Genomic DNA, 72,089 nt, shown 5'->3' with positions numbered 1-72,089 from the left:
AAATAACAAAGATAAAATAAACTTACACACACACACACACACACACACACTATTCAACAGTAAATTCTGTTTGGGGATGGAAATATTTCCTGGATGATGTTTATGTGAACTTTCCTTCTACTTCACAGAGTAGGAAGAGGAGTTCCCTCAGCACTGCCTGCCTCCTCAGTGGCTTCCAGGCAATTAAGCTTCGCCCCAATTTCTCCAGGCGGGTGCAGCTCAGAATAAGGTCCCCAGAGTGCATTGGCTTCTGCCGTGTTGGTAGCACTGGGAGACTGTGACACATGGTGAGCATGTTAAAATGCTTGTTTTAAGTTTCCTAAAACTCATAAGGAAATTCACAGGACAAATAATCACAAAGACATCGTTAACAAGGACAAAAATGATTGGGTGGCTTTTTCTACCGGAAATTAGGAGATAATATAAAGCTGTAGAATTAAGGATCATTTGATCTTGGGTATTTGCAGTGTTAGACTAACAGATCAGTAGCAAGAATGTAGAGCTCAGAGGAGAACCACACACATTGGGACACCTATTTATGACAGTGAAGCAACTTCTGCTGTGAAGAAATATGTTCTTATGTGCATCAGAATACGTGACAAAAGCTTTCATAGCAGCATCGCTGTTGTAAATACGGGGAAGCTAATAGTCATTAGCATCACAATGGACAGATACAATGCACCATGGTGCACTCAGCAGCAACGCAAATGGATGGTACAAATCAACAAGAAACAACATGGGTGAATTTTATAAACATTTATATTCTGAAAGGAGTGTGGAAATTAAAGAAAGAAACCTCAGCTAAATTGGACTCAGGAAGGCCTGTAGGGGGAGCTCTCGTGCCCCATCACACATCATCAATTACACCAAACAGGAGTACGTGGATGCTTGCGACTTGATAGAAAGTATAACTACTTTACTACTGAAGGAAGATTTCTCTCCCCACCCGGCAACAGCCCAGCCAATGAGGCACACTGCAGCTCAGCCAATGAGAAGCCATTGCCACCCCCAACTGCTACCCTCCCCCCATGGATTTTCATTCAGAACAGCCCCTCTCTACTCCTCCTTTTTCTCCATAAAAGCAGCTCCCCTTCTTTGTTTGCTGAATTTGCCTATGGTTTGCCATAGCATGCACATCCCAAGTTGCAATTCTTTTGGCTATTCCCAAATAAACTCATTGCCAGGTAAAATAACAGGCACGTTTGCTTTTTAAGTTGACAGAAGTTAGAGCAATGTCTTACAAACAGAGCACATCACCAATAATAAAAGAACCAAAATATTTTTTAGATTTTTACACAGTAGGAGAATCTATCCAAAAAAACTAGGACATGCTGACTAAAAATTCGGATGTTGGGTTCGTCTTGGGAGGGACATACTGTGACAGGCACGGAGCATTCAGCACTCTGTGGACACTGCCAGACTTACTTGCATTGACCTCAATGTGGTAGTTACTACACAGGCATTGACTTTAGAAAGATTTGTTAACCTCTATCTAAAGGTAAAGCAATTTCCTATACTAATGATATAGTTCTCATCATCTTGTTGTGCAAATGAATCTGAAGGTGTACATTCTCAAGAAATGGAATCAATCTCAGGGACTATTGAGTTACAATACAAAGCAGTTGTATAAAATGCTTGGCTCTTTCATGGAAATTAAAAGATTAAATTTAAACCCTTGAAGACAATATGAGCAGCCTCAATTGAATAGCAAAAATAGATCGTTGGAAACAAATGAGTTAGAAATAATCTATGAGGGTATAAATGGAAAATTGAGTGAGAAATAGTTAAACTCTTTTGAAATTCTGCTTTTATTTAAAATTTAATGAAAGTGGATCATTGAAATTGAAAATATATTCTGTCTGAGCATCTTAAACTGAAATATTTTAACTGTAATTACATTTTAAATGGAAGAATATTAACATGAAATATTTAATTAACTACATATTAAATGCTTTGTAATTAGTAGAGCTGATGATTCACACATGTGACTGAACCCCTTCCTTGGCCTCCCTGCATGTTGGACAAAGTTTGAGTTACTGTCTAATGTATTGCATTATTCCAGAAACACTGGATTTGGGGGTGAGGGTCACTGAGGTTACATGTGCGTTCCTAAAACGGATCTTTCCATATGATTTTCCCATTGAATGATACAGTTTGACAAGTATGCACTTAGGTAATATATTAAACCTATTAATATGTATCCATGTGATGGCTAATTTTATGTGCCAACTTTGCTGGGCCATGGTTATTCAGTTGAATATTATTCTGGATGTTTCTGTGTTTCTGGATAAGCATGTGAGCTTGGTTTTTGGATGAGAATAACATTTAAATTGGTGAACTTTGAATAAAGCTGATTACCCTCCATACTGTGGGTGGGCCTCACCCAGTCAGTTGAAGACCTTAATAGAACAAGGACTGAGCTCCTCCAAACAAGAAGGAATTCAGCCAGCAGATGGCCTTCAAACTTGGACTGCAACATCAGCCCTTCTGAGGGTCTCCAGCCAGCCAGCCCACTCTGCAGATTTTGGATTTGTCAGTCTCCATAATCTCATGAGCCAATTCCTCAAAATAAATCTCTCTGGCTATATACACATATCCTATTGGTTCTGTTTCCCTGAAGAACCCTGATTACTCCACTCCATTTTAGTAAATATGGTGGGGTATAGTATAAATTATAGTATAATATATGGTGAGGTATAGGTGATACCACTTACATCCACAAATATGGAAGTTTCTCCACCTTATGCTCAAAAAGGACCTTGAACTTCTCCATTGAAGAATATAACATAATTTTATTAAGTAATATTTGTATAATTGCATAAATAATCTAATATTTTGGGTTCATTATTTGCTTTACGAGGGTAGAGATTTTCTCTTAGTCACTGGGCATCATAAATTCTGACAAGTATAAGTAGCATGTAATAAGCATCTACATATAAATAAGATAACATTAATAATAGATTTACCTGCACAGATCAGAGATCGATAGCTGTTATACCAGATTAAGAAATTTTGTTTTTTTGACCAAACAGGAAACACAGAATTTAGAGACACGCTTGTCGTTGCTGATGAGCACAAAGGGGCTGAATGTTGGGAAACATGAAACCATGAGCACAGAGCTGTCCACCAGCCACTGGTTTGGAATCATAATTAGTGAAACACAGAGAGCCAAAATGGAAGACAGTGAGTAAAAGAAGACATAGCTGCTGACCAGGATTAGGATGGTGTGCATGGCTCTGGCCTCATGGGAGGGTCTGTGGGAAAGTCCATTGCTGTGAATGTGCTGGACTCTCTGCTTGTGCCTGTGCAGGACAAAGGCCATGGAGCCACTAGCCCACACCATGAGACCTAAATATAAAGTCAATGAAAAAAGGATGTAATGAGGCTGTAGATTTCTCAACCATAATACCAGAACAATAGCCGTAATCTTTTATTTTTTTCAAACTGGTATTTTTGTTGTTCGATGGGCCAGTCACTCTCATGGGGATAAAGATATTTACCAAGAGATTTAGTTTCCAGGAAAGGAAACAGCAGAAGCCAATGCATTCTGAGGATCTAATTCTGAGCTCCATCCACCTGGAGAAATTGGGGTGAAGCTTAATTGCCTGGAAGCCACTCAGGAGGGCAGGTAGTGCTGAGGGAAACTCCTCTTCCAACTCTGTGTCAGTAGAAGACAAGTTTACATCCAACATCATCCAGGAAATACCTCCATCCCGACGCTGCCATTGTTTGAGGTATCCCTTTGGAGGAAAGCACCAAGGAGCTGACCAAGACCAGTTGGTTGAGAATCTGGTCAATGGGTCTGCAATTGTGTCCTGAGAGCAAACTGATGTTATAAAGAAAAAGGAGAATGGAGTTTCCCAGGATTCCAATTTACATCTGAGTGAGGAAGATTATCCCCATTTCCAAGTTGGGCAAACCCATCACATCAATATCCAGGGGTTTGGATTTTAATTGCATTCCCTGGAATCTGGAGGAACATAAAATTATACGTATTATCATCTTCATGCTTCGCTTAGTGCTTAACAGAGCCCACATTTACCATTTAAACTGGACATAAGAACATGTCATTAAGCATGCAAAATTTTGTATGTTACCTTTTTCTAAAGAAACATTGTCAGCATTTCTAAAGGTAAAAAATCTGGAAACCATACAAATGTTTATTAATAAGAAATTTGTTGAATAAACAAAGGCTCATCCACACAAGGTACTACCCACTAGTTATAAAAGGAGAAGAAGTAAATTGGTACATCCGTTATGGAAAACAACATGGAGGTTCCTCAAAAAACTGAAAATATGGGCCAACCCCATGGCACAGTGGTTAAGTTTGGTGTGTTCTGCTTGGGTGGCCTGGGTTCATGGGTTTGGATCCCAGGTGTGGACCTACACTACTCATCAGCCATGCTGTGGAGGCAACCCACATATAAAGTGGAGGAAGACTGGCATAGATATTAGCTCAGGACTAATCCTCCTCAGCAAAAAAAAAAAAAAAAAAGAAAAAAAAAGAAAAAAAGTGAAAATAGAACTACCATATGAACCAGCAACCCCTATTCTGGGTATATATCCAAAGGAAATGATATCAATATCTCAAAGAGATATCTGCGCTCTCATGTTCATTACAACATTGTTCACAATAGCCAAGATATGGAAGCAACCTAAGTGTCCACTGACAGATAGATGGATAAAGAAAATTCAGGATATAGATACAGATATAGATATAGATATAGATATAGATATAGATATAGATATATACACAATGGAGTATTATTCAGCCTTAAAGAATGAGGAGATTCTGCTATTTGCAACAACATGGATGACTCTTCAAGACATTATACTAAGTGAAATAAACTGACACAGAAGGAAAACAACTGCATGATCTCACCTATATGTGGAACATAAAAAGTCAAATACACAGAAGTAGATAGTAGAATGGTGGCTATAGCAGGGGCAGGGAGGTGGGAAGTGAGGGGATGTTGGTTAAAGGGTACAAAGTTGCAGTTATGTAGGGTGGCAAGGTCTAGAGATCTAATGTACAGTATGGTGACTATAGTTAGTAATACTGTATTGAATCCTGGAAATTTGCTAAGGGAATAGATTTTCAGTGCTCTCATCACACACACAAAAATAATGCTAATTATGTCAGGAGCAGATATTTTAATTAGCTTGACTGTAGTAATCATTTCACTGTGTATGTATATCAAATCATGTTGTACACCTTAAATATGTACAATTAAAAAATAAATGATGATTATCAAATCTTAAAACATAACAAAGGAAAAGAAGAAGGTATTTACACACTCCAGCATAATCTCTATATTTTGTGCTTTCTTTTCTAAGGGGGGGGAACCTATGTGTTTGTGTGCATGTATATGTGTATTTGTATGTGCTTACATAAAAAGAAAACAGTAAAAAGATAAATAAAAATAAATTAAGATATTACTTATATGGAAGAGCGAGTATAGAAATGCTTCAGATGGAGGAGGAGAAAGAACTAAGACTAAAAAGAAATGAAGAAACTCTCTGAGAAATATCCAACTCAATTAGGAAATGCAACATAAGGATTATAGGTACCGCAGCAGGAGAAGAGGAGGAGAAAAGAGCAGAAAGTTTGTTCAAAGAAATAATAGCTGACAACTTTGCAAACCTGGGGAGCTGGAAATCCATGTGACAGAAGCCAAAAGATCTCCAAACTTTATCAACGTAAAAAGACCAACCCCAAGGCATATAGTAGTAAATCTAGCAAAAGAAAATGACAAAGAAAAAATATTAAGGGCAGCAAGGCAGAAAAAATAACCTACAAAGGAACCCTTATCAGGCTGTCAGCAGAAACCTTACAGGCTAGGAGAGAGTGGAATGATATATTCAAAAGTCTGAAAGACAAAAACTGTCAGCCAAGAATATTCTATCCAACAAAATATCTTCAAATATGATGGAGAAATAAAAACTTTTCCAGATAAACAAAAGTTAAGGGAGTTCATCACCACAAGACTCCCCCCACAAGCAATCCTCAGGAAGGCCCTCATACCTAAAAAAAAAAAGGAAAGGAGTTACAAAACCCTGAGCAAGGAGATAAGTAGAAAGACAAAAATCAGAAAATTGCAGCCCTCCCTCAGAACAGGTTAGTAAATGCTTAAATATAACATTAAAGATAAAGGGAAGGAAAACACCAAGAACAAATATAATCTTGTCCTTTTAACCACAGACTCAGACTACAAGAGGAAAAAGATATGACAATAACAACTTAGAAAGGGAAGAAGGAAGGGATGGAATAAGATTAGTCTAAGGAAATAAGAGGCTATAAGAAAATGGACTATCTCATCTACGAGATGTTTTATACAAACCACATGGTAACCACTAAATGAATAATTAGAACAGAGACACAAATAACAAATAAGGAGAAAACTAAGAAAACCATCATAGAAAACTACCTAACTGAATTGGTAGTCTGAAATACATGGGATGAGAAACAAAGGAAATGCAGGAGAACCGGAAAACAAGGGATAAAACCACAACATTAGGCCCCCACATTTCAATAATCACTCTAAATGCAAATGGATTGAATTCTCCAATCAAAAGACACAGAATGGCAGGATGGATTAAAAAACAAGACCCAACAATATGCTGCCTCCAGGAAACACATCTCAGCCCCAGAGACAAACACAGACTCAGAGTGAAGGGATGAAAGATGGTACTTCAAGCTAAAATAGCAAATAAAAGAAAGCAAGTGTCACCATACTTATATTAGACAAAGTAGAGTGCAAGACAAAACAGGTAAAGAGAGACAAAGAGGGGCAGTATATAATGATAAAAGTCACACTCCACCAAGAAGACATAACACTTATAAATATATATGCACCCAACACAGGAGCACCAAAGTACATAAAGCAACTATTAGCAAAACTAAATGGAGATATCAAGAACAATACAATAATATTAGAGGACCTCAACAACCCACTTACACCAATGGATATATCATCCAGACAGAAAGTCAACAAGGAAATGGTAGAATTAAACAAAAAACTAGACCAGATGGACTTAATAGATAGATAGATAGATAGAACGTTCCATCCGAAAAAAGCAGGTTACTCATTCTTCTCAACTGCACATGGAATTTTCTCAAGGATAGACCATATGTTGGGGAACAAAACAAGCCTCAGTAAACTTAAGAGGATTGAAATAATATCAAGCATCTTTTCCAACCGTAATGCTATGAAACTAGAGTAAATTACAAGAAAAAAGTTGGAAAAGGGGCTAAGATGTGGAGATTAAACAACATGCTACTGAATGACCAATGGATCATTGAAGAAATCAAAGGAGAAATCAAATATCTGGAGACAAGTGAAAATGAAAATACACCATACCAACTCATTTGTAATGCAGCAAAAGCAGTCCTAAGAGGGAAATTCATTGCAATACAGGCTCACCTTAACAAACAAGAAAAATCTCAAGAAAGCAATCTCAAATTACACCTAAAAGAATTAGAAAAAGAAGAACAAACAAAGCCCAAAGTCATTAGAAGGAGGGAAATAAAAAAAATTAAAGCAGAAATAAATGAATTTGAAACAAAAAAGACACTAGAAAGGCTCAATGAAGCAAAGAGCTGCTTCTTTGAGAAAATTTTAAAAATTGAAAAATCCTTAGCCAGGCTCACTAATAAAAAAGAGAGAAGACTCAAATAAATAAAATCAGAAATGAAAGAGGAGAAATTACAATGGATACCACAGAAATACAAAACATTATAAGAGAATACTATGAAAAACTATATGCCAACAAATTGGATAACCTAGAAGAAATGGATAAATTCTTAGACTCTTACAACCTCCCAAAACTGAATCAAGAAAAAATAGAGAATCTGAATAGACCAATCACAAGTAAAGAGATTGAAACAGTAATCAAAAACCTCCCCAAAATAAAAGTCCGGGACCAGATGTCTTCTTTGGAGAATTCTACCAAACTTTCAGAAAGGATTTATACGTATCCTTCTCAAACTATTCCAAAAATTTAGGGAAAATGGAACACATCTTAACACATTCTACAAGGCCAACATCACCCTGATCCCAAAGCCAGACAAGGACAACACAAAGAAGGAAAATTACAGGCCAATATCACTGATGAACATAGGTGCAAAAACCCTCAACGCAATATTGGCAAATCAAATACAGCAATACATTAAAGGATCATACACCAAGATCAAGTGAGATTTATACCAGGGACACAGGGATGGTTCAATATCTGCAAGTCAATCAATGTGATACACCACATTCACAAAATGAGGAACAAAAACCACATGATCATCTAAATGGATGCAGAGAAAGCATTTGACAAGATCCAACAGCCGTTTATGATGAAAAAATCTCAATAAAATGGGTATAGAATGAAAGTACCTCAACATACTAAGGTCATATATGACAAACCCACAGCCAACATCATACTCAATGGGGAAAAACTGAAGGCCATCCCTCCGAGAACATGAACAAGACAAGGATGCCCACCCTCACCACTCTTATTCAACATAGTACTGGAGGTTTTGGCCAGAGCAATTAGGAAAGAAAAAGAAATAAAAGGAATCCAAATAGGCAATGGAGAGGTGAAACTCTCTCTGTTTGCAGAAGACATGATTTTATATATAGAAACCCCTAAAAAATCCATCGGAAAGCTACTAGAAATAATCAACATGTACAGCCAAGTTGCAGGGTACAAAATCAACTTACAAAAATCAGTTGCAATCTATACTCTAATAACGAACTAGCAGAAAGAGAACTCAAGAACACAGTCCCATTCACAACTGCAACAAAAAGAATAAAATATCTCAGAATAAATTTAACCAAGGAAGCGACAGACCTATACAATGAAAACTACAAGACTTTCCTGAAAGAAATTGATGATGACATAAAGAGATAGAAAGAGATTCCATGCACATGGATTGGAAGAATAAACACAGTTAAAATGTCCATAATACCTAAAGCAATCTACAGATTCAATGCAATCCCAATCAGAATCCCAATGACATTCTTCACAGAAATAGAACAAAGAGTCCTAAAATTCATATGGGGCAACAAAAGACCCTGAACTGCTCAAGCAATCCTGAGAAAAAAGAACAAAGCTGGAGACATCACAATCCTTGACTTCAAAATATACTACAAAGCTATTGTAATCAAAATAGCATGCTACTGGTACAAAAACAGGCACACAGATCAATGGAACAGAATTGAAAGCCCAGAAATAACACCACACATCTATGGGCAGCTAATCTTCGACAAAGGAGCTGAGAACATATGATGGAGAAAGGAAAGTCTCTTCAACAAATGGTGTTGGGAAAACTGGACAGCCACATGTAAAAGAATGAAAGTAGACCATTCTCTTAGGCCATTCACAAAAATAAACTCAAATTGGATCACAGACTTAAAGGTAAGACGTGAAACCATAAGACTTCTAGAAGAAAATATAGGCAGTACACTCTTTGATCGGTCTTAAAAGGATCTTTTCAGACACCATGTCTTCTCAGATAAGGGAAACAATAGAAAGAACAAGCAAGTGGGACTTCATCAGACTAAAGAGTTTCTACAAGGCAAGGGGAAACAGGATTGAAACGAAAAGACAACCCATCAACTGGGAAAAAATATTTGCAAACCATATATCCAACAAAGGGTTAATCTCCATAATCTATAAAGAACTCACATAACTCAACAACAAAAATCAAACAACCCGATAAAAAAATGAGCAGAGGATATGAACAGACATTTCTCCAAAGAAGATATACAGATAGCCAATAGGCATATGAAAAGATACTCATCATCACTGATCATCAGAGAAATACAAATCAAAACCACACTAAGATACCACCTTACACCTGTTAGAATGGCTATAATCACCAAGACAAAAAATAACAAATGTTGGAGAGGTTGCGGAGAAAAAGGAACCCTCATACACTGTTGGTGGGACTGCAAACTGGTGCAGCCACTATGGAAAACAGTATGGAGATTTCTAAAAAAATTAAAAGTAGAAATACCATATGACCCAGCTATCCCACCACTGGGTTTCTATTTAAAGAACTTGAAAACACAAATGCATAAAGATACATGCATCCCTATGTTCATTGTAGAGTTATTCACAATAGCCAAGACTTGGAAGCAACCTAGGTGCCCGTCAAGGGACGAATGGATAAAGAAGATGGTATATATACACAATGGAATACTGCTCAGCCATAAGAAATGATGAAATCCGGCCATTTGTGACAACATGGATGGAGCTTGAGGGAATTATGCTAAGTGAAATAAGTCAGAAGGAGGAAGTCAAATACCGTTGATCTCACTCATAAGTAGAAGATAAAAATAACGACAAACAAACACATAACAACAGAGATTGGATTGGTGGCACAGCTCAACTTCTCCCTCTGCCCAATCCTGCTTACCTCCTCTACCTTCCACAGATACTAATGCCAAGAGCCATTCCAAATAAACATCATGTGTGGTCATCGCCATCTCAATGTCTGCTTCCCTGAGAATCCACCTTAGGACAGAGAGTCGAGTAATTTGATATTGTCAAATATTTCGTTGAATTGTTAAGCCAAGCAATCTATGTAAGAGAAGAAAGTAACAGAATGTAGAAACAAGCTATCAGAAATGGGGACAGAAAATTTTATGTACTGGAGCTTCAGAAGAAGACCAATAAGTTGTGTTTTGGAGCACTGACAAAATAGAACTATAATAGAGTGCCTTTTCATCTGAGAGTAGAGTTCTTGGATTCATCATTTGAGAAACGGGTCCGTTTAGACCAGGGAGATGTCTGCGATCTCCTGGACTCTTTCAGATAGTGGAATGAGGGCTGCAATTGGTGGAAGGTAGAAAATCTAACTGTACATTTCCATGTGCAAGGTTTTTTTGCTGGAAATCAGAGAATTTTAAGGAGCTAATGATAGAATACAAGGGTGTAGATGGCTTATCTATGAAAACATTTTAGACCTGGAAATCCACTTTCTAAAACTATGAGCTTGTCGTTGATGCTGTTCACAGTTTCCAAGTGGGGGTGGACAGGCACTTTAAAAGTGTGGAGAAAGGCTTTTTCTCTAACTGCTAAGACGGCAGTAAATTATGTGTAAGCACTGTAACTAGAAGTAATATTTTGTCCCAAACCAGCACGTAACATGCTGCATCAGTGCAAATGTCCCCAAGGAGAAGACGCCACAACAGGATTAGACTCGTAAGGGATTTGTTGGGGCAAAAGACCTTTAAAGGCTAAAGGGGAAGAAGAGGTGCAGGGGGCTTTCAGAACTCAATGCATTGGGCCGCCTGAGAAGGGAGAGAGAGAGGAGGAAGGATTGGGTAGGAAATGCCTCCCCCTTCAGCACAGGTAAGAGATCCTTGACCAGGCCAATGGGGAGTCCTAGGGCCATATTTACCCTTTAGAGGATTATCCCATTGAGCAGGAAGGGCAGGGCTCTTGTCCCGCTGCTGCACATAGTCATTAGGTGGGAGATGCCTAGAGGAAGTGAGGCCTGGAACACACATTTTGGTGAATCTAAGAGCACAGCACCTGGAGGCCATCCATCAGCTATGCTCCAGCCCCAGTGGGATCTCATGAAGGGAGATCTGAGCAGGGCGCTTCCACGGCTACCACAGGCCACCCCTTGTGCTGTACAGATCCACTCGTCCATGCGCATTCATGGATCAGTTCCTCCATCATCCCTGAGGACCTCCCTTCCTGAGTTAGTGGGAGGAATCACAGCCACCATTGTTGTTTTGTCTTGGGGCCACAAGTGGTACTCACCCCCATAATATCCATTCCAAATTTCCTTCACCCTCAGCTATCGCCTTAGCAGGTCTGGGTGTCTGACCTAGAGCTGACTCAAATCTCCATTCTAGAGGGGTATGAACCTTAGTAATCATGCTCTTCACAGGCTGAGATTGCTTCATGTGTCCACTCAGTGTCAATTAGGAAAGGCGTACCAAGAGCTACCTAGGTAATCACTAGAGTTACACATGTTCTCCCTGCCCCTATAGTATGAAAGAACTCCTACCTTCTTCCGCTCATTAGGATCAATTACCCCCACTGAGGCGATGATTCCTCTTCTCACCTGCTAGTCCTTGGACACAAGGAGTCCAAATTCCCTGGGTGACCCACGCTGTATCCCAGTCAATAGTGAACTCTTTTGGAATTAGGACCACTAACTATGCAGATGCTCAAGGTATGGGTACTGCAAGCAAAATGCCCCCAAGTGGGGCACTGGGATTGATGGTATGTGGGGTCACTTCTGTTTCTACTCTTTGGTTCCCAGATCTATGTATTATTCCTAATAGGGGCACGGCACCACACAAAGATATCACTGATTTAGTACATATATTTTATCCCAAAGGATGACACCGCACCCTTGAAGAGTGTACCCTCTGAGCTGCTGCTTCAGATCTGATTTCAGTAGGCTACTCCAGTAATTGAGGGACAACTGTTTCGTAATGGTATGGTATGTGATTCGGCCAATAAATCCTATGGTTCTGGGTCCACTCCCACAACTTTTTCACTGTGAGCGGCTCCTGGTCAGATGTTATGCTGTGTGGTATTCCATGCCTGTGGATCAGGCATTCCACATGCCCCAGATAGTGGTGCTGGCAGATGATCTGTGGCAGGAGAACAAACTCATACCCAAGATAAGTATGTATTCCTTTGAGAATGAACTGTTCACTTTTCCAGGATGGGAGGGGCCACATATAGACAACTTTCCACAAGGTGACCATTTTGCCTCCTCAAGGATTTGTGTTGTATTGAGTTGGGCATTCAAAGGCGGCAGTAGCTAACTTGACAAGTAAAAGTTGATGCTGTTGGGCTGATGGGCTAGCCTCCATCTCTCCTGTGTTGAGTACTTCATTCATGTGCCCATTGTGCTAGTTATTGGGTTGTGGATGATGGAGATTAGTGTCACCGACTGCGTAATTTTATCTATTTGTTTGTTCAGCGTCTGTTTCATAGGGGATGCTTTTTGATGGGTGTTAACCTGTATACAAAAATCTTCACACTTCATATCCACTTCCATATTTCAGCTGCTTGCCTCTATCCCAGACCTCCTTGTCGCCAATCATCCAGTCCTTTTCCTTCAAAGTCTCCGATGAGCCATCCAGGCCATTAGCCACTGCCCAGGAATCTATATATACCCTCACCTTGGGCCACTTCTTCTACATAAAGTGGATGACCAGGTGCTCTGCTCACAGCTCCTTTCAATGGGAATGTTTTTTCTCTCCACTGCCTTTCAGGGCTGCTCTGGAGTATGATTCTGATGTACCCACACACAGAAATGACCCATCCACCTTCTTCAGCTGGTCATAGAGGCCCCCTCTAAGGTTACAGGTGTGAACTGAATTAGGGATGCGGCAAAAATGGTGGTCTATGTGGACATGTGGGCTACCTGTGTATGTAACTTATTTTTGAACTCTGATCTTTCTCAGGCTCAAACCTGGATGTGCTGTTTCCTTTTCATGATGGACACCTGCTGGGCCTCTTTAGCTTCGTGACTTGATTGGTCTAACAGAGCCCCCGCTCATAAAAGGCAGTTCCAGATGCATGGTCACTTAGTGCCCCGTGGTCAAGAAATACATCTTTACTGGGGTTGGTAATATACCAGGAGCTGTCTCTGAAAAGCTTCTAATTCTTTGCTGTAGATGGCATGGCCTTGCTCCAAAGCCAGGGACTTGCATTGTGAATCTTCTGCTGGGTCTTGGCATAAAAACCAGACTGCCTTATTTCCCAGCACTGACACCTCCAACACAATAGGATCTGCTGTGTCTGCTGTTGAGCCCTTTCTTGCTATAGGTCCCATTCAAATCTGACAGCTTTCTGTGCTACCCAGCATATAGGCCAATGTAGTATTCCTTGGTATAGGGTGTGTTTCCTCCAGAAACTGAAGAGGTGTCTTAGGCTCTGTGCTTCCTCTTTTTTCCATGGAAAGGAGTTTAAGATGCAGCAATTTGTCTTTGTTTTAGAGTAGATCTCCTGGCATGCCCCTCAGTACCGTACCCTAAAATTTTACTGAAGTAACAAGTCGTTGACTCTTTGTAGAATTTATCTCCTACTCTCCGGAGCACATGTGTCATGCTGGTCTCCTCTCGCTCTTCCTTCTCAGTCAGCACGAGGTCAATGTAGTGAGATGTTCTGTATGCTCTCCGGGTCATTCAGGTCACTTCCAACTATATTGTGACAGGAGAATGAAAATTAACACAGCCTTGGGGCAAAACTACAAATTAATTTTTTTTTCAATTCCATGTGAATGCAAACAGTTTTTGCCTCTTTTCTTACAAGAATAGAAAAGGGCAAATTTGCCAAATCAATGGCCAGATACCATATACCTTTGCCCTTATTAATCTGCTCTGGGAGATCTGCACATGGTTTTGGAATACGTCAGTGGGAAGGAATAATATGGGATGGTATTAGTAGGAAATGAGGTAACAGGATATCCAAAAGAAAATTCAGAAAAGAAAATTAAAACAACAACAAAATTATAAAGAAATCAGTTAAAGATTATGTCAACAGCAAGGATTAATGATATGTCCTTTGTTATGAGACAAGAACCTTATAAATACCCAGAAGTTCCTAATTTAAAAAAAAAGGGGGTGAGGTGTGAGAGAGATTTTCACTTAGGAGGCAAGAAAATGATTCTTATTTTCTGAATATTGAGAATGAAATGAGTGGAGGCTCCCAATGAGCTATTCTGTAAGTTGACACAACCAGGACTGGAGTGTGTATGATTCACTGGCGATGAAGAGGCCCAGCTGGGAACCACCAGCATGATGGAAAAAGCGAATGGTTTCAGAATTGCTGAGTGCTTTGATGGTGTTAGCATATGGAGAGAAGATGAAATATAACAAGGGGCATCTTAGGGTGGAGAGGAGTTGGAAAAAGAATAGGTAATGAAACCAAAATGGAAAATGAGCTTTCAAAGAGTCATCCAAGCTGAGGCAGGCAGTAAATTCAGAAAGGTAACTGACAGTGTCTAAGGCAGCGGAAAGATGAGATTGAAAGCAGAGAGGACGGACGCTTAAGCAGGTAATTCTGAAGGCAGCATGGGGGAATCATAAATGTGATTAGGGAGGTGACAAGGAAAATGGGAAGCAACGCTGTAGAGGAAGGCTACAGAGCTGAAGCTCTTCCTAGTGAGAAGCCACCAGCTCTGCACCTGGCACCTCCTCCACTCAAGGACTTTGAGGATCCAAGAGCCATTTTATGCATCAAATATACACAGTCTTTTAAAAATCCAGGCTTACATTACATTTGGCAATATAGCTCTCTCATAAACTTTGTTGTTTTGTTTTGTTTTGACAATTCACTTGATTCCATTAAGCTCCCAGGCTGCTGACACACCCAACAATCTATGTGAGACTTGCTTCACTCTTTAGAGTTAATTAATGGTACACAGAACTTCTCAGGCTGCTGTGGGACTGTGCTCTTGGCCTCTTCTTCCTAAGCCATTTTTACAAACTAAAAAATATTTAAGGAGAGAACACTATGCTGCTATCAAAATGTGTCATAGCTGTACTTGCGCTTTCTCATGGCCCCAGGCTAACTCTTACTGTCCATGTCCCTGATTTTGTCTGATCCTTTAGGCTGTCTTCATTTGTTAAGTAAGCAAAATATATAACATATTATATTGTGATAAGTGCCATAAAAATGAGAATAGAATAGAAATAGTCATGGAGTTGCAATTTTAGATACGGTCCCAGAAAAATCCCAGACAGTTTGGCACTTGACTAAATAACTGAGGGGGTGGGGAAGCAGCCACATGAATACCTGAGGTTGTGTTTCCAGGCAGAGGAGGCAGCAGGGCCCAGCCCCAAATAGTACTGTTAGCATGTGAGAGAAACACCAAGAATGTCAATGTCCCCAGAGCGGAGTGAGGGGCAGAGGGCAATTTTAATGACTTAATGAGTCCTAGCTGTATTAGAGAGAACCAAATATTAAATTCTTATGTTGATTAATGGAGCAACATTTATCAAATGTAAGTTTCAACAACTGCAAGAGACTGTCTCTAAGTTTTTATTTTGTTTCATAAACCTATTGTTCTATTCCCGTGTCAGGATTCTGGAGTCCTGTCTCTAGCTTTAATATTCTTATTACTTTCTTTTTTGTTGGTTTGTTTGTTTTTAAACATATTGGAGAGCCAATCACTACTCCTTGAATTTCTTAATCAAGGTTGACTTATCTCTTCGTGGATTTTTCCTTCTATGTAAATTTTACAATATATTTTCCAAGTTCCTCATAATTCCTTCAGGAAAACTATGATTGCATTGAATTTGGATGTTCTGGGAAATTTGACACTGTATAATATTGTCATCTATCCAAAAGAATATGCTGAGTTTCTATTTCTTTAATTTTTGGGTTTTGTCGGTTTGATGTCTTCACACAGAGATACTGGTGTTCTTTGTTAGATATTAGACTATATTTCCTCTTTGACTCTTGTTGGTATGGATAATTAATCTGCCACCTGCATTTGGACATGAACTTCTCCATCCTCTCCTCTTCCAAACCCCCAAGTCCAGAGAATTAGGACCTGGGAGGGTTTGTTCCTCTGAGTTCTGTCTATCACTATCATTAGTCCACTAATACCCAACTACGTTGGGAGGCAGTGCGTGAGGCTGACATCAAGTTGTGGTGTTCAGGGCTCATCATATCTCTTTATATTCAACAGAAAAGATACCAACTGGAAATTTTCATTTATGATTTAATATATGAGCTTACAGGTCAAATACCAATCACATGAAGACAGAATTTCAAAAGAGAGAACACCATGTGAGCTACATACAGTACTTGAATAAAAGACGTATTGTAATAATCCAAAATTATGATTAATAAAGTGATTTTATTCAAGAAGATGACAATTGTAGTAATATGAAGCAGGTACAAACAGTCCTAAAAAACAAGTGATTTTTTTGTATAAAATGGAATTATATAAATAAGAAAAGATGAGTAATACTGTGGGCAACTTTGGCTCCCACATGCTAAGGATCCTTTGAGAAATCAAGTGGAGCCTCCTCAGACGCACCCACCACAGGGTGGGGAGGCTGGGCTATCCATCCACTGGTTCCCATTCCCGCTGGTTGAGAGATGTCCCTGCAGAAATTATTCCCCACAGTCTGGTCAGTGCCTGTGGGTGGCTGAGCAACTTCCTGTGTTCTGGAAAAAGATCTCACGTGCACACACGCATATGCGCTCACATACTTTCTTTTTATTAACGTATGTCTAGATGTTATATCTCCTTGTCTAAATATTTTGTCTACTCTCTGTATAATATTGCCTCTCTTTTATAGACTTGTATTGTCCAGATATTATGCTCCATTTCAATTCTTCGAAGAAGCTTTCAAAGAAGATTAGGAGGTTGGGACAGCTCACCTGCAACCCAAAACAAAGGCAGTGGCAGTGGCAGTGGCAGTAGCAGGGGCATTGGAATTTTGTTTACAGAGCCAAAACTTGCCACCGTGGGTGGAGAATTCCTGTTGGACAGCACGTCTGAGAACTTTCCTCCCTGCCTCTCCTCTGTCTTCAGTGAGGCTGGAGAACTGGGCCAGTGACCTTCATCAACCGCTTTGTTGAACTTTCTGGCAACAGGGGGCCGATTGAGGACAAGCTAGAAAGTACCTGGACCACTCCTCTAAAGGGGCAGGTGTCCTCAGCAGGGCTGCATGAGGTGGTGATGGCAAGGCCTTTAATGAATGAGCTCTATAAGATGTTTCCACTTTCTAACTCAAGGTGTCTTCTGAGTGGTTGGAATGGGGGTTCCCTTCGAGGCCCAGGACTGCAGGGAAAGGAAGTTTGGATTTCATTGTCCCCGGGGGTAGATGTTGATTGTACACTCCCACTGCTATTGGGGGCCCCTTCTCTGATCATCGTGCCCTTCAGTCACTATTTGATCTTCCTCCACCTTCGCCATCCCTTCCTGGTCTCTCCTGGGGTTATAATCTCAGTCTCCTTTGGGCCAGGATCTAGGGAGAGCCTGGATGGCATCGGCCTCATAGAGGAGACTGCCTGCCCAGGAGGCAATCAGAGAGTCAGTTTGCACCCTAGACAACGTCATAACTTTCCTGAGTGGCTGGACACGTTGGACTTGCCGGGAGACAGCACTGGCTTCATTTGAGAGTCCTGGCTGGACCCGGAGGGGGACTCCGGAGAGGAGACTGAGCCTGCGGGATCAGACACCGCCTCTCAGCGATGTAAAACCGAGATGGTAAAGACAGGCGACTGCAGCAGAACAGCTTGCGAACAGGGGCCTGGAGGGGCGCAGGGTCCGCGGGTGATCCCAGCGGGACCGGGAAACACTGGTGGGCGGCGGGCGGGGCGGCGGGCAGGCAGGAGAAGGGGCACGCAGCCTGCGAGGAAGGGGCCCGGGAAGGGCAGTTTGCGTGCTGTAGCATCCTTGGAGCGGACCGGGAGACTCGGGGCGGTCCCCTCGCTGCCAGGGCTCCGCGCCAAGCACGCGCTGTCCAGCGATGCGGTGAGACACGATTGGGACCGGCGACAGAGAAAGGGCGCGAAGAGATGACGACAAAGGGCAAAGGGCGAGGTCCAACGGCCCAAGCCCAGCTGGCCTACTCTGGCTTCGGGCCTTCCCTCGCCTGGTTCTAGGCGGTCGGCACCAAACAGGCCCCGCTGGGGGTGCACACCGCCCGGGACTGCGGGGCTCGCTCGGCCTCGGCCCGCGGGGAGCTTCGGCGACCAGGCCTGCCAGCCGCCATCCCTGCCCCGTTGGGTCCCCGGGGGCAGAACCTGCTCAAAGCCAGGGGCTGGAGCAACCCTGACCCACCGTGGCGGGCAGGCAGCTTGCAGGGAGCGCCAGGTAGGTGGGCGGGCCGGGGCCGTGCTGTTTCCCCCGGGGACCAGCTCTGCCCAGGCAGCCTGGGAGCCTGCAGGGGGCCATGTGCGGAGGTGCAAGAGAGACAGGCCAGCAGGGACGCACGAACCCCCAGCTTCTTCCTTTAAGGCATCCGCCATAGAGGACACCAATTTTCCCTCTCCACCGCCCATACAGGTAGCTCAGAGCTCCGGGCCCTGCCTCCTCCCGGAACTTCTCTTGCGCTTCTCCACATCCTGGAGCCAGGAAAGGGTAGGAGCCGACAGCATCACCACGCGGGCAGCGAAGCTTTCTGTGATGGGGACCCGCCTGGATGCTGCCTTCCACAGCATGTCTTCCTGCCAGGCAGGTTCTCTTCACTTCTCTTTTGTGAAATCGGTAAAACGGCATTTAAGCCTTAGAACTTTTTTCAGGTCATACAGGTGGGAGTGGCCAAGCCAGGATTTGAACCCAGTCCGTCTGATTCCAAAGCTCCTGAATTTAACCTCCTTGGACTGCGGTGCCTCACCACAATAAATGTGTTACCATGTTTATGGTCCTTAGGTACTTCACATCGTGGCACACCTCTAATGAGCACACGTGCTCTCCACTAGGAGGTCTGAATTGGTTCAGCTTATAGGTGGACCATTGGCCACACTGGGCTCCAGGCTCCTCAGAAGATGTAGGCAAGATGTTAGCCGAGAAATCAACATAAAGGTCAATCTGGACTATGAAGCTCTGGGGGCCCAGGAGAAACAAAAGCAAAAACACTGTGTAAAGATGAAATCCAGTACCTGGAAGGTCTGTGGGGTTTCTGCCACCTCATGGAGTCCACGGACAGCAAGCCAGACCAGTGGAAATGACCAGCAGAAAAAGGACAGTCCAACCCACCGTGTGGAGATGCTCCCACGTGGATACAGCAGTTAGAACGAACTGAGAGGAGGACAGTCACTCACGAAGGACATGTCAAAAAGAAATGTCCCAACAATGAGATACCACTACACACCTATTAGAATGGAGGAAATCCAAAACACTGACAACACCAGGTGCTGGAGAGGATATGGGGCATCAGGAACTCTCATTCGTCTATCGTTGGGGGAATGCAAACCGCTTTGGAAGGCAGTGTGGCAGTTTCTTACAAAACTAAACACACTCTTGCCATGTGGTCCAGCAAACATGCTCTTTGGTGTTTACCAAAATGAGTTGAGCACTTGTGTCCATGCAAAAACATGCACATGGATGTTTAGAGCAGTTTTATTCATAATTGCCAAAACCTGGGAGCAACCAAGCTATCTTTCAGTAGGTGAATGGGTAAATAAACTGTAGTACATCCAGACAATGGAGTATTATTCAGCGCTAAGTAGAACTGAGCTATCAAACTATGAAAAGACATAAAGGGACCACCAACTGTCAGCATATCCCCCTAGGTCATTTCTCTTCTCATTGATCCTTGCAGCCAACCACGCAGCTGTCTGTGCAAGGACAGGAGATACATACCAGGGGGTACGGGACCCACCTGGCTTTAAAGGCTTGTGCCCTAAGGGCACCAGTATCTCTTGTAATAATTCCATAGACCAGTTTCAGGATCCTGGCTGGAACCGACAATTTGCCAATGTTGACTTCTTCAGTCTACTGCGTGGGATGTATCTTTTTATTAGGTCTTTTTAAATTTTTCTCTCAGAAAATTTGTAGCAGAGTCAGCAAATTATAGTCAACTAGCCAAATTCAGCTCATAGCCTGTGTTTGTAAAGCAAGTGAGCTAAGAATCATGTTAAATTTTTTAAAGGGCCGTAAAGAAATTTAAAAGAAAACAAAAAAGAATATGCGACAGAGACTACATGTGAGCCAGGAAACTTATATTGTTTGCTATCTGGCCCTTTAAGAGAAAGTTTGCCACTACTGTTTGTAGTTTTCTGTGTACAGAGCTGGCTCAGCTTTTGTGAATTTATTCCTAAGTATTTTATGGAATTTGTAAATATTATTTTAAAACCATTTAAAATAATATTTAAATATTATGTCTTAAATATTTAAATATTTATGTCTTTTAAATAGTTTACTTTGATAGTACACAGAAAATACATTTATCTATCTATAATCTATTCACCTACACAACACACACACACATAATATACACACTATATCGATATATATAGACCTTGTGTACTGGGGCCTTGCTCAATTCACTTTCACTTCTGGTAGTTTCTTTGCAGATTCCTTTGGGTTTTCTACGTGCACATAATACTTTCTGTGAATCATACATCTCTGAATAAAGTCAGTTTTACTTCTGTTTTAATCTGTATATCTGTTATTTCTCTTCCTTATCTTCTACATTTGCAGAGACCAACAATTGTCAGCATAGCAACACCGGGCCTTTCTCTTCTAGTTGAGCCCTGCAGCTGTCTGTGAGTGATCTCCCAGGGACAAGGACAAGAGATGCATTTCAGGTGGGTGCAGCGTCCGCCCTGGCTGGAAAGCCAAGGACACCAGCATCTCTTGTAATAATTCCGTATACTAGCTTTCAGTGTCCTGGCTGAAAATGACAATGTATCAATATTAACTTTCCAGTCCACTCTGATGATACATGTAGTAGGATACAGAAAAAAAAATAGTTTTTTCCTTTTTTTCTTTACATTGACCTTGTGTACTGGCAACTTGGTAAGTTCACTTTTTACTCCTTATAGTTTCTTTGTTTATTGGGAAATATTTCCTACACACGCAATCATGTTTTCTATGCATAAAGGCACTTTATTTCTTCCTTTTTATTCTGTATGACTTTTATTTCTTTTTCTTACCTTTTACACTTATTACAACTTCTAGTAAAATATTGAATACAAGTGGAGACAGCGGATAACCTTTTCTAGTTCCTGATTGGAGGAGGAAAGTGTTCAGTATGACGCTAATTGAAGATATTTTATAGACGTGCTTCGTCACATAAAGGCTGTTTCCTCCAATTCCTTCTTTGCTGAGGTGTTTTTTTGAAAGGGGTGTTAAATTTTGTCATTTACTTTGCCCAAAGCTGTAGACATAATCATATGACTTTTTTGTTTATTCTCTTAACATAATGAATCACACTGATTTATTTTTGAGTGTTAAACCAACCTTGCATTTCTGGGACAAACCCCACTTGTTCATACTAGATCATCCTTTCATGTTTGGTTGAATTTAATTTCCTAAAATATGAAAGAATTTAGTATGTCTATATTCATGAGAGTTATTAATCCGTTGTATTATTTTCTTAAGTTTTGTTATTAGAGTAATGCTGGCCACATAGAACAAGTTAGAAAAAATTGCCTTCCTCGCTATTTTCTGAAGGAGTGCATGCAACACTGGTAAAATAGCTTCCATGTTTGTTTGATAGAATTCACCAGTAAAATCATTTGACCTGCAATCCTTTTCCTGGAAAGATTTTTTAGTCCCTTCTTATCCTTTCAGTATCTTTCAGATCTGTATTCATGCCCCAGTTTTATTCATGATATTTGTAATTATTTTTCATTTTTTATAGCTTTATTGAGATGTAGTTCACATACTCATACAACTTACTGATTTAAAGTGTACAGTTCAATAGTTTGTAGTATATTTACAGATATGTGCAACTCTAATGGAAAAACACACTCCTGTGTGTCTCCTTTATTCTCACGTTACTCCACCATACTACTTCACTTCTGATACCAGATGTGTGGGCTTTCCACACATCAAGTAATTCTCCAGTTCTCAGTGGACACTGACCACGTGTCCTACAAATTTAGCTCCATTCTGACACCATCTACCTGGAGATGGTGTCAGATCCTTCAGGTTAAGGGCTTAGTCTCACAGGACTGTCCCCAGTTCAGATGCCAACCTCAAGCTCAGGTTGTCACCTGTGCTTCCGACTGACTGGCTATGAATTGGAGGTTCCCACGACTTCCTCCCTGGGTTTGATTAATTTACTAGAGCAGCTCACAGAACTCAGGAAACCAGTTTACTTACTGGATTACTGGTTTACTACAAAGAATATTTAAGAATATTAATGAAAAGCCAGATGAAGAGATACAAAGGGTGAGCTCTAGAATGGTCCTGAATACAGGAGCTTCTGTTCTTATGGACTTTGGGGTACACCACCCTCCTGGCACATGGATGCGTTCTGGTTTACCAACTTGAAAGCTCTCTGAATTCCGTCCTTTTGTTTTTTTGTGGAGGTTTCATTACATAGGCATGGCTGATTAAATCACTGGCCATTAGTGACAGAACTCAATTTTCTCCAGCAACCTCTTGCCTCCCTGGAGGTGGGTGGAGGGACTGAAAGTTCCAGTCCTCTAATCACATAGTTGGTCACCCTGGCAACCACCCTCCATCCTTAGGTTCATCATTCACTGAAACATCCTTATGTGGCACACACGTCTACAGTGATGTGCTGCATAGCACTGGCCCACATCTATGACAGTGGTCTCATAAGATTAGTACCATATAGCCTAGATGTGTAGTAGGCTATACCATGTGGGTTTGTGTAAGTGCGCTCTGTGATGTTTTCACAATGACAAAATTGCCTAATGATGCGTTTCTCAGAATGTATCCCCATCATTAAGAGACACATGACTGTATTTCTTATTATAAATCGCAATATCACAGCAACCATCACCAAAGTCAATTTTAGAATTCTTTATCACCTCCAAAAGAAACCCCCTACTGTTCAGCTCCAACTCTCTATCCCTCAACCCCTTCAAGCCCTAGGCAACCACAGTCTACTTTCTGTCTCTATAGATTCCATGTTCTGGACATTTCCTATGAATGAAATCATATAATATGTAGTCTTTTGTGACTGACGTTTTTCACTCAGCATAATGTATTCAAAGTCCATTCGTGTTGTAGCATGTATCAGTACTTCATTCCTTTTAATGACCAAGTAACGTTCCATTGTGTGGATGCACCACATTTGTTTATCCATTTGTCAGTTGATGGACACTTGGATTGTTTCTACCTTTTGACTATTGTGAATAACGCTATAAACATTCAGGTACAAGTTTCTGTGTGGACATATGTTTTTATTTCTCTTGTGTACATGCCTTAGAGTGGAATTGCTGGGTCATAGGATAACTATGTTTAATACTTTGAGGAACTGACAGACTGTTTTACAAAGTGGCTGCACCATTTCACATTCCCACTAATGGTGTTTGAGGGTTATAATTTCTCCATATTCTCACCAACACTGTTCGTCTTACTTTTTGATTCTAGCCATCCTGGTTGGTGTGAAATTGTCTATTACCGTGTTTTTTTTTTTAGTATCTTCATTAATTTTCTTATTGAGGTAATATTGGTTTATAACATTATATAACTTTCAGTGCACCGCATTATATTTGAACTTCTGTGTAGACTACATCATGTTCATCACCAAAAGTCGTTGCCATCTGTCACTTTACAAATGTGCCGTTTTATCCCTTTTGTACTCCCTCCCCTCTTGCCCTCTGGTAACCACCAATTTATTCTCTGCTTCTATGTGTTTGTTTATTACTGTTTTCTTTTATCTTCTACGCATGAGTGAAATCACACAGTATTTGGCTTTGTCTGTATGACATATTTCTCTTAGCATAATACCCTCAAGGTCTATCCATGTTGTGGCAAATGGCAAGATTTCATCTTTTTATGACTGAGAAATATTCCATTATATATATATATATGCCATATTTCCTTTAGCTATACATCCACTTATAAGCAATTAGATTGTTACCAAGTCTTGGCTTTTGTGAATAATACTGCAGTGATCCTGGGGTGCATGTATCTTTCAAATTAGTGTTTTTGTGTTTTTTGGATGAATACTCAGAAGTGGAATAGCTGGATCATATGGCAATACTGTTTTTAATTTTTTGAGGAATCTCCATACTGTTTCCATGGTGGCTGCACCAATTTACATTCCTGCCAGCAGTGTACGAGAGATCCCTTTTCTCCACGTTCTCTCCAACGCTTGTTATTTCTTGTCTTTAATAACAGCCATTCTGATGGCCATGAGGTGATATCTCATTGTGGTTTTGATTTGCATTTCCCTAATAGTTAGTGGCGTTGAACATCTTTTCATATACCTGTTGGCCATCTGTATATCTTCTTTGGAAAAATATCTGTTCAGATCCTCTGCCCGTTTTAAAATTGGGTCTTTTGGGGTTTTTTTGCTGTTGAATTGTATGAGTTCCTTATATATTTTTGATATAACCCCTTATCACATACATGATTTGTGAATATCTTCTCCCAGTTGGTTGGTTGTCTTTTTGTTTTGTTGATGGTTTCCTTTGCTGTGCAGAGCTTTTTAGTTTGCTGTAATCCCATTTGTTTATTTTTTCTTTTGTTTCCCTTGCTTGAGGAGACATGATATTCAAAAAGATACTGCTAAGACTGATGTCAAAGAGTGTATTGCCTATGTTTTCTTCTACGATTTTTAGGGTTTCAGGTCTTACATTCAGGTATTTAATCCATTTTGAGTTTATTATTGTGTATGGTGTAAGATAATGGTCTACTTTCATTGTTTTGCATGTGGCTGTCCCATTTCCCCAGTACCATTTATTGAAGAGACTTTCCTTTCTCCGTTGTATGTTCTTGGCTCCTTTGTCAAAGATTAGCTACCTGTAGATGTGTGGTTTTGTTTCTGGGCTCTCAGTTCTGTTCTATTGATCTGTGTGTCTGTTTTTCTGCTAGTACCATGCCGTTTTAATTATTATAGTTTTGCGGTATATTTTGAAATCAGGGAGTGTGAAACCTCCAGCTTTGTTCTTTTTTCTCAGGATTGCTTTGGCTATTTGGGGTCTTTTCTTGTTCCATATCAATTTTAGGATTCGTAGCTGTCTTTCCATAAAAAAATGTCATTGGGATTCTGATTAGGATTGCGTTGAATCTGTAGATTGCTTTAGGTAATATGAACATTATGACTATGTTATTTCTTCCAATCCATGAGCAGGGAATATCTTTCCATTTCTTTGTGTCTTCTTTTATTTCTTTCAACAATGTTTTATAGTTTTCATTGTACTGGTCTTGCATCTCCTTGGTTAAATTTATGTCTAGGTATTTTCTTCTTTTTGTTGCAAGTGTAAATGGGGTTATATTCTTGATTTCTCTTTCTGCTAGTTCACTGTCAGTGTATAGAAAGGCAACTGATTTTTGTGTATTGATTTTGTACCCTGCAACTTTACCGTATTTGTTTATTATTTCTAATAGTTTTTGGATGAATTCTTCAGAATTTTCTCTATATAAAATCATGTCTCTGCAAATAGTGATAGTTTTACTTCTTCCTTTCCAATTTGGATCCCTTTTATTTCTCTTTCTTGCCTAATTGCTTGGGCTAGGACTTTCAATACTATGTTGAATAAAAGTAGTGAAAGTGGGCAGCGTTGTCATGTTCTTGTTCTTAAAGGCATAGCTTTCAGTTTTTCACCATTAAATATGATGTTAACTGTGGGTTTGTGATATATGGCCTTTATTATGTTGAGGTACTTTCCTTCTATACCCAATTTATACAGAGGTTTTTTTTAAAAAATCACAAATGGATGTTGAATCTTGTTAAATGCTTTCTCTGTATCTATTGAGATAATCATGTGATTTTTATTTTGTTAATGTGGTGTATCACATTGATTGATTTGCAGGTGTCAAACCATCCCCACATCCCTGGAATAAATCCCACTTGATCCTGGTGTATGATCCTTTTAATATATTGTTGTATTTGATTTGCTAATATTTTGTTGAGCATTTTTGCATCTATGTTCGTCAGCGATATTGGCCTGTAATTTTCGTTTTTTGTGTTGTCCTCATCAGGGTAATGTTGGCCTCATGAAATGAGTTAGGAAGCATACTCTACTCTTCAATTTTTTTGAAGAGTTTGAGAAGGATAGGTATTAAATCTTCTTTGAATGTTTGGTAGAATTCACCAGGAAAGCCATCTTGTCCTGGACGTTTGTTTTTGTGGGAGGTTTCCGATTGCTCTTTCAATCTCTTTACTAGTGATCTGTCTATTCAGATTCTGTATTTCTTCTTGATTCAGTTTTGGGAGGTTGTATGAGTCTAAGAATTTATCCATTTCTTCTAGATTATCCAATTTGTGGGCATATAGTTTCTCATAGTGTTCTCTTATAATTCTTTGTATTTCTGTGGTATCCATTGTTATTTCTCCTCTTTCATTTCTGATTTTATTTTTTTAATTTGAGTTCATAATAGTTTACATATTGTGAAATTTCAGTTGTACATTATTTCTTGTCTGTCACAATATAAGTGCTCCCCTTCACCCCCTGTGCCCACCCCGCTTCCCCTGGTAACCACTGAACTGTTTTCTTTGTCCATGTGCTTGTTTGTATTCCACATATGAGTGAGATCATCTGATGTTTGTCTTTCTCAGTCTGGCTTATTTTGCTAAGCATAATTCCTTCCAGATCTTTCCATGTTGTTGTAAATGGGATGAATTTGTCTTTTTCTCTGGCTTAGTAGTATTCCATCATCATATATACACCACATCTTCTTATCCAATCATCGGTCAGTGGGCACTTGGATAGTTTCCATGTCTTGGCTATTGTGAATAGTGCTACAATGAATGTAGGGGTACGTATGTTACTTTGGATTGTTGATTTCGAGTTGTTTGGGTAGATACCCAGCAGTGGGATGGCTGGGTCATAAGGTAGTTCTATTTTTAGTTTTTCGAGAAATCTCCATGCTGTTTTCCATAGTGACTGCACCAGTTTGCATTCCCACCAGCAGTGTATGAGGTGCTCCACATACCTCTCCAACATTTCCACACCCTCTCCAACATTTGTTATTTTTAGTCTTAGTGATTATAGCCATTTTAACAGTGCAAGGTGGTATCTTAGTGTAGTTTTGATTTGCATTTCCCTGATGATTAATGATGTTGAACATCTTTTCATGTGTTTATTTGCCATCTGTATTTCTTCTTTGGAAAAAAGTCTGTTCATCTCCTCTGCCCATTTTTTGATGGGTTGTTTGTTTTTTATTGTTCAGTTGTGTGAGTTCCTTATATATTATGGAGATTAGCCCCTTATTGGATACATGATTTGCAAAAATTTTCTCCCAATTGGTGGGTTGTCTTTTGGTTTGATGCTAGTTTCTTTTGCCTTGCAGAAGCTCTTTAGTCTGATGAAGTCCCACTTGTTTATTTTTTCTTTTGTTTCCCTTGTCTGATAAGACATGGTATTTGAAAAGATCCTTTTAAGTTCAATGTCAAAGAGTGTACTACCTATATTATCTTCCAGGTGTTTTATGGTTTCAGGACTTATCTTCAAGACTTTGATCCATTTTGAGTTTATTTTTGTGTATGTCATGAGATAATGGTCTACTTTCATTCTTTTGCATGTGGCTGTCCAGTTTTCCCAACACCATTTATGGAAGAGACTGTCTTTTCTCCATTGTATGTTCTTGGCACCTTTGCTGAAGATTAGCTGTCTGTAGATGTGTGGTTTTATTTCTGGGATTTAAGTTCTGCTCCATTGATATGTGTGCCTGTTTTTGTACCAGTACCATGTCGTTTTGATCACTATGGCTTTGTGGTACATTTTGAAGTCAGGGATTGTGATGCCTCCAGCTTTGTTCTTTTTTCTCAGGATTGCTGTAGCAATTTTGGGTCTTTGGTTGCCCCATATGAATTTTAGGATTCTTTGCTCTACTTCTGTGAAGAATGTCTTTGGGATTCTGATTGGGATTGCATTGAATCTGTAGATTGCTTTGGGTAGTATGGACATTTTAACTGTGTTTATTCTTCCAATCCATGTACATGGAATCTCTTTCCATCTCTTTATGTCATTATCTATTTCTTTCAATAATGTCTTATAGTTTTCATTGTATAAGTCCTTTGCCTCCTTAGTTAAATTTATTCCTAGTTACTTTATTCTTTTTCTTTCAATTGTAAATGGAATGGTATTCTTGAGTTTTCTTTCTGTAAGTTCGTTATTAGAGTATAGAAATGCAACTGATTTTTGTAAGTTGATTTTGTATCCCACAACTTTACTATAGTTGTTAATTATTTCTAATAGTTTTCTGATGGCTTCTTTAGGGTTTTATATATATATGAGATCATGTTGTCTGCAAAGAGTGAGAGTTTCACTTCTTCACTCCCTATTTGGATTACTTTTATTCCTTTCCCTTGCCTAATTGCTCTGGCCAAAACCTCCAGTACTATGTTGAATAAGAGTGGTGAGAGTGGGCCTCCTTGTCTTGTTGCTGTTCTCAGAGGGATGGCACTCAGTTTTTCCCTATTGAGTATGATGTTGACTGTGGGTTTGTCATATGGCCTTTATTGTGTTGAGGTAATTTCCCTCCATCCTGATTTTTTAAGAGTTTTTATCATAAATGGCTGTTAGATCTTGTCAAATGCTTTCTCTGCATCTATTGAGTTGGTCATGTGGTTTTTATTCCTTGTTTTGTTAATGTGGTGTATCACGTTGATTGATTTGTGGATGTTGAACCATCCCTGTGTCCCTGTGATAAATCACACTTTATCATGATGTATGATCTTTTTGATGTATCGCTGTATTCGGGTTGCCAATATTTTGTTGAGGATTTTTGTATCTATATTCATCGATGATATTGGCCTATAGTTTTCCTTTTTTGTTGTGTTCTTGTCAGGCTTTGGTATCAGAGTGATGTTGGCTTCGTAAAAAGTGTTAGGAAGCATTCCATATTCCCTAATTTTTTGGAATAGCTTGAGAAGGATAGGTATTAAGTCCTCTCTAAAAGTTTGGTAGAATTCCCCAGGAAAGCCATCTGGTCCTGGGCTTTTATTCTTTGGGATGCTTTTGATTACTGTCTCCATCTCTTTACTTGTGATCGGTCTATTCAGATTCTCTATTTCTTCTTGATTCTGCTTTGAGAGGTTGTAAGAGTCTAAGAATTTATCCATTTCCTCTAGATTGTCCATTTCATTGACATAGAGTTTTTCATAGTATTCTCTTATAATCCTTTGTATTTCTGTGGTACACATTGTTATTTCTCCTCTTTCATTTCTAATTTTATTTATCTGAGCTTTCTCTCTCTTTTCTTAGTAAGTCTGGCTAGGGGTTTGTCAATTTTATTTATCTTCTCAAAGAACCAACTCTTTGTTTCATTGATCCTTTCTACTGCCTTTATTGTTTCAATAGCATTTATTTCTGCTCTGATTTTTATTATTTCTCTCCTTCTTCTGACTTTGGGCTTTGTTTGTTCTTCTTTGTCTAATTCAGTTAGGTGTAGTTTGGGATTGCTTATTTGGGATTTTTCTTGTTTGTTAAGGTGTGCCTGTATTGCAATGAATTTCCCTCTTAGTACCGCTTTTGCTGTATCCCAAATGAGTTGGAATGGCATGTTATCATTTTCATTTGTCTCCAGATATTTTTTGATTTCTCCTTTAATTTCTTCAATGATCCATTGGTTGTTGAATAGCATGTTGTTTAGTCTCCACATTTGTCCTTTTCTCAGCTTTTTTCTTGTAATTAATTTCTAGCTTCATAGCATTGTCACCAGAAAAGATGCTTGTTATTGTTTAAATCTTCTTAATTTTATTGAGGCTTGTCTTGTCTCCCAACATATTGTCTATCCTTGAGAATGTTCTGTGTGCACTTGAGAAGAATGTGTATTCTGCTGTTTTTGGATGGAGTGTTCTATATATGTCTATTAAGTCCAACTGTTTTAGCTTTTCATTTAATTCCACTGTTTCCTTGTTGATTTTCTGTCTGGATGATCTGTCCAATGATGTGAGTGGAGTGTTGAGGTCCCCTACTATTATTGTGTTATTTTTGATATCTTCTTTTAAGTTTGTTAATAGTTGCTTTATGTACTTTGGTGCTCCTGTGTTGGGTGCACAGACATTTATAAGTGTTATGTCTTCTTGGTGGAGTGTCCCTTTGATCATTATATACTGCCCCTCTTTGTCTGTCTTATCTTGAAGTCTACTTTATGTGATATAAGTATTGTGACACCTGCTTTCTTTGGTTTGCCATTAGCTTGGAGTTATCATCTTCCATCCCTTCATTCTGAGCCTGTATTTGTCATTGGAGCTGAGATGTGTTTCCTGGAGGCAGCATATTGTTGGGTCTTGTTCTTTAATCCATCTCGCCACTCTGTGTCTTTTTATTGGAGAATTCAATGCATTTGTGTTTAGGGTGATTATTGATATATGAAGGCTTAATGCTGCCATTTTATCACTCGTTTCTGGTTCTTCTGCATTTCCTTTGTTTATTGTCCTGTGTATTTTGGTCTACCAATCGATGTAGTTTTTTATGTTGTGTTTATTTATTTTCTCCTTATTTATTATTTGTGTCTCTGTTCTGCTTTTTTGTTTAATGCTTACCCTGAGATTTGTATTCAAGATCTTGTGGATAAGATAGTCCCTTTTCAGATGGCCTCTAATTTCCTTAGACTAAACCAGTTCAGTCCCTTTTCTCCTCCTCTCCTAAGTTGTTTTTCTCACATCTTATTCCATCTTGTGTTATGAGTTTGTGGTTAAAATGACAAGATTGTCTTTGTTTTTGGTGTTTTCTTTCCCTTTGTTTTTAATGCTATACTTGATTATTTGCTATCCTGCTCTGATTCTGTCTACCTATTTAACTCCTTACTCTGTGCTTTGTAACTCCTTTGTCCCTTTGTTTTTTTCAGGTATGAGGGCCTTCTTGAGGATTTCTTGTAGTTGGGGGGTCTCGTGGCTATGAACTCCCTTAGCTTATGTTTGTCTGGGAAAGTTTTTATTTCTCCATCATATCTGAAGGATATTTTCACTGGATAGAGTATTCTTGGCTGAAAGTTTTCATCCTTCAATGATTTGAATATGTCATTCCAGTCTCTCCTAGCCTGTAAGGTTTCTGCAGGGAAATCCAATGAATGCCTGATGGGGGTTCCTTTATAGGTTATTTTCTTCTGCTTTGCTGCCCTTAGTATTCCCTCTTTGTCATTGAGTGTTGCCAGTTCCACTGCTATATGCCTTGCAGTAGGTCTTTTTACATTGACATATTTAGGAGATCTGGAAGTCTCTTCCACATGGATTCCCTTTCCTAGGTTTGGGAAGTTCTCTTCTATTATTTTTTTGAACAAGCTTTCTACTTCATTCTCCTTCTTTTCTCCTCTTGAATACCTATAATTCTTATGTTGCATTTCCTGGTGGAGTCGGATATTTCTCAGAGACTTTCTTCATTTCTTTTTGGTCTCAGTTCTCTCTCCTCTTATATCTGGAGTATTTCAACATGTCTATCTTTGATTATGCTGGTACGCTCCTCTGTGATGTCCACTCAAGTGTTCAGGGAATGTATTTTGTTTTATCTCTTCCATGGTGTCTTTCATCTCTGATATTTCTGATTGGTTCTTCTTTATAGTTTCAATCTCTTTTGTGAAGTAGTTCCTGAACTCGTTGAATTGTTTCTCTACATTCTTTTACCTCATTGAGTTTTTTGATGATAGCTGTTTTGAATTCTTTGTCATTTAGATTACATATTTCTGTGTCTTCAGGACTGATTTCTGGGTACTTGTCATTTTCTCTCTGGTCTGGAGATCTAATATAGTGTTTGATATTGCTAGAGGGAGTTTCTCTGTTCTTTTGAATCCTGGGGTCATTTGGTCACAGTTACCACCCAGTGCCACTGGGTGGGGGTCAAGAGCCACTTATTCTGAGCCCTTTGCTTTAAGCTGAAATCCCAGGGGCTGGAGCTGTGTGGAGTGGGTGGGGAGAGGGGTACTTTCTCCTGCATCCTCTCAGGGTTTTCTCCTTCTGCTATCCTGGGGTGTTGGCTTCATAACGTCAGCCCCTGTGAAAGCTTTTGCCCTAGTAGAAGGCTTCCCTCTAGGCTGCAAGGGCCCTTGGGAGTCCTTTGTGTTCTTGTGAATGAACGTCTCCTCCCCTGTTCCTTCCCTCTCGGAGGCTGCCCGCAGTCCTGGATTGCAATCTTCAGGGGAGGGAGTGAATATTTCTCTTACCCTGTTCCACCTCCTCTGAGGGAAGCTGCAGTCTCTCTGCCCTCCGTCACGTGGCTGTGTGGGTCTCTCCAACAATTTTGTGTTGTGTTTGGAAGTCATCTGTTGGATTGTGGATTTTTTTTGTTGTTGTATATTGGAGGGGAAAGATTTCTGAGAGACCTCACTCCACCATGATGCTGATGTCACTCCCTGATTTTATTTATTTGAGCCTTCTGTCTTTTTTCTTAGTGAGTCTAGCTGAGGGTTTGTCAATTTTGCTTATCTTTTCAAAGAATCACCTTTTAGTTTCATTGATCTTTTCTATTGTCTTTTTAGTCTCTATTTCATTAATTTCTGCTCTGATTTTTATTTTCCTTCCTCCTACTGACTTTGGCCTTCATTATTTCTTCTTTTTCTAGTTCTTTTAAGTATAGTGTTAGATTGCTTGTTTGAGATTATTCTTGTTTGTTGAGGTAGGACTGTATTGCTATATACTTCCCTCTTAGTACCACTTGCTGCATCCCATAGATTTTGCTATGTTGTGTTTTGATTTTCATTTTTCTCCAGGTATTTTTAGATTTCTCCTTTGATTTCCTCATTGATCCAATAGTTGGTCAGTAGTATGTTGTTTTGTCTCCACATTTTTGTGACTTTTCCAGCTTTTCTCTTACAGTTGATTTCTAGTTTCATACCATTGTGGTTGAAAAAGATGTTTGATATGATTTACATCTTCTTAAATTTATTGAGACTTATTTTGCTCCCCAACTTATGGTCTATCTTTGAGAATATTCCATGTGCGTTTGAGAAGAATGTGTATTCCTCTGTTTTTATATGGAATGTTTTATATATATATCTATAAAGTCCATCTGGTCTAGTGTCTTATTTAAGACCAGTGTTTCCTTGTTGCCTTTCTAACTGGATGATCTATCCATTGATGTAAGTGGGGTGTTAAAGTCCCCTACTATTATTGTGTTGCTGTAAATTTCTCCCTTTAGGTCTGTTAGTAGTTGCTTTATATACTTTGGTGGTCCTATGTTAAGTGCATATATATTAATAAATGTTATACCTTCTTGATGGATTGTCCCCTTTGTCATTATATAATGTACAGGTTTGACTTTTTGGCTTGAAGTGTATTTTCTCTAAGTATGGCTACAGCCACTTTCTTTTGCTTGCTGTTTTATTGGAGTACCATGTTCCGTCCCTTCACTTTGAGCCTATGTTTGTCTTTAGAGCTGAGGTGGATCTCTTGGGGGCCGCATATTGTTAGGAATTGTTTTTTAATCCATCCAGCCACTCTGTGTCTTTTGATTGGTGAATTCAATTCATTTATAGTTAGGATGATTATTGATATATCAGGGCTTACTAATGCCATTTATCTTGTTTTCTTGTTGCTCTATATTTCCATTGTTTTTCTTTGTGTTTCTGTCTGCCATTTCAGTTTATTGGTTTTCTGTGATGTGTTTTTCAGTTTCCTCTTTTTTTCTGTTTTGTCACTCTGCTCTGAATTTTTTTATTGTGGTTACCATGAGGTTTATATAAAAAATCTCAAAAATGAGATAGTCCTTTTTCTGCGGATAGCATCTTATCTCTATTTGTCTATGCAGGTTTCATCCTTTTACTCTTCTCCTTCTATGTTTTTGTTGTCACAAATTATCCCTTTTTGTATTGTCAGTTACCAAATTGAAGTGATTACAGTTATTTTTAATGCTTTCTTTCCCTTTAGCCTTTACAGTATAATTGTTTACTAAGCTATTCTGATATAGAGTTGCAATTTTCTGATTTTTATCCTGTATTTATCAATTTTCTTAAAGCTTTGTATACCTTTGCCTCTATTTTTAGGTAGAAGAGCTTTTTTCAAGATTTCTTGAAAGGCAGTTGTAGTGGTAATGAACTCCCTCAGCTTTTGTTTGGGAAAGACTTTCTCTTTGATATCTGAAGGATAACTTTGCTGGACAGAGTATTCTTGGCTGACAGTTTTTATCTTTCCATATTTTGAGTATATCATTCCATTCTCTCCTGACCTATAGTTTTCTCCTTAGGTTATTTTTTTTTTTCTCTTTGGCACCCTTAATATTCTTTCTTTGTCATTGACTTTCAACAGTTTTATTATCATGTGCCTTGGAGAACGACTTTTTGCACTGAGATAATCATATGTTCTATTAGCTTCATGCACTTTTAAATCCAGTTCTTTCCCCAGGTTTGGGAATTTCTCAGCTATTATTTCTTTAAATAAGCTCTCCATTCCCTTCTCCTTCTGGGATACCCATTATCCTTATGTTGCTTTGCCTAATTGAGTTGGATATTTCTCAGAAAAATTCTCCATTTTAAAAAAATCATAGTTCTCTCTTCTCTTCCACCTGAATCATTTCTAGAGTTCTATCTTTGAGCTTATTAATTCTCTCTTCCATATGGTCTGCTCTATTTCCAATGCTTTTACTTTATTCTTCATCTCATTTATTGTGTTCTTCAGCTCCAGGATTCCAGTTTGGTCCTTATTTAGAGTTTCAATCTCTGTGGTGAAGTACTCCTGTTCATTAATCTTATTCCTGAGCTCGTTGAACTGTCTTTCTGAGTTTTCTTTTCTTCTCTTTTGGTGAGGAAGATTGGCCCTGAGCTATCATCTGTAGCCAACCTTCCTCTTGTTGCTTGAGGAAGATTGTCCTTGAGCTAACATCTGTGCCAATCTTCTTCTATTTTGTATGTGGGATGCCACCACAGCATGGCTTGATGAGCAGTGTGTAGGTCTACACCAGGGATCTGATCCCATGAACCCCAGGCAAAGCAGAGCATGCAAACTTAACCACTATGCCACCAGGCCAGCCTCTCTCTCTGAGTCTTCTTGTAGCTCATTAAGTTGCTTCCTGACAGCTATTTGGAATTTTCTGTCTGTTAGATCACAATCTTCTGTGACTTCAAGCTTGGTTTCTGGGGTATTGTCATTTTCTTTTTGTAATACTGTTACTGTAGTTTTTCATGTTGCTTGATGAGTTGTTCCTCTGCTTACACATTTGTGGTAGCAAACACCTCTCTTGTCTGGGTAAGGTTTTGTTTACTTTAGTTCTGTCTGCTTCTGGTCGTATTTGAGAGCCTTCTCTTTCCACTCAGCACTGCCTCTGCCAGAGATGTCATCAGTGCCCTCGTTGTAGTGTTGCACCACTGAGGTTGCTGATGCCTTGCTGCTCATGGTGTCACTGCAGTCACAGGGTTGCCATTGGGGTCATTGGGCTGGCAAACACCTTTGCTCCTTATGGGGTCACCTGGGTCACTCATTTCCCAAATGTGAGGAGGGAACGGGGGAGTGGGGCAGAAGCCAGGATCACAGGCACCTCCACAGCATCTGGGTTTTTTGGGGCTGCAGGCACTGCTGCCATGGTTGGTGGGGGCAAAATCGTGAGTGCCACCATAGCTGGGGGGGACCAGGGTCATGGGCTTTGCTATTGCTGTTACTGGGCTCTCCACAGCCTTGGGTGGTCTGCTGTATGCACCACCTGTGCTGCTGCTTCTGGAGGTGCTGGGTTTGTGGGTGTCACCACAGCTACCACGTGGGTCAGGGTTGCAAGTGACACCACCAGTGCCATGGCAGGAGGTGTACCTGGCTCACAGGCACCTCTGGGGTTCCTGGAGCCTCTGGTTTTGGGCACCAGCATGGTTCCTGGAAGCTTAGGTCATGGGCACTGTGGCTGCTGCCAGCGGCCCAGGGTCTTGGATGCAGCCACCACTGCTGGAAGGGCTGGTGTTGGAGGTGCTGCCACCAGGGGAGGGGAAGGGGGCTGGGTTTCAGGCACCACTGTGGTTCCTGGAGCCTCTGATCTCAGGTACCACAGCAGTTCCTGAAGCTTTTGGTCACAGGCACCACCCACCACTGCTGGGCAAGGAGGAGGGGCTGAGTCACAAGTGCCACTGCAGTCCCTTGGAGGCCCTGGTCTCAAGTGCCAGTGTGATTCCTGGAACCTCAGGTCATGAGCTCTGCAGCCACTGCTGGGGGTCCTGAGGTCTTCGATGCAGTCCCACTGCTGAGAGGGCTGGGATTGAAGGTACCACCACTGGGGGAGGGGAGAGGGCTGGGTCACCGGTACTGTCAGGGTTGCCAGAGCCTCCAGCCATGGGTGGCACAGTGGTTCCTGGTACCTCTGGGAGTGTGGTTTACCTGGGGCCTCTGTTCATGGGCATTACCAGAGTCACTGAGGCCTCTGGTTGCAGATGCAGCCACAATTTCTGGAGCCTCTGGTGTTGGGAGCTGCCACTGATGCTCCCCTGGTTCCACCACCTCCACAAGGTCCAGTCCACCCACCTTCAGATGTACAGATGTTTGGACTTCTCAGGTGTTCTGGTGTGCCATGCAGAGAGTCCCCTGTTGGTCTACAGGTGTCCTACTGGTTTTAACTTAGAGAGGAGAGACAAAGGGAATAACTCAACCTACCATGATGCTGACGTTACTTCTCATCTTTTGTAATATATGCATTCAATGCTTTAAATTTTCATTTAGCACTGCTTTCACTGCATCCCATAAATTTTGATAAGCTGTTTTTTCATTTTTATTTAGTTCAAAATATTATTTAATTTATCTTGATAGTTCTTCTTTGATCCATATGTTACTTACAAGTGTGTTTAATCTTCATGTATTTTCAGATTTTCCAGTTATCTTTAAGTTATTAATTTCTAATTTAATTCCATAGTGGTTTGAGAGTAGACATTGTATGAATTATAATCTTTTAAATTTGTTAAGCTCAGGGCTGGCCTGGTGGCACAGCAGTTAAATTTACATGTTCCACTTTTGTGGCCCGGGGTTCTCTGGTTCAGATCCCAGGTGCAGACCTATGCACTGCTTGTAAAACCATGCTGTGGCAGGTGTCCCACCTATAAAGTAGAGGAATACGGACACGATGTTAGCTCAGGGCCAGTCTTCCTCAGCAAAAAGAGCAGGATTGGCAGTAGATGTTAGCTCAGGGCTAATCTTCCTCAAAATAAAATAAAATAATTAATTAAAATTTTTTTAAAAAATTAAAAAAAATAAATTTGTTAAGCTCATTTTATGGCCCAAGATATGGTCTATCTTGTTGAATGTTTCATGTAAGCTTGAGAAGAATGTATATTCTGCTCTTTCTGGATGCAGTAGATGTCAGTTATATCTAGTTTATTGATCACGTTGTTGAGTTCAACTATGTCCTTATTGATTTTCTGCCTGCTAGATCTGTCCATTTTTGACAGAAGGGTGTTGAAGCCTCAAAGTATGATAGTGGATCCATCTGTTTCTCTTTGCAGCTTTATCAGTTTTTGCCTCATGAGGTTTGATGTGCTGTTGTTGTGTGAATACACATTAAGGATTCTTAAGTGTACTTGGAGAATTGGCCCCTTTATCACTGTGTGCTGCCACTTCATCCCTGATAACTTTCCTGGCTTTGATGTCTGCTCCGTATGAAATTAACATAGCTATTCCTGCTTTCTTTTGATTAGTGTTAGCATGGTATATTTTTCTCTATCCATTTACTTTTTTTTAAAAAAAGATTGGCACCTGAGCTAACATTTGTTGCCAATCTTCTTCTTTTCTTCTTCTTCTTCTTCTTCTTCCCAAAGCCCCCCAGTACATAGTTGTATATTCTAGTTGTGGCATGTGGGATGCCACCTCAGCATGGCCTGATGGGCGGGGCCACGTCTGCACCCAGGATCTCAACCGGCAAAACCCTGGGCCACCGAAGCGGAGCGCACAAACTTAACCACTAGGCCACAGGGCCGGCCTCTATCCATTTACTTTTAATATATATGTGTCTTTATTTTAAAGTGGGTTTTTTCTAGAGAAGATATACATGGGTCTTGGTTTTTTGTCCACTCTGACAATTTCTGTCTTTTAATTGGTGAATTTAGACCATTGATGTTCAAAGTGATTAGTGACATGGTTGGATTAATGTTGACCTTTTTTGTTACTGTTTTCTATCTGTTGCCTTTGTACTATATTCCTATTTTTGTCTTCCACTGTTTTTCTTCCTTTTGTGGTTTTAATTGAACATTTTATATTATCCCATTTTCTCTCCTTTCTTAGCATATCAGGTGTATTTCTCTCTTTTTTAACTTTTTTTAGTGGTTTCATCAGCATGTGCAGCTGTAACTTGTGGCTATACCACATCCTATTACACATATTTATATATAATTTATATAAATATATGTGTTTTTCTTGTTCTTGTTAATTGATCCTCTGCTCATGTTCTTTGCTCTTTTACTCAACTGTGGAGGAAAAATTGACTCATCTGAGTGGTCATGTGTTGAGCTAGACTTAATTCTTCACAGTTCTCTGGTTCAGCAAATAGGATGTGTTATAGCCACACTTTATATATATATTTATTCATATGAAACCATCTGAGTGAGAAAGAAAAGGGCTCATTGAGACAAATGGGTGAGGCACAAGGGGGCAGCATTAGGCAGCAGGGGGTCCTGCCCATCCAGCACTAGAGGAAAACTGGCCTGTAGCTTGCGTCTACCAGGCTAACAGTTGAAGCCAGGTACGGCATGGTTGATACTTACTGATGTCCTTCTGCTTTCCACAGTGGAACTTCTCCAGGCCAGTGTGCTGACTTCTGACCAGCCTCATCTGAAAGCACACCCTTTACACAGACACAGACACCCTGAGGTACTGGGCCTCCAGCTTGCTCTAGGAGGACAGAGGACGACGGGTTAAGTTTGTTTGATATAACTAGAAGGGGCTGTGCCTCCTCCCAGAAGAGCAAGGCCCATTCATGGCGATTAGCAAGGCCCACCACTTCTAGCTGGCTTTTGCTTATAGCAGCTGAGACACTGTTTCTTTCAGTAGAGGGAAATCAATGGGCTGGTGATCCAACACTTCGGACTCCAAAGAAACCAGGACAGGTGAAAAAGGTGCCCCAGGGTGAGACTCCTGCTTGCTGTGCCCATGCCGGAGCTACGTCTTCTCTGAAAGCCAGCAGCAAAAGTGCTGACGTTTCGATATTTCCTCGTTGGTGTTCACTACTCCACATCAAAGGGGGAACTCTGTCTGGGCAGGCCCCAGGCATTCTGAGTGAAGATGAGAGCAGAAGTGTCTAAAAGTGTATGGTGGTGTCCCATGAGACTGCAACAGATGTGCTCTGACTGAGATCACCCCAGCTGCTCTGAATAATGGTAGGAACAGAAATATCCAGAGCACAGGTATGGAGCTGCCTTCTCCCATTGTACCACCCAGGTTCTGGACTGTGCCCAGGTGCTCTGACAGCAGCATTTCCAATCGCAGACATGGTGCTAGCCTCTCAGACTGTGGCAGATGTGCTTTGGCCAGGTGAACAGTAGGTGTCTGATGGGAGGCAGGAACGGAAGTATCTCCTGGCATACCTTTTCTTCTCAGTGGCGCAGGTTTTATCATAGTAACAGGTTTCCTCTGAGTAGGTGGGCCCCAAGTGCTCAGACCAGAGACAGGAAGACTCCAAATGCAGTTGTGGTGTTGGTCCTTCCCGTCACAAAACACGTGCTCTCTTTAGCTAGGACCCAGGAGCTCTGACTGTAGGTAAGAACACAAAGGCCTCCAAGCACAGGTGAGATGCTGGCTCCTTCAACTGCCACAAACTGTAGGCACAAAAAGAAGTATCTCCAGCATGGGGATGGTGCTGTCCTCTTAATTGAAACAGATGTTCTCTGGCTGGACAGGTCCCAGGTGATCACAAGGAGGAACAGAGTATACAGCACACGTTCCTTCTCAGTGATGCTGTTTCCTCCAGTGGTAGTAGGTATGTTTTGGCTGGACTGGCTCTAGGTTCTCTCATTATATGTGGGAAGGAAAGTGTTTCCCAGGACAGATTTGCTCTCAGTAATGCTGGCTGTCCGATTTTAACAGGGATACAAAAGGTTGACAGGACCCTGGTGCTCAGGTCTGAGTCTCCCCCAACATGAGCCATGGTTCTGGGTGTCCCACTTGTCCTTGCTCCAAAGCTGAGTGTTCAAGACATGGTGCTGGCGCCTCAGACATACACAATGACCTCAAAGCTGCCACTACCCGTAAGGGCTGAAAATCTCATAAATCCAAATGGGTCTGGTGTGGTGTTGGCAAAAGATGAGCAGGAGTCCTCAGTGCTATGCCTGCTGGTGGATGAGCCAATAGGGAAACAGCTGAAGTGCCACCAAAGGCTGCCTGGGTGCTGACAGTGATGCCAAAGTTGGAAGATGGGAATGTCAAACTCCCAAAAGGTGACTGAGTTGTGCTCCTATTGGGTTCCATGGCTGCAGGATAGGTTAAGTGTGGAGATTTTGCTTGGGCTGCCAGGTTTCCCAAAGGGAAAGAGTTGTCAAAGCTGTCAAGAGGAGGCAGGAAGATAACAGACTAGGAATTGAACATGGTACCCACCTAGATTTCACTGGAGTCAAAGGCAGGCTTGGATGCCAAGTCTGAAGAGGGGCTGGTTATTGGAGTGAAGTGACTGCAGAATCAGTGGTCGCTGGGCCAGAAATGACAGCAGCATGGGGGAGAGTGTCTCCCTGTCGCTGCCAACATAGGCTCCTGAATTTCAGCTGAAGGGTGGTTCCTGCCCCAAAGGGAAGGTTGAAAGTTCAGGTACAGCTGCTGACCATAAAAGCAGGTGGGCTGGTGGCAACTGCGACCTTTGCGGGGGATATCTGCTGCACGTTGCGGGTGCTTGGTCAAATGGGAGGGAGCTCACGTGGGATCCTGGTGAAGACCTGAAGATGAAAGCCCGGGAAGGCAGGGCGATGTTGATATCAGTTGTAGCAAAGTCCACAGCACCCCAGGAGGTCCAATCTGAAGATGGGCAGACTGGGATGGTGGAAGTGATTGCAGAGGCAGTGATGGGCTGGCTGGTGAAGATAGGGATACTGGTGAAAGGGACTTGAGGAGTCTGTGAGAAAAAGGGAGGAAAATCCACATACACAGGTGTAGGTGACTCAATTCTACAGTAGGTAGGCTGTAAGGGGAGGGATGGGTGCTGGGAGGTTAAGAGAAGTAGAAGATCCTGCAGCGGTGACCAAGGGACTGGAATGCAAAGGGCCTCTCTTCTCATTATTAAGGGGAGCTCCCAATATGGGTTGGAATCTAAAGTGACAAACAGCAGGAATAGCAAAAGAAGGAGAGTTAGAGATTGCACTTCTCATCTTATGATCAGCATCTGGTGTGGGGGATGGATGGGTACAGGGGCAGACAGGATTGGTGGCCCAACAGACGGGTCAGTCAAATCAGTGACCGCTAATTTGATAGCATCCAGAATCTGCAAGGGGGAAGTGGCCAATGGCAATGTAACTGCAGTCCCCAAAACAAACAGGGAGAAAAAAGAGGCAGGCTGGGCGGAACTGATGTTGGAAGTGCCTCAGTTTTCTCCTCCAACCTTGTGGTTCCATTGGCTCAGTGTTATTCTCCAAGCCGAGGTCTCCAGCAATGACCATATAAGAAAGATGGGAGGTGGGGGCAGCTCACCTTGACTCCACAACAGTGGCAGTGGCAGCAGTAGTGGCAGCAATAGTGGCATTGAAAATTTCCATTTACAGAGCCTGCAACTGACAGACGTGGGTGGTGACTTTCTTTGACAGACTGTCTGAAAGCTTTCCTCTCTGAGTCTTCTTCTTTGACTTCAATAAGGCTGGAGAGCTGAGTCAGTGGCCTTCATCAAGCTCTTCCCTTGTCAGCCTCTCCGGCAACGGGAAGCTAGGCTGGGCCAGACAGTCCTGCCGCACCTGGATCAGTGGTATAAAGTGGCATTAAGCCTCTGGCAGGGCTGTGTGAGCCGGTGATGGTACAGCCCTTGGTGAAAGAGCTCATGCAAGACGTCTGTGATATCTTACCTAAGCTATCTTCTTGGAATAGAGGCGCAGGAGTGCTCCCAAATACATGACAACTCCACTCGTCACCGGGAGCCTGGATGCTGATGGTGCATTTCCATGGCTATGGGGGCCCCCTTTCTGATAGTCCTGCCTTTGGACACCTTTTGATTCTCTTCCTCCTTCAACATCGCCTCCCCTCACACACCTCATGTCTTCAGCTCAGTCTCCTTTAAGCAAGGATCTGGAGGGTGATTGCATGGCCCAGGCCTTGCAGAGGATGACTGCTTGATAAAGAGGCAAAGGAGAAGGAGAGTCAGTTTGTCCATGGAGGAGGGATTTTTACCATTCCCGAGTGGCTGGACACTTGGAGGTACAAGAAAGCAGCAGCAGCTTCTTCAGAGAGTGCTCTCGGGACCCTCAGAGAGAAGCACTGAGGCTGCCTAAGCTGATATGGCCTCTTAGGAGGCATGTAACACCCAGGGGCAAAGGCACTAGATCCAGGTGGAACTGCCTAGGAAAAGGGCCAAGGAGAGGCACGGAGGTAGCGGGGTGATCTCAGCCAGAAGGGGAACACAAGTGTGGCTGGGGCAGGGCAGGGCAGGGCAGGAGCGCAGCTTGCTGAGGATGTTGCCCAGGAAGGGCAGTTTGTTCGCTGTCTGATCCTGGGGGTATAGACTCAATTTGGGGGGCTCTCCTAGGTAACTGCTCCTTCATGGTGAACCATGTGCCATTCCCCCAGAAGGTGGTAACACAGCATTGGAACATGCGATAGAAAAGTGCACTAGCTAAGCACGCACCAGAGAAGGGCGTAAGGAAGAAATGCCAAGGCATGGGGCGAGGCCCAGAGGCCAAACCTCAGCAGGACTTTCTGGCGCTTCCTGACAGCCTCCTGCTGGTCGCAGGTGTTTGGCACTAAACGGATCTGGTGGTTTGATGAGACTGTTCATGACTGAATTCCAAGAGCCTGCATAACGGTCACTGCCAAGTCACTGTGTCTGCAGGCACCACAGTGCCTGACTTGAGGGCAGGGCCATAGGCAAGCTGTGTTCTGGGGTCTGCTAGTCCTTTTCCCGAGCCAGCCAGAGCAGGAGAACAGCCTAGCCCTGCCAGGGTGGGGGCCTGGCTTGTGGAAGGTTGGGGTCGAGAGATGTGTTGGCGAGGCGAGGGGTCAGCTCTGTCTCACATGGTTACTGTGTGCCCAGTGTGGGATGGCTGCAGCAGGGCATGTGCTAAGGTGGGGGCAGGGGGAGAGGTGAATTTACCCCAGCTTCTTCCTTTCAGGCAACCATCACGGATGCCCCCAGGTAACTCCTACGACCTACCCCCACCCCATCCATGCTGGTAGGTGAAGGCTTGGAACACCACCTCCTCCAGAGGCCACTCGAGCTCCTCTCCAGTTCCTGGAGTCACACACACCTTTTCTGTGGCCACTCTGGGAAGGCGAGTGTCACGAGCATCACCAGCTGGACTCAGAAGGTTTCTGAGGCAGAGACGTGGTTACTGTACCACAACACATCCTCTCCCGGCAGGCAGTTTCTGTTCACTTATTTTTACAAATTTGGTAAAACAGTGTTTAAGTCACAGGTGGTAGTGGCCCAGTCAGAATCTGAACCCAGGTTGATTCCAGAGCTCACGCGTTCAACCACCAGACGGCGGTACCTCCTCAACAGGGCCCATCATGCGTTACCATTTTTGACACCTACTACAGTTACACATCCGTAATGAACACAGCCTCGGCCTATGAGAAGGTCTTCTTTGGCTCAACTCATCAGTCAACCTTTGGCCAGACTGGGCTCCAGTCTCTCAGAGAAGGTAGGACAGGGCCTGCAATTGGTGACACATCCCTATGAGGCATCTCTCCTCAGTATGAGCCTTGCAGCAAACTGTGCATCTGTGCGAGATCTTCTCCAGGTACACGGACACCAGATGCACATCAGATGGGTGCTGGATCTTTCACAGCAAACCTTATGCCCCAAGGGCACGAATATCTCTTGTAATAATTCCATAAACCAGCTTTCAGGGTCCCAGCTGAAATGAACAACTTACCGATATTAAGTTTCCTAGTCCACAAGAGTGTGGTACAACTTTCCCTATTCTGGGGTATTTTAAAAAATCTTTCTCTCAGATAATGTTTTGTAGCAGGGTTCCAAACATTACAGCTCATGGGTCAAATTTGGCCCACAGCCTATTCTTGTAATGCCAATGAGCTTAAAATGGTGTTAACATTTTAAAAAGGTTGTAAAAACCAAACAAAACAGAAAAACAGAAGAATATGCAACAGAGACCATACATAAACTGCAAAGCGTATAACATTTCCTATCTGGTCCTTCACAGCAAAAGTTTGCCAATCCCTGTTCTGTACTTTTTGGTGCAAAGGTCTTGTACAGTATTTGATAATTTATTACTGGTACTATATGAGGTTTTTAAAATGATATTGTAGATGCTATCTTTTAAATTTTAGTTTTCAATTGTGTACTGGTAGCATATAGAATATGCAGTTGGCTTATACATATTGATCTTGTATGCTGGAACGTTGCTAAATTCACTCCATCCTTCCGTTAGTTTGTTTGTAGGTTTCTTATGATTTTCTACAAACTCATTCATATTTTCTGTGAATAAAGAGAGTTTTACATCTTCCTTTTTAATCTGTATGCCTTTTGTTTCTTTTTCTTACCTTTATATCTGCTGTGACATCCAGCCAAACACTGAACAGCAGTGGAGACAGTGGGCATGCTTTCTCCAGGCTCCAGATCTTGAGAAAAGTGTCCAGTAGGCCGTTAGCTGGAGTGTTTTGAACATGTGCTTCTCATATAAAGGAAATTCTCCCCAATTTCTATTTTGCTGAGAGATTTTTTTTGAAAGGGGTGTTGAATTTTTCAACTACTTTGCACACACATTTGAGATAATCATATGGCTTTTCTCCTTTATTCTCTTAATATAGTGAGTTACATTGATTGATTTTTGAATGTTAAACCAAGCTTGATTCCTGGGACAAACCCCACCCAACAGGTGGTCACACTAGATCATCCTTTTATGTTTGGCTGGATTTGATTTCCTTAGACGTCATTAAAGATTCTTATGTCTGTGTTTTTGAGGTATAGTAATCCTTAAATGTCTTTATTGTTATGTTTTTGTATTTGGGTAATGCTGGCCTCAAAGAATGAGTTAGGAAAAGTCTCCTCTTCTATTTTCAGGAAGAGTTTGTTTAACATTGGTAAAATGTCTTCCTTATATTTTTGATAGAATTCATGGGAAACCCACATGAAAGTGCAATTTTCTTCATGGAAAGGTGTTTACAGTCACTTGCTAGCCTTTTAATGTCTGTCAGATCTGTAGTGATGCCCTCCTTTATCCCTGATATTGGTAATTTCAGTTTTTTTAATTTCCTGATTCATCTTCCTAGAGGTTTATCGATTTCATTAATCTTTTAAAAATCCATTTTTAGTGTTATTAATTTGCTCTACTGTATATTTTCTATTTCTGCTATTATCTTTGTTATTTCTTTATTTCTACCTACTTTGGGTTTAGGTTACTCTTCTGTTGCTATATTCTCTTCTTTTTTTTGGTGAGGAACTAACATCCATTGCCAATCTTCCTCTGTTTTTTTTTTTTTTTTTTTTTTGCTTGAGGAAGATTGTCCCTGAGCTAAGATCTTGCCAATCTTCTTCTATTTTGAAAGTAGGACACCTCCACAGCATGGCTGATGAGTGGCGTAGGTCCATGCCCAGGATATGAACCTGTGAACTGGGGCTGCCAAAGTGGAGCACAGGGAACTAACCACTGAGCCACGAGGCCAGCCACTATTGCTATATTCTTATAATGGAAAATTAAATCATTGTTTAAAAAATCTTTATTTAAAAAATTCTTTGTAGCCAAATTTGGTGTGAAAAAACTCAACACTTCCTGACAGATAAAACTGGGCCTCTAGCACCTAGCTGTGAATGAGGCACATCATTGAGCCTGTCATTTTGGGTTCATAATTACAAGCAAATAAACATACTCCAGCTGATTTAAGTAGAAAAATAATTTCTTGAAAACATGTTGGAATCCCTGGAAAGCTGGAGAGCTGGACTCAGCAAATAGGCAGGAATGAGGGAGCGCAGGCAGCCAAAGCTGCCAAAGAACTGCTGTGGGGTCTCCACTGCCCCCCATTCTCTGGCACCAGCACCCAGATCCAGAGTCTAGGGCAGCAGCATCTGGTCACCAAATACAGGTCAAGTGCCTACATCCCTGCCAAAGCAGAGGCTAAGAAATCAAGCATTTGGTGTTTTCAGCCTCCATAGATGGGAAACAGTTCTGACGGCCATCAAAACTCCTATGGTATAAAATTCCTTGAACAAAAAGGGGTTTCACGAGAGTGATGTCAGTGTCATGGCGGAGTGAGCTTGCCCAGGACTCTCTCCCCTCCAACATACAACAAAAAGGAGCAATCATATTCCAACAGAAAATATGCTAATAGCACAGGAATCCTCCGAGAATCACAGCAGCAAAGTGACAGAGGGCGGAGAGGCTGTAGCCCTCCTTCGGAGGAGCTGGAATGGGGTAAGAGAGAACTTCTCTCTGTCCCCTAAAGACTGGGACTGCTGCGGGGGGTAGGCTGTGGGAGGGGAAGAGTAGGGGAGGGGTCGTGCATCCACAGGATCACCCAGCACTCCCTAGCGACCTTGCTGCCTAGAGGGAAGCCCTCTAACGGGGCGAAAGCTTTCGTGTGGGGTGACCTCATCAAGCCAAGACCCAAGAAGACCATATAGCGAGAGCTGATGGGGAAACCCGCGCCTGTGCGCAAGAGAAAGCACCAGCCCCCGCAACCCGCGCTGTGCCTGCTCTCTGCTGAAGGCAGAGGGCTCAGAATACGTGGCTCTCAAACTCCATCTAGTGGTGATAGGCTGTGACTGCAACCAAATAATATCACAATGTGGAAAAATCGTACTTCCAGCATCAGGCAATTCATCAAATCTCTGGACCAGAGGGAAAACAATAAATACCCAGAATTATGTCCTGAAGACTCAGAAATAAGTAAACTACATGACAATGAATTCAGAATAGCTATCGTCAAAAACCTCAATGAGGTAAAAGAAAATATAGAGGAACAATTCAACAAGTTCAGGAGCTACTTCACAAAAGAGATTGAAACTATAAAGAAGAATCAATCAGAAATGTTAGAGATGAAAAACACAATGGAAGACATAAAACAAAATATGGATTCCCTGAATGCTCCTGTGGACACTGTAGAGGAGTGAATCAGCATAATCGGAGACAGACATGTTGAAATGCTCCAGACAGAGGAGGAGAGAGAGCTAAGACTAAAAAGAAATGAAGAAAATCTCTGAGAAATAGCTGACTCAATGAGGAAATACAACATAAGAATTATAGGTATCCAAGAAGGTGAAGAGAAGGAGAATGAGCAGAAAGCATGCTCAAAGAAATAATAGCAGAGAACTTTCCAAATCTAGGGAATGAGAGAGAAATGTGTGTGGAGGAAGCTTTCAGATCTCCTAGATTTGTCCATGTAAAAAGACCTACTGCAAGGCATACAGTAGTAAAACTGGCAAAAATGAATGACAAAGAAAGAATACTCAGGGCAGCAAGGCAGAAGAAAATAACCTACAAAAGAACCCCTATCAGACTTTCAGTGGATTTCTCTGCAGAAACCTTACAAGCTAGGAGAGAATGGAATAACATCTTCAAAACTTTAAAAGATAAAAATCTTCAGCCAAGAACTCTATCCAGCAAAAACATCCTTCAGATATGAGGGAGAAATTAAATCTTTCCCAGACAAACAAAAGCTAAGGGACTCCATAGCCATGAGAACCGCCCCCCGCCCAAGAAATCCTCAAGAAGGCCCTCATACCTGAAAAAAGAAAAAAAGGGAGAAAGAGGTCAGAAAACACAGAGTAAGGAGACAAATAGATAGAATCAGAATAGGAGAGCAAATATTCAACTATAACAGTAGGATAAAGGGAAGGAAAACACCAAAAACAAAGACAATCTTGTCACTTTAACCACAAACTCACAACACAAATTGGAATAAGATATGAAAATAATAACTTAGGAGGGGAGGAGGAAAGGGACTGAATCAGTTTAGACTAAGGAAACAAGAGGCCTTCAGAAAATGGACTATGTTATGCACAAGATTCTGAAGACAAACTTCAGGGTAGCCGCTAAACTAAAAAGCAGAACAGAGACACAAAAATAAATAAATAAAAAACTAAGAAACGCAGCATAAGAAACTGCAGAGGTCAATGGGTAGACCTAAACACACAGGACGAGAAACAAAGGAAATGCAGGAAAACCGGAAAATTAGTGACAAAATGATGGCATTAAGCCCTCATACATCAATAATCACCCTCAGTGTAAACGGATTGAACTCTCCAATAAAAAGACACAGAGTGGCAAGATGGATTAAAGAACAAGATCCAACAATTTGTTGCCTCCAGGAAACACACCTCAGCTCCAAAGACACATACAGGCTCAAAGTGAAGGGATAGAAGACGATACTCCAAGCTAACTGCAAACAAAAGAAAGCAGGTGTCACAATACTTATATTAGACAAAGTAGATTTCAAGAGAAGGCAGGTAAAGAGAGACAAACACTACATCAAGAAGAAATAACACTTATAAATATCTATGCACCCAACACAGGAGCACCAAAGTTCATAAAGCAACTATTAACAAACCTAAAAGAAGATATCAAAAATAACACAATAATAGTAGGGGACCTCAACACTCCACTCACATCATTGGACAGATCATCCAGACAGAAAATCAACAAGGAAACAGTGGAATTAAATGAAAAGCTAAAACAGTTGGACTTAATAGACATATATAGAACACTCCATCCAAAAACAGCAGAATACACATTCTTCTTAAGTGCACACAGAACATTCTCAAGGATAGACAATATGTTGGGAAACAAGGCAAGCCTCTATAAATCTAAAAAAATTGAAATAATAACAAGCATTTTCTCTGATCATAATGCTATAAAGCTAGAAATTAATTACAAGAGAAAAACTGAGAAAGGAACAAAGATGTAGAGACTAAACAAGATTCTACTGAACAAGCAATGGATCATTGAAGAAATTAAAGAAGAAATCAAAAAATATCTGGAGACAAATGAAAATGATAACATGCCATACCAACTCATTTGGGATACAGCAAAAGCTGTATTAAGAGGGAAATTCATCACAATACAGGCACACCTTAACAAACAAGAAAAATCCCAAATAAGCAATCTCAAATTATACCTAACTGAATTAGAGAAAGAAGAACAAACAAAGCCCAAAGTCAGCAGAAGGAGTGAAATAATAAAAATCAGAGCAGAAATAAATGCTATTGAAACAAAAAAGGCAGTAGAAAGGATCAATGAAACAAAGAGTTGGTTATTTGAGAAGATAAATAAAATTGACAAGCCCCTACCCAGACTTACAAAGAAAAAAAGAGAAACCTCAAATAAACAAAATCAGAAATGAAAGAGGAGAAATAACAACAGACTCCACAGAAATACAACAGACTATAAGAGCATACTACGAAAAACTATAGGCCAACAAAATGGATAACCTAGAGGAAATGGATAAATTCTTGGACTCTTACAATCTCCCAAAGCTTCGTCAAGAAGGAACAGACAATCTGAATAGACCAATCACAACGAAAGAGATTGAAACAGCAATCAAAAGCATCCCAAAGAATAAAACCCCAGAACCAGACGGCTTTCCTGGGGAATTTTACCAAACTTTCAGAGAGGATTTAATACCTATCTTTTTCAAGCTATTCCAAAAAATTAGGGAGGATGGAACACTTCCTAACACATTCTATGAGGCCAACATCACTCTGATACCAAAGCCTGACAAGGACAAGACAAAAAAGGAGAACTACAGGCCAATACTGCTGATGAACACAGATGCAAAAATTCTCAACAAAATTTTGGCAACCTGAATTGAGCAATACATCAAAAGGATCATACATCATGATCAGGTGGGATTCATACCAGGGACACAGGGATGGTTCAACATCCGCAAATCAATCAACGTGATACACCACATCAACAAACTGAGGAATAAAAACCACACGATCATCTCAATAGATGCAGAGAAGGCATTTGACAAGATCCAACAGCCATTTATGATAAAAACTCTGAACAAAATGGGGATAGAAGGAAATTATCTCAACATAATAAAGGCCATATATGACAAACCCACAGCCAACGTCGTACTCAATGGGCAAAAACTGAGTGCCATCCCCCTGAGAACAGGAACAAGACAAGGATGCCCTCTATCACCACTCTTACTCAACGTAGTACTGGAGGTTTTGGCTAGAGCAGTTAGGCAAGAGAAAGGAATAAAAGGAATCCAAATAGGGAAGAAGTGAAACTCTCACTGTTTGCAGATGACATGATCTTATATATAGAAAACCCCAAAGAATCCATTGGAAAACTTTTAGAGATAATCAACAACTACAGCAAAGTTGCAGGGTATAAAATCAACTAACATAAATCAGTAGCATTTCTATACTCTAATAACGAACTAACAGAAAAAGAACTCAAGAACACAATACCATTCACAATTGCAACAAAATAATAAAATACCTCAGGGTGGATTTAACTAAGGGAGTGAAAAACCTATACAATGAAAACTACAAGGCTTTTCTGAAAGGAATGGATGACGACATAAAGAGATGGAAAGACATTCCACGTACATGGATTGGAAGAATAAACATAGTTAAAATGTCCACACTACCTAAAGCAATCTACAGATTCAACACCATCCCAATCAGAATCCCAATGACATTCTTTACAGAAGTAGAACAAAGAATCCTAAAATTCATATGGGGCAACCAAAGACCCCAAATTGCTAAAGCAATCCTGAGAAAAAAGAACAAAGCTGGAGGCATCACAATCCCTGACTTCAAAACATACTACAAAGCTACAGTGACCAAAACAGCATGGTACTGGTACAAAAACAGGTGCACAGATCAATGAAACAGAATTGAAAGCCCAGAAATAAAACCACACATCTATGGACAGCTAATCTTCGGCAAAGGAGCTGAGGGCATACAATGGAGAAAAGAAAGTCTTTCCAACAAATGGTGCTGGGAAAACTGGAAAGCCACATGTAAAAGAATGAAAATTGATGATTCTTTTTCACCATTCACCAAAATAAACTCAAAATGGATCAAAGACCTAAAGATACGACCTGAAACCATAAGGCTTCTAGAAGAAAATATAGGCAGTACACTCTTTGACATCAGTATTAAAAGGATCTTTTCGGACAGCATGTCTTCTCACACAAGGGAAACAATAGAAAGAATAAACATATGGGACTTCATCAGACTAAAGAGCTTCTTCAAGGCAAATGAAAACAGGATTGAAACAAAAAAACAACCAACAAATTGGGAAGAAATATTTGCAAGTCATATATCTGACAAAGGGTTAATCTCCACAATATATAAAGAACTCACACAACTCAACAACAAAAAATCAAACAACCTGATCAAAAAATAGGCAGGAGACATGAACAGACATTTCTCCAAAGAAGATATACGGATGGCCAATAGGCACACGGAAAGATGCTCATCATCACTGACCATCAGGGAAATGCAAATCAAAACTACACTAAGATATCACCTTACACCTGTTAGAATGGCAAAAATAACCAAAACAAAAAGTAACAAATGTTGGAGAGGTTGTGGAGAAAAAGGAGCCTTCATACACTGCTGGTGGGAATGCAAACTGGTGCAGCCACTATGGAAAACAGCATGGAGATTTCTCAAAAAGTTAAAAATAGAACTACCATACAATCCAGCCATCCCACTACTGGGTATTTATCCAAAGAACTTGAAATCAGCAATTCCAAAAGTCCCATGCACCCCAATGTTCATTGCAGCATTATTTACAATAGCCAAGACGTGGAAGCAACCTAAGTGCCCATCAACTGATGATTGGATAAAGAAGATACGGTATATATATATATATATATATATATATATATATATATATATATATATAATGGAATACTACTCAGCCATAAAAAATGATAAAATCGTCCCATTCACAACAACATGGATGGACCTTGAGGGAATTATGTTAAGAGAAATAAGCCAGATGGAGAAAGACAATCTCTGTATGACTCCACTCACATGTGGAAGTTAAATATGTTGACAAAGAGAACTGATTAGTGGCTACCAGGGGAAAGGGGGGGTGGGGGTGGGCACAAAGTGTGAAGTGGTGCACCTACAACATGACTGACAGACAATAATGTACAAGTGAAATTTCACAAGGTTGTAAACTATCATAATCTCAATAAAAAAACGTATTGTCTATGTGTGGAACAGAAAAAAAGGCGGGGGGGGGGGGCGTTCACCTACAGGGCAGATGAAAAAGAGTGCACTATTTCACTGTTTGACGAGCCTGGTTTTCTAGGGAGTGAGATTTTTCTGGTTATTTTTTAAGCTGATATAGTAAATATTTCTGAAATATCAGTGTCTTTTTTCTAATAAGTGTAGTAAAATTTAATGTTCAAAACTTAGCTCTACATTTCATAACCGTGTGATCTTGACACAGACAAATAAATAGAGAATTACAGCACTGATGCCGTTTCACTAGAAATGCACAATTCCCTAGGGTGCCTAGTTAATCCACTAAATTCACTCTAGTGATCCAGATTAAAACCTAAGATTTTTAAACACAAATGTTTTATGTTCAAAATGCTGTGCTAAATTGGCATGAATCATGACACTGAAGTTCTTTAATTTCACTTAACTAAACTGTTAAATTATTTATAAATTTTCCAATGTAAGATTTTGTTAAATCAGACTGGAGTTAATTTTGACTTTTAATTTATAACCATAATATGATCTGCATTGGCATGGTTATTCAGCTCTGTAACATAAGAAGAACGTGCTTTGTAATGTGAGTTAATCCTCTGTCCATTTTTTTTCTGCTCTAATTTTCTATTAAATCTCTCAGCACACCCTTAAATTTGGTCACATTGGACTAAGTTATTTTCTAAACACATTACACTCTGCTGCCTTTGCCTATGCTCTTTGCCTACTCTGGAGTTCCCTTCTCTGTCCATCAAACTCTTGCTTATTCTCCAAGAGTCAGCTCAAATATCACTCCTTTGTTTAGTTTTTCTCTAGTCCTCTAAGCCAGCTTTCAGAGCTTTCTCCCTTTGAATTCCCAAGAACTTTGCTTATGTGTCTTCTATAGTATTCATCTAATTATGCCTTAGATTATAGTTATTTATTTATAATCTAACTTATCCAATAACTTCTTTTTTTATTGAGGTATAACTGACATATAACGTTTTATTAGTTTCAGGTGTTCAACATAATGATTCGATATTTGTATACATTGTGAAATGATCACCACAGTAAGTCTGGTTAATATCCGTCACCATACATAGTTAATGAAAAAATTTTTTTCTTGTGGTGAGCACTTTTAAGATCTACTCTCTTAGCAACTTTCAAATATGCAATACGGTATTATTAACTGTAGTCACCATGCTGTACATTCCATCCCCATGACTTACTTATTTTATAACTAGAAGTTTGTACCTTTCACCCCCTTCACCCATTTCTCCCACCTCTCACCCCCTGCCTCTGGCAACTACCAATCCATTCTCTGTATCTATGAGCTTGGTTTCCTTGGCTTTTTCTGAGATTCCACACATAAGTGAGATCATATGGTATATTTGTCCTTCTCTGACTTTTTTACTTAGCATAATGCCCTCAAGTTCTGTCTATGTTGTTGCAAATGGATTTCATTCATTTTCATGGCTGAATAATATTCCATTGTGTATATATACCATAGTGGGTTTTTATTTTGTTTTGTTTTGTTTTGTTTTTGAGGAAGATTAGCCCTGAGCTAACATCTGTCAATCCTCCTCTTTTTGCTGAGGAAGACCGGCTCTGAGCTAACATCCATGCCCATCTTCCTCTGCTTTATATGTGGGATGCCTACCACAGTACGGCTTGCCAAGTGGTGCCATGTCCGCACCCGGGATCCGAACTGGCAAACCCCAGGCCACCAAAGCAGAACGTGTGCAGTTAACCACTGCACCACCGGGCTGGCCCCCTACCATACTGTTTTGATTACTATAGCTTTGTAATATAGTTTGAAATCAGGGAGCATAAAAAAATCTTTATTTTTAAAAAATAAGCACTTAAAGCCACAACATTCCCTTAAGCACTACTTTAGCTGTATCCTAGAAATTCTGGTTTGCTGTCCTTGAGCCACTGGTTATGGAAAAGTGTGTTTTGCTTGTATTTCTGAATATTTGAGGATTTTCTACGTGTCATTGTTATTGACTTCTACTTTAATTCCATTGTAGTCAGACAAAATACTATGTATATTTTCAATCTTATGACATTTATTGAGACATTTTTTAGCCCAGCATATGCCTATCTTTATGAATACCTCATGCGTACTTGAAAAGGAACATGCGTTCAACCATGGTTGGGTATAGTGTTTTATGAATGCCGCTTAAGTCAAGATAAATCTTCTATTCTCTTAACTGATTTTTTGGCTTGTTCTGATAATTACTGAGAAAGGTGTGTTAAAATACCCAAATATGATTGTAATGTGTCTATTTATTCCTTTAGTTTGGTCAGTTTTTGCTATACAGTTTTGAAGTTTTACCATTAAGTGCATCAACATTTAAGATATTTATATCTTCCTAATGAACTTACCTTTTATCAAGTCAAGTCTCTCTTTACACCAGCAATAATCTTTGTCTATAGCCTAATTTGACATATTAATGTAGCCACACCATCTTTGTTATTCTTAGAGTGACAGGCATCCCACTTTGCCAGGGACTGTCCTGCTTTTAGCGCTGAAGTTCCACATCCTGGAAAACTCTCCAGTTCTGGGCAAATGGCACCCTGGACCCCACATTATGCTAGCGTTTGCAAGTTGTATCTGTTTCCATCAGTTTACTTTCAACCTATCTTTGTCTCTATATTTAGAAAGTGCTATATTTAAATTGCATATAGTTGGGTCTTGCATTTTTTTTATCCAGTTAACCTATGCCTTTTAATTGGCATATTTAGTTCAATTATAATTAACATAATTTTTTATTTGATTGGGTTAACATGTACCACCTATGTAGTGCAGAAGAATTCCAGATGCTCCACATCCCTGCCAACTTTGCAGTGGCAGACTTTTTCAACTCTATTCACCTGGTGGCTGTGGAGTGGGATCTCACTATGGTCTTTTTCACTTCCATGATAACTAGCGATACTGACCCTTCTATGCGCTTATTGGACATCTGTGAACCTTCTTTTGTAAAGGGATTAATGCCGCTTACTTGCTAGGCTTACTTTAAAAATTTTTCGGAAATCTGCATAGAGCATAGTATCAGCATACAATAATGTCAACTGTTATTACTCTTATCATTATTATTGGATGTCATATTCTCTTGCTGATACCTCATTACTTTACCTCATTCTAGGTTGTGTCCCAATTCCTTCATTTCCCGCAGGAACCATTACCACCAGTCTATTATGGATAGCAGACTTTTAGTGAAAGTTCAGGGTAACGGTAGGAAATGACAGTACAATACAGGCAACAATTAAAAGTTGACTCCCTACCCTCAAGCACTAGAGCTATTTCCTGCCCTGAATGTTTCATGGCCATGACCCTCTGTCGGTCCCCACAATCGATCTTATTCCCGGGACTGCTCATTCTCCTCTGCTTCTCCCCACACATTTCTCTTTGCACCAGGTCTTTGGTCCCTCAACCCTTCTCTCCAGAGTTATGCATGGAAGCTCAAAATCCCTCTCTGCCTCTTATGCTGAGAATTACAGCTCTCTCTTGTTTTTTCCTTAATTTTCAGAAAATTCTTTAGGGGTTAAATGAGAGCTTTGCCTTTAACAGTCAAAGATTCCCATCAAGGAAATTTTTCAAAATGACTTTTAAGTTTTGCCACTTACTTGGAATGCAAAAATTTCTGCAGGTAGTACCTATTTTAATGAGGAGGTTTTGGTTCTGTTACATCATTAGGTATTATTAGTCCCATGTTGAGGCTCAGCGAGATGAAAATATTTTTCGAGGTTGCACGGTTAAGGAATGGAGTTCAATTCAAACTAACGTGTGTTTGACTCTAAAGAGATTTCTCCATCCACTAACCACACTCCTTCCCATGTAACCTCTGAGCCGCTGCTCGCTCTATCTCCTTCTCACTTTTTAAAACAAATTTAATTCCTAATTCAATTTTCTCTTGGATATCTACCCTCCGTTCAACAGTCCTGTTTGCCACAGAAAGTCATAGCACCGTAGAAAGTCACCAAACACCTGAGTCTCAGCAACTTCTCTGTGAACGGAGATCAGCACCAGCTACCTTACCACCGCTGGAAGAATTCACTCAACCAACATACAATAAAGTATTCTATAAACAGTAAGATGCTGGATTTTATTTCTAGCAAAATGGTAGATTAGAAACTCCTCCAATAGTAACACACGTACAAATACTGGATAATGGATAATATGTTTCTAAAAAACCATTTTAATGCACGTCTGAGGCGGTAGTAAGGTAAGGGAATTCCTCAGAGGATAGAAATGGCAAGAACACATCAATCTAAGGGGCTAAATGAGAGCTGAATCTGCACTTGTCCTGCAGTGTCTGCCCATCCCTCTGGGCTCAGAGCCTCAGTGTTAACAGGCCATGTGTGCTGAGGCAGGAACAAGACTTGGTCAGCTTGGAAATTCCCACACAAAACTGAAATTTCCAAAAGATAACAGTGAGTAAATTCAATCAGTAAATCAAGATAAAAACAAAAACCCACTTGGCAAGAATGATGATGAAGATACCTGCCTGTGGAGGCCTTGGCTCTGGGTGGGAAGGACAAAAGAGGTCTCCCCCTTGAGAATTCCTCCCTGAAGCCATCACCTTCATAGACTTGGAGCTGTACGTCAACCTAGCCAAAAAACTGCTAGTTGACCACTTTGTTTAAAGTAGTCTTGAGTCGGTAGTGTCCCCATTTGTCACATACACACAAACAAGAGAATGTTAAAGCATACATGGGTGCCTCCAGCGCTCAGACCTGGTGCTCAGTGTTGGCAGGAGGAACCTGTAACCCTAAACACCTGCGGTCCCGTCAAACAACACTCACCTCCCAGGGAAGCCTTTCTCCATATTGATCGTGCCACATCCTGGAAACAAAAGGCATTTGTGTCCCATTTCCAGGAAGATTTGTCAGTTTTGCTGCTGCGGTGTAAGAGACGGAGGTTGCTTCAGAGCACAGGGAGGATTTAAGCAACAGAAGGTTTAGGGAAAAGACAGTACTGATGACTTTGTCAAACTCTTCCTTTCAGATACCATAAATACAATAGCTTTCTGCACAAGGAATTATCCCTCCTACATAGTGCCCAGCATCTATTTTCTTGCTTCTCTTTGATACAGATTCACAGATTAGTGCAGTATTTGCAACAGTGCCATATGGCAGATGAGGAAGATTTTCAATATTCAGCAATTCATATTTCTTTTATATATGTGATATGTACGTCCAGATATAATGTGTAAAAAATTGCTTACTCTCACAACTAGATGGATATAGAATGCTGGCGTTTTGAATAGTTTTCATATATTTAATAATATTTAAGTAATTTTTCCTAGAATTAACTAAATTAGTTTTATTTAAATATTTTAATTTAAAATCTGATATTCACAATACAAGTTGTCTTCTAATTTTAACATAATTTTTAATATTTTAAAAGAAAGACATTTAAACTTTTTGTGTGTGTGTGAGGAAGATTGTCACTGAGCTAACATCTGTGCCAATCTTCCTCTGTTTTATGTGGGATGCCACCACAGCATGGCTTGACGAGCAGCGCCAGGTCTGCGCCTGGGATCCAAACCTGTGAAGCCAGGGCTACCAAAGTGGAGCGCATGAACTTAACCACTACACCACCTGGCTGGCCCCTATTTAAACATTCTAAAGACAATTTTAAATTTCAACTTTTACATTTAATTTATATTTTTAAAAATTATTTTATTGAGGTCATATTGGCTCATAACATTGTGTGATTTCAGGTGTACATCATTTTATATCAGTTCTGTATAGACCGCATTGTGCTCACCACCAGTAGTCTAGTTTTTATCTGTCACCATACATATGTGCCCTTTCACCCCTTTCACCCACCCTCCCACCACCTTCCCCTCTGGTAACCACTAACCTGTTCATTTTTGAGGAAAAGTATACAAACTTTTATGCTTTTAATATAATTACATTTATTTTTTGTTTTGAAGGTTGTTTTATTATTTAATCCTTTTTGTTGTGTTAAAGTATATATAAAATGAAAGACACCATTTTAACTCTTTTTATATATACAATGCAGTTGTGTTAATTACATCACAATGTTGTGCAACCATCATCACTATTTATCTCCAAAACTGTCTCACCACCCCCAAACCAAAAGCCTGTAATAATTAAACAATAACTCCTGTTCATTCTATTAAGTTATGCTTATTAGATATTTCATAGAGATGGAATTATACAACCTTTGCCCTTTGTGTCCACTTTATTTCACTTAACACATTTTCAAGGTTCATCCATGTTGTGGCTGAATAATATTCCATTGTATGCATATACCAAATTTTGGTTATCCATTCATCTGTTGATGGTCAGAAGAATTGCTTCCATATTTTGGCCATTGTGAACAATGCTGCAGTTAACTTTGGCACACGAGTATCTGTTTGAATCTCTGTTTTCAATTCTTTTGGGTATAAACCTAGGAGTGGAATTGCTGAGTCATGTGGTAATTCTGTATTTTACTCTTGCAGAATCACCAAGCTGTTTTCCACAGAAGCTGCACCATTTAACATTCCTACCAGCAATGTTCAAGGGATCCAATTTCTCTACATCTTTTCCAACACTGGTTATTTCCCACTGTTTTTGTTACAGCCATCCTAATAGCTGTGAAGTGGTATCTCGTGATTTCTGTTTGCATTCTCCTAATGACTAATGATGTTGAGCATCTTTTCATGTGCTTCTTGGCCATTTGTATATCTTCCCTGAAGATATGTCTACTCAGGTCCTTTGCCCATTTTTAACTTGAATTCTCTTTTTTTTGTTCAGTTGTTGGAGTTCTTTACATATTCTGAATAGTAAACCCTTGTCAGATGTATGATTTGCAAATATTTTCTCTCATTCTGTAGGTGTTTATTCACTTTCTTGATAGTGTCTTTTGATGCACAAAACTCTTAATTTTGATGAAGCCTTATTTATCTCTAATTCTTATTTTTTTACATATTATTTTTATATATTATTTTATTTTTACATATTATTTTTATTTTGTTGTTAGTACTTTTGATGTCATATCTAAGAACCCATTGCCAAACCAAGGTCATGAATATTTACTCCTATGTTTTCTTTTACGAGTGTTATGGTTTGGGCCCACCCAGTGGTGTAGTAGTTAAGTTCGTGCACTTCATTTCAGTGGCCCTGGGTTCTCTGGTTCAGGTCCTGGGTGTGGACCTATGCACCACTTATTAAGCCTTGCTATAGCAGGCATCCCACATATAAAGTGGAGGAAGATGGGCACAGATGTTAGTTCAGGGCCACTCTTCCTCAGCAAAAAAGAGGAGGATTGGCAGCAGATATTAGCTCAGGGCTAATCTTCCTCAAAAAAAGAAAAAGAGTTTTATGATTTTAGTTTATTTATATCGATTGTTCATCCATTTTGAGTTAATTTTTGTACATGGTGTGAGGTAGGGGTCAACCTACATTCTTTGGCATGTGGAATTCCAGTTGTCCCAGCACATTGTTCAAGAGACTATTCTTTCTTGATTGAATTGGCACCCTCGTCAAAAATCCACTGGCCATAGATGCACGGGTTTATTTCTGGACTCTCAAGTCTATGCCGTTGTTCTATATGTCTACTCTTACACCAGTACCACATTGTTTTGATTACGGTAACTTTGTAGTAAGTTTTGAAATCAAAACTTACTGTCTTTTAATTTTATTCTTATTTTTCAAGACTATTTTGGCTACTCCAGGCCCATTTCAATTTCATATATATTTGAGGATGGGCTTTTCCATTTCTGAATAAAAAGACTACTGGAATTTTGGTAAGGATCACACTGAATCCATAGTTTGGATTCTATTAAATCTTAACAACAGTAAATCTTCAAATCTACTTAATACAATGTGTCTTTCCATTTATTTAGGTGTTCTTTAATTTTTTCAACAATATTGTTGTTTTTCAGTGTACGTCTGTTATCTCCTTGGTTAAATTAATTCATAGGTATTTTATTCTTTTAGATGCTATTGTAAATAGAATTGCCTCCTTTCCTTTTGGGATTGTTCATTGCTGATGTATAGAAACACAAATAATTTTTGTTTGTTGATCTTATACCTCACAACTTTGCTGAATTTATCATTTATCAGCTCTAATAGGTTTCTTCTAAATTCTTTGGGATTTTCTATACGTAGGAATATGTTACCTGAAAACAGACAATTTTCCTTCTTCCTTAACAATTTGGATGCTTTTCTTTATTTTCCTTGTCTAATTGCTTTAGAATTTGCAGTCAATGCTGAACAGCAGTGGTAAAAGTAATCATCTTTATCTTGTTGCTCATCTTACAGGAAACGCTTTGTCTTTCACCTTTGAGTATGATGTCAGCTGTGGGTTTTTTTGTAAATATCCCTTATCATGTTGAGGAAGTTTCCTTATATTTCTAGTTTTTCTTAGTGTTTTAAAATCACGAATAGGTGTAGGTTGCTTTTTCTGCATCAATTGAGATGATCATGTGGGTTTCTCCCCCATTCTATTAATGTGGTGTAACCCACTGATTAATTTTCTTATGTTGAACCTTACTTGCATTACTGGGATAAATTCCACTTGATCATGGTGAATAATCTTTTTAATATCCTGTTGGATTTGGTTTGCTAATATTTTGATGAAGATTTTAGTATCAATTTTCGGAACAGATATTTGTCTGTAATGTTTTCTTGTGATGTCTTCTTCTGGCTTTGGTATCAGTGTAATTCTGGCCTCATACACTGCATTAGTTAGGAAGTGTTTCCTCCTATTTTATTTTATTTGATATTTTATTTTTTTAGGAAGATTAGCCCTGAGCTAACATCTGCTGCTAATCCTCCTGCTTTTGCTGAGGAAGATGGGCCCTGGGCTAACATCCGTGCCTATCTTCTTCTTCTTTATATGTGGGATATCTACCACAGCATGGCTTGCTAAGCGGTGCCGTGTCCGCACCTGGGATCCTGAATGGCGAATCCCAGGCTGCTGAAGCAGAACATGTGAACTTAACCGCTGCATCACAGGGCTGGCCCCCTTCCTCTTTTATTTTTTGAAAGAGTTGATAAAGATTGGTGTTAATTCTTCTTTAAATGATTTTGTAGTATTCGTGGTTACTATTTGAAGCCATTTGCTCCTGGGCTTCTTTTTGGTTTTTTGTAGAGTTTTTTTGGTTGAGAGGTTTTAAACTACTGATTCAAACTCTTTACTTGTTACAGATTTGTTGAGATTTTCTATTTCTTCTTGCATCAGTTTACCTAATTTGTGTGTTTCTAGAAATTTATCCATTTCATCTAGGTTATCAAATTATTGGAATTTATTGGTTAGCTTATTTATATGCACAATTGTTCATAATATTCTCTTATAATTCTTTTATTTAAGGTCTGTAGTAAGGTCCTTATTTTCATTTATGATTTCAGTTGAGTCTTTTCATTCTAGCTTGAAGATTTGTCAATTTTGATCTTTTCAAATAACAAACTTTTTGTTTAATTGATTCTCTATTGTTCTGTTCTCTATTTTGTTTATCCTCATTCTGATATTTATTATTTTCTTCCTTCTGCCAACTTTGGATTTAATTTGTTATTCTTTTTCATGTTACTTCAGGTGTTATTTATTTGAGATCTTTGTTTTTGTAATGTAGGTATTTACTGCTATAAATTGCTCTCTGAGCATTGCCTTTTGTGCACTCCATTAGTTTGGGCATGTGAATTTTTATTTCATTCATCTGTAAGGATTTTCTTTTTCTCCCTTGTGATTCCTCTTTGACCCATTGAGTTTTTTAGACTGTTTTGTTCAATTTCCATATACGTTTGAATTTTCTAGTTTTCCTTCTGTTGTTGATTTCTAGCTTCATTTATTTGTGGTCAGAGAAGGTATTTTGTATGATTTCAAGCTCTTAAAATTTATTAAGACTTTTCTTTGTGGCCTAACATATAGTCTATCCTAGAGAATGTTCCATTAGACCTTGAGAAGAATGTACATTCTGCTGTTGTTGGGTGGAGTGTTCTATATATGTGTGTTACGTGTAGTTCATTTATCATGTTGTTCAAGTTCTCTATTTCCTTAATGATCTTCTGTCAAGATGTTCAACCATCATTGAAAATGATGCACTGAAGTCTTCAATTGTTCTTGTAGAACTATTTGTCCCTGTTTGCTTCATATATTTTGGTTCTCTGTTGTTTAGTGCATATATGTTTAGAATTGTTATATCTTCTTGATAAACTAACCTTTTTATGAGTATATAATGTCCTTTTTCACTTGTAATGGTTTTTGACTTACAGTCTATTTGTGTGCTATCAGTACAGGCAGCACAGCTCTCATTTGGTTACTATTTTCATCAAAAATTTATTCCATCTTTTCACTTTCAACCTATTTCTCTTTGGATCTAAAATGAGTCTCTTTTAGACAGAATATATTTGGAGCTTGTTTTTTTTTTATCGATTCCACAAATCTCTGCCTTTTGATTGGAGAGTTTAGTCCATTCGCATTTCAAATAATTACTGATAAGGAAGGGCTTCTGCCATTTTGCTATTTGTGTTCTAGATAACTTATACCTTTTTTCTCCATTACTGCCTTTTTTGTGTTGAATTGATATTTTTGTAATGAATAATTTTGTTTCCCTTCTCGCTACCTTGCGTGTGTGTTTTTTAGATCTTTTCTTGTGATTTCCGTGGGAATTACATTTGACATATTAAATTTATAACAATGTAGTTTGAATTTATTGTAAGTCAGTTTTAGTGGCATATAAAATATCTACTCCTATACTGTTCCTCCCTCTTTTATTTTGTTGTTACGAATTACACCTTTGTACATTGTGCCCAGAATTTTTGATTTATAGTTATTTTTCATGCATTTGTCTTTTAAATTATGTAGGAAATAAAAAGGGGACTTAACAAACCAAAAATACAACAATACTAGCCTTTATATTTGCCTCGGTAGTTACCATTACCAGAGATTTTGGTTATTCCTATGTCTTTGAGTTACTGTTTAATGTTCTTTCATTTCAAGTTGAAAGACTCACTTTGGAATCTCATATAAGGCAGGTCCACTGGTGACAAACTTACTCAGCTTTTGTTTACCTGGGAATGTCTTAATTTATACCTCATTGTTGAAGGAAAATTTTGCCAGGTGTAGAATTCTTGATTCACAGGGCTTTATTTTCGTTGAGCACTTTAAATATGCCCACTCAATGCCTTCTAGCCTCCGTGGTTTCTAATGAGAAACTGGCTGTTAATATTATTGAGGATCCCTTGTATATGACAGGTTGCTTCTCAGTTGTTGCTTTTAAGAGTTTCTCCTTGTCTTTGAACAATCTGATTATAATGTGTTTCAATGTGATCATTGATCATCCTGCATTCATAGATTCATGTATTTCATCAAATTTGGGAAGTTTTTGGCCATTCTTTATTCAAATATTATTTATTCCCCTTTCCTGCTCTTCTCCTTCTAGGACTCCCTTAATGTGTATGTTGGTGTGCTTGGTGGTGTCCCTCAGATCCTTTCACTATTCTCTTCTATGCTTTCTTCACTATTCTCACTATGCTCTTTTCACTATTCTTATTTTTTTCTTTCTACTCCTTAGACTGGATAATTTCAATTGTCCTGTGTTCAAGTTCACTGAGTCTGTCTTCTGTCTGCCTAAATCTACCATTGAGCCCCTTTAGTAAATTTTTCACTTCAGTTATTGTAATTATCAGGTCCCTAATTTGTTTGGTTCCTTTTTATAATTTCTATCTCTATTGATATTCCCTACTTATTCAAATATTGTTCTTTTGATTTCTTTAATTCTTTGTTCACATTTCTTTAGCTCTTTGATCATATTTAGGACAGTTGTTTTAAAGTCTTTGTCTAGCAAGTCCAACGTCTGAGCTTCCTGAGGGATGGTTTTTGTACATTTATTTTGTTCTTTTTTTTTTTTTTGACTGGCACCTGAGCTAACATCTGTTGCCAATCTTCCTTTTCTTTTCCTTCTTCTCCCCAAAGCCCCCTAGTACGTAGTTGTATATTCTAATTGTGAGTGGTCTAGTTGTACTATGTGGGACGTCATCTCAGCATGGCTTGATGAGCAGTGCCATGTCTGCACCCAGGATCCAAACTGGCAAAACTCCAGGCTGCCAAAGTGGAGCATGCAAACTTAAGCACTCAGCCATGGGGCCAGCGCTATTTTGTTTTGTTGAATGGACCATTTGAAAATTATATCATGACGACTCTGGAAATCAGATTCTCATCTTAACTAGGGTTTGCTTTTTTTTTTTAAATTGTTGAAGGCTGTTGTAGTCTAATTGTTTAGTGGCTTTTCCCAACTATTTTTGCAGAGACGGCTTTCTTTGTTGTATATTAAACTGATGTCTGTTTCTTAGCTTGTGTTCAGCTAGTGACAGAGTATTTCTTGAATGCCAAGGGCTAAAAAGGAAAAAAAGAGAGAAAGAAGAAAAGGGCAAAAAGAAAGGGAGAGAAAAGAAGAAGAAACATCTCTTCTAGTATTTGAAGATTGGCTTTGTGTTATGGCCCTCCTCAACACTTAGCATGGCTGTTACTGAGCCTGAGAGCAGTCCAAGGTGAAAGCTTAAGGTCTTCTAAAGTCTTTTCTGAACATGTGTCTTGTATGGGGCATGCACGTGGCTTTCTAAATTTCTCCCATAAACAGAGGCACTTTTGAATATGCTAATTTCCCAAAGTAACTCTCTCAATTTCCCTCCACGGCTTCGGGTGGTCTATTGCATGTATCAACCATAATCTTTTGCCCCAAGTGGCTGCAGGTTGTTCATCTGCCTAAAAATGTTTTTAAGCAATGTCTGCCACTTTTCTAGCCTGAGTGAATTTGAAATTAGATGAACTGGAGATGAACACCCTGTGTCAGTCCTTCAGCATCCCCTAGAGAAGCTAGCATAGATATAAAAAATAATTTGTGAATAAGGTCTGATCCTTCCCTCTGGAACCAGCGACAAGGGTCCTATATTGGGAATGCAGACTCAAATCTTCAGGACTGCCACTGAGATAGGGAGGGGACAGGGCAAGGGCAAGTAAAAATGCTACAAAGCTTTCCTACCACTTTTAAGTTGCTTGGTTGCTATAAACCTTTGACTGTTTTCCAGAGTTCTATCCAAGTTGGTTCTGACAGTTTGATTGTTTTTTGATGTTTTGTGGAGGAAGGGGAGCTTGGAGCTGCCCACTCCACCATTTTGCTGATGTCATTCCCAATTACGTTTTATTTTAATGTTTTAGCTGCTTACCGTTAATAGAATAGGTTACAGGAAAACTACTTATTATAACATATTTGCTGATTTTATTGAAATGAAGGCAAATAAAAGAAATTTTATAGAGTATATATAGACTAATAAAATGAATATTTTATGACTAACCCAAACTGTATGAGGCCATCAAGAGGACACATATGCATACATAATAACAATAATAAAATTCCATCGTTTTTTACTTTTTGACAATTCCTAGTCCTATAAAATCTATAGGTTTTAAAATGTGTTTCCATTTTGTTATTATAAATGTATATTTATCAAGGAAGGAGGATAGAATACATTTCATTTAACAGTGTTTTAGCGTAACTTACTACTTTTAAACTTTAGACATGTAGTATGTGGCCCTCCAGTTGTACTCACTCTGGTCATGACAAATGTTAGAAATAGGCATGGCCATGTCCCTAGCAAATGCAAAGTCAGTTGTTTTCTGGAAGAACCCACTTTAAAGCTTCAAATAAGTCCCACAGACAAAATTCCGAGGATCACGATCTCACAATAAAAAAATTACTAAATACACGAAATAAGCAATCATGATTAAGATATAGCAGAAAACAGACATGCAAACAGGCACACACACACACACACACACACACACACCCCATACACTCAAATTCACCAACTAAGACTGGAAATGCATGAACTATTGGGTATCATACAAAATAAATTGCTTTAACATGGTTGGAGCTTGGAAATAAGATATTACCTTTAAGAGTCACAAAGGATAGATTAAGTCCAATGTACATCTATCCGAGTCCCAGAAGGAGCTCGTTAAGAGACGAGGGAATGATAATATATGCATGAATGGGAATCTCACACACAACAAAGGAGGCAATGCAGAGCAGCTAAGAAAAAAATCACCAAATCAATTAAGTATTCTTGAATAATTGGTTATGATACAGAAAAAATAAAAAGAAATCCCTATTTCAGGTTATACTCAAAATTCAATTAGAAAATATAGAAAAATATTTTATGACCTCAAACTAAGGAAGGATTTCTTAAATACAACACAGGAAGTATGAACCATAAAGGAAAACACAGATAAATTAAATTCAAGGACTCTGTTAATCTACAATGACATAAAGAGAGTGAAAAGATAGACTCCAATGGGAAGAAGATATGTGCATCATATATAACTGAAAAGGATTGATGTAGAGAACATTAGTGAATGAATAAGGAAAGGATATAATCGCTCAATAGAAATATGGGAAAATCACAGAAGGGGAAACTCAGCCAATAAACATAAAAAGATGTTTAGCCTTATTATTAATCCAAGACAAGCAAGTTAAAACCATAATGAGTTATTAATTCATATCTACCAGTTGGCAAAAATTTTAAAGTTGGGTAATAAAACCACGTAACTTGCCTAATAAAGTTGAATACGCACATATCCACTCCTTGATAAACTGAGTGTGTCTAGCCAGTACCTTTTTTATATCAAAAAGTCAAAAACAGTACAATGAATAAATAAATTGTGAATATGAAAAATACTACAAAGTAATGAAAATGAGTAAACTCTAAGTTGACACATAAAGATTCCAATTTAATGATAATATTTTGTTTCATATTTTGTTTTTTATATTTTACATAAGCATATATAATATCTTTAAATGTCATTAAAAACATTATTTTACACTCCACCATTCTCATTACTTTACTTGTAAGGAGGTTCCTTTTAATTTTGCTATGTTTGATTGTTTTCTTAGGATTTATTTATGAAATAGCTTTTGAAACTATGTATTTATGAACGAATTACTTGACCAGAGGGTAAAAACTTTCCTAAAGCCTTGGGGATATTTCTTTAAAGTATGATGATACCAATTTTCATCCCCACAAGAGCATATGAGAGTGTGAGATTCTATGTATCCTTGTTTAAGAAATTATGTACTCAGAATATATTTTTTTACTTTTGTCACAAAAAAATACAAATGTATTTTTTCATACCCTCCTGACTTCCTCCTGATTCTGACTACCTCCCTGTCTAACCCACACACCCTTCCACTTCTTCTTGATGTAAATCCCGAACACTAAATTTTCCTGAGTGATTTCAAGCATGCATTCTTTTGGATAACCTTTAGATTGATTTTCATTGGAATGAAGATTAATTTGGGAAGAGTTAATATTCCTACAATGTTGATTCACCCTATACAAGAGCATGATTTAATTCTTAATCTGTTCAAATTTCCTTTTGTAGTTCTCAATAAAATGTTGTACCTTTTAGTATGATGGACACATTTAATGTTAAGTCTAGCAGAATGCCCAGTACTTGTAAAATCAAGGTTTAAAAGCAGCAAACAATAAAGTAAAATGCCTAAGTTCACCCAGCGGGTCAGAGAAGGGTCAGGACTCACACCTGGGCCTCTTAGCCCCAAGTCCCAAGTTCATTCCTCTGTATGTGACTTTTTTGTGCCAGCCAGACCCAGAAAAATAGAGCGACGTTACTTATTTTTTCCTTTTTTTTTTGGTGAGCCATACTCACTGGAGCCCAACACTGCTCTAGTCTCTAGGAAAGTGTTGGTAAAACCTAGCCCCTGTCCTTCAGTCACAAAGCTAATCTAACCTAATCTCTGTGTTTTAGCCTCACAACTAGCCTACTGGTAGATAAATCACCTCATTTGACGCATTTGAAAGTAAGCTCAGTGGTGTCATATAGCTTGTCTCATGTGGCACATCCTGCAAGAAAGATTTCAAGGTCTGACTTCTTTTCATGACAGCATTCTCTCAGAATTAGTTTCTTCCATCCTCTCCTTTTCTCCTGCATCCTGGACCAAGACAGGATGGGAATCCTGGTCCCAGTGGCAAAACCCAAGAGCAGCTAAGCCTCCATAGTCAACATTCATGCCAAGAATCCTTGCAGAAATCTCAGCCTCCTCAGGAAAATGGCAGAAAATGGCATATGCCACCAGCAGATGGAGAGCTTGTGATGAGCTCACCCAGGTCATCTCCAGAGTCACCTTTCAATCAATGGAGTGGCCTTCCAGGGGCTAGAGGCCACTCTGATAAAAGCAGAGCAAAAGAAAGGCTGTCTGTGGCTGTTGACATCATTTTTAACCTCTCAGGCTGGTGCAGCCTGGGGTGACATGTATGTTATTTAATTTAATCCCCAAACAACTCTCATTTTACAGATAAGGCAACAGCCTTAGAAAGATAGAATGGTTTACCCATGACCATACAACTAGTCAGTGGCAGAGCGTAGACTTATTTCAGTTCTGACTCCGGTCCCTATGCTCTCAATGACCACACCTGTTCTTTTCACCTGCTCTCATGACATCCTGCCAGGCCTCACTCACTCCACACAGACCCTGGGCACACAGAGCTGAACTGCAGCTATTTTATTAGAATTGGCCTGATAAAGACTGCATCAGACAGCATGATTAGGAGCACCAGAGGAAGCTCATGCACGAGTCCTGGGCCTAAGAAGATCCCATATCCCGGGATCACCTAACTTCTTATCTGTAAGGATGAAATAGTCTCCTTGATCCTTCAATTCAATCTTCAGTGAGAACCCCTGGCCCATAGTGTGAAGAAGGGCTAATATCAGACAGACAAGGTTGAGGATGTCTCCTTAATCGCCCAATGACAGGAGTCTGAACACCCGCCTAAGCTGTGACAGGAAGGGAATGAGAAGGTACTTGAAGGCACGGTGGGGACTGGCCCTGGGGCATCTGAGTTTGGGTTTATGTGAAACCTCCTCTTCTTGTGAATTTTCCATCAGCTCTATTTTAGAAACATTAAGATATATACATGTATAATTTTTTTTAAGTATGCTTTTTTGGTGAGGAAGATTGGCCCTGAGCTAACATCTCTTGCCAATCTTCTTCTTTCTTTTTTCTCCCCAAAGCCCAAGTACATAGTTATATCCTCGTTGTAGGTCATTCTAGTTCTTCTATGTGGGATGCTGCCACAGTATGGCTTATGAGTGGTGTGTAAGTCCACACCCAGGATGCAAATTGGCAAACCCTTGGCCACCTAAGCGGAGCATGCAAACTTAACCACTCGGCCATGGGGCTGGCCCCCAATATATATATACATTTTGTGTGTGTGAGGAACATTGGCCCTGAGCTAACATCCATTGCCAACCTTCCTCTTTTCGCTTGAGGAAGATTGTCGCTGAGCTAACATCTGTACCAATCTTCCTCTATTTTGCATGTGGGAAACTGCCACAGCATGGCTTGATGAGCAGTGTATAGATCCGTGCCTGGGGACCAAATCTGCAAACCCTGGGCCACCGAAGCAGAGCATATGAACTTAACCATTACGCCACTGGGCCAGCCCCGAGAAATATTAAAATTGTTGTTATCCGAGCCCCAACTGTCACTTTTGCAGCCTGGTCACATCCTCTCCCAACTTATACTGGCTCCAAATACAGCACTCGCTTAAAATGTGGAGCTGAAAATCATGGGAGGAGGCAAGGACAAGGGCGTGTGCCTCTGCAGATAGGCTGGAAAGTCATCCAGAAAGCAGACTTTTACCTTAGTGCAAGTCCTGGAGGAAAGTAGGGAGTTCTGGACCTGATTAGGGTCCCTTAACCATTTTAACTGCCTACATTCTCTGAATCAGGCCCCAAGGCTGGGTGGACACCATACTTTGGGCTCTGAATCTATTACTGCCAGGGAAGTTGCAGGACTTGAGGCTGTATGGATTTACTCCGAGGCTGATAATACTCCCATTCTACCCACCAACTGGATTATGCCAGCAACTTCCCTTTCACTCTTAAGCAAACAAATTCTTGTGGTCTTTCTTGACTCCCAGTAGGTCCAGTCTCATCCTTCCTTCTGGTAGTCTCACCTTTCTCTAACAGTGAACATGACACCGAGATTGGCTAGAGCTTCTTAGCCAATCCAGAAATGTCAGTGAGCAGCTGAGGGGGTGTGTGACTCACCTCTTGCATCAGGGACTCTTAAGTCTGCTGCTGTTGGCTGTCTTCCCCCGTCTTTTATGCCTATAGGTCTCTGCAGGACCTATAGTCCTATAGAACAGAAACTTGGGTTAACCAGAGGGGGCACTCTGTCTATTTAAACTCTCCCAAGAGTCAAAGTTAACCTTCTACTCTAGGAAAACAGTTTGATGGCACAAACAAGATGTCCACCAAAACTTTGACAGAAAGAAACCTGAGAGAGCTCCCAATGGCCAAAGCTGGAACAATATTTGCACCAAAATGAGGAACATGGAATTGGATTATAATCCAAAGTTCAAAATAAGACACATGAGCCCATAACAATATAAATAAGTGTTTAAATAAATGGAGAAGAGACAACTCTTCCTTACAGATAAATTCCAAGTAATATATATAGATACTCCCCTCACTCTAGAAAGTGGAGCCTAATATTCCTCCTCCTTAAGCCTGGGCTGACTTAGTGACCCACTTCCTAAGAATACAGTAAGAAAAGGGAAAAAAGGAATTTACAGTAGAGAAAACTGGCAAACACTACATTATTCAAGTGATCAAGTCTAACGTCACCAGAGATAAGACATTGATATCATGCACGCCCTGGTGTGAGGTGACAAGAAGAGTACTTCACTTCTGTGGTATCTTTCCAAAAACCCCAAAAGCCAGTCTAACCATGAGAAAAACACCAGACAAACACAGACTGAGGGATATTCAACAGGATACCTGGCCATTCCCGCTCAAGACTGCCAAGACCACAAAAAACAAGGAAAGACTGAGAAACTGTCACAGACCAGAGGAGACTGGGAGACATGACAGTTAATACAGTGTGTTTACGGTGAAGATTGTATTCTGGAACACAAAGAGGAAATTAACAGATGAATTAGTGAAATCCAAACAAAGTCTGGAGCTTATTTAATAGTAATATATCAATGTTGGCTTATTAGTTTTCACAAATGTATCATCTCTATAACTTTTCTGCAAATATAAAATTATCCCCAAATAAAAGTTTGTTTTTTAAAAACCTGCAGTAGGAAAGGGCTGTGTATACTGTGTATACTCCTCCACTGACTTTGTCCAGCAGTTTCCTCTGACCTCACCAAACCCATTTGCAGATGTCTCGGAGAGTCATGTGGTGCTAGGAGGGCACTGGGGCTGGAAAGCAGAGAGCTGGGCGAGAAGGGGAGCAGCAGCTTCCCATGGACTTGTGAAGCTTGTGATGCCTGTGGCATCTAGAAATGTGTGTCTGGAATGGGAAGATGGG

At 40.0% G+C, this 72,089-nt stretch overlaps 1 long non-coding RNA gene and 2 pseudogenes across 1 annotated transcript; 2 read left to right on the top strand and 1 right to left on the bottom strand.

Annotated features, from left to right (window-relative positions):
* On the top strand, positions 66-317 carry EQUCABV1R-PS905 (vomeronasal 1 receptor equCabV1R-ps905 pseudogene; annotated as a pseudogene).
* Positions 2,828-4,119, bottom strand: LOC106781797 (vomeronasal type-1 receptor 1-like; annotated as a pseudogene).
* A 14,385-nt stretch (positions 4,120-18,504) lies between these two features.
* On the top strand, positions 18,505-45,073 carry LOC138915882 (uncharacterized). Its single transcript, XR_011422293.1, has 5 exons — positions 18,505-18,812; positions 19,005-19,168; positions 21,140-21,246; positions 39,211-39,826; positions 43,718-45,073. It is a non-coding gene; the product is annotated as an uncharacterized lncRNA (long non-coding RNA).
* The last annotated feature ends 27,016 nt before the right edge of the window (positions 45,074-72,089 follow it).

The sequence above is a fragment of the Equus caballus genome, chromosome 10, assembly GCF_041296265.1.
Source record: "Equus caballus isolate H_3958 breed thoroughbred chromosome 10, TB-T2T, whole genome shotgun sequence".
NCBI lineage: Eukaryota > Metazoa > Chordata > Mammalia > Perissodactyla > Equidae > Equus > Equus caballus.
The sequence above is the reverse complement of the archived record's forward strand: the minus strand, read 5'-3'. Positions and strand labels throughout refer to the sequence as shown.